The sequence below is a fragment of the Mesoplodon bidens genome (genome assembly GCF_964165515.1).
Source record: "Mesoplodon bidens genome assembly, chromosome: 4".
NCBI lineage: Eukaryota > Metazoa > Chordata > Mammalia > Artiodactyla > Ziphiidae > Mesoplodon > Mesoplodon bidens.
In genome coordinates this window covers 130157157-130229245 of record NC_138160.1, presented here as the reverse complement: position 1 = coordinate 130229245, position 72089 = coordinate 130157157, and the positions used below count along the sequence as shown (strand labels likewise).

Sequence of the window (72089 nt, the reverse complement as noted above, 5' to 3'; positions counted from 1 at the left end):
AGAGACTGAAAGCAGATTAGTGGTTGCCAGGGGCTGGGGAGAGAGGATATGGGGAAAGACTGCTTAATGGGTAAGGGACTTACTGTTGATGAAAATGTTTTGCAACTAGATAGGTGATGGTTGCACAACAATGTGTATTAAATGCCACTGAGTTGCACACTGTATTATTTTTTAATGAAATTTTTTGTTTTGTTTTTTTAAATTTGTTTTTGGCCACAATGGATCTTCATGGCTGTGTGCAGGCTTTCTCTAGTTGCAGAGAGCAGTGGTTACTCTTCGTTGTAGTGTGCGGGCTTCTCATTCCAGTGGGTTCTCCTGCTGTGGAGCACAGGCTCTAGGTGCATGGGCTTCAGTAGTTGCAGCACGCGGGCTCAATAGTTGCAGCACGTGGGCCCTAGAGCAAACAGCTTCAGTAACTGTGGCACATGGGCTCAGTTGCTGCGGCACGCAGGCTCTACGGTGCACAGGCTCAGTGGTTGTGGCTCGTGGGCCCTAGAGCACAGACTCAGTAGTTGTGGCACATGGGCTTAGTTGCTCCGCAGCATGTGGGATCTTCCCAGACCAGGGCTCAAACCCATGTCCCCTGCATTGACAGGCAAATTCTTAACCACTGCACCAACAGGGAAGTCTTGAACTGTACACTTTAAAATGGTTAATTTTCTTATGTGAATTTCACCTCAATCGAAAATAAAGTGAGCTCTTAAAACTCCCACACCAGGGCTTCCCTGGTGGTGCAGTGGTTGCAAGTCCGCCTGCCAATGCAGGGGACACGGGTTCGTGCCCCAGTCTGGGAAGATCCCACATGCCGCGGAGCGGCTAGGCCCGTGAGCCATGGCCCGTGAGCCATGGCCGCTGAGCCTGCGTGTCTGGAGCCTGCGTGTCTGGAGCCTGTGCTCCGCAACGGGAGAGGCCACAACAGTGAGAGGCCCGCGTACCGCAAAAAAAAAAACAAAAAAAAACTCCCACACCCATCTCAGTAAGTTAACAGTATTTACACCTTTGTTCTTCTCTACTACTACAGAAAGTGTTTTTTGCTAATGAAAGACGTAGGGGAAGAAAAGGGCTCTTTTTTCTTTCCTTTTTTTTTTTTTTTTTCTTTTGCGGTACGCCAGCCTCTCACTGTTGTGGCCTCTCCCGTCGCGGAGCACAGGCTCCGGACGCACAGGCTCAGCGGCCATGGCTCACGGGCCTAGCCGCTCAGCGGCATGTGGGATCTTCCCGGACCAGGGTGCGAACCCGTGTCCCCTGCATCGGCAGGCGGACTCTCAACCACTGCGCCACCAGGGAAGCCCAGGAAAGGGCTCTTTAAGAACACAGAAATAAGATTCTGATTCTACAAATCCCTCTATTATTAGAGAAAGTACTGTTAATAAAAGTGCCTTAAGGTAGGGTGACTCCAAACCCAGACAACTTATAGAACAAAAGGAGTTCCTCATAGTTATACCCAAACAGTTATGTATGAAGACTACAAATATACCTGCTAAACAAACTGATTCTAAGTTATCTTAGCTAAAAATAACATAATATTTAATTCATCACTTACACCAGAAGCCACTACCAAAGAAAGAAACTGCATAAATCTCAGTGCATTGGTTACCATAGTTATTTCATTCTCCATCATGCACATATTCAAAAAGTACGTTATTTAGATGGCAGTTTTGTTTTTCTAATTCCCAGGCAGTTCTTTTAATAATGGTTTTATCATAATGGAAAATATTACCCAGACATGTTGGAATAAACTGCGCTTTACATATAAGACATAGTTTTAAGGATGAATACAGTAAAAGACCAAAGATACAGAAAATCAAGATGAAAAACTGCTTACCCTGTTGCTAAGCACCTTCTGAACAGGCTCAGAATCATCAAACACAACGAACCCAAAATTAGGTAATTTCCCACCGCTGTTAATACGCAGCTCCACCACATTCCCATAATCTGCAAGTGGAACACAGACTCTCAAATAACTTAGAACATTTCCTTTAAGTATTACACGCACACTGTCCAATGAAAGCCACTAGTAACACATGGTTACAAAGCATGTGAACTGTGGCTACTCCAAAATAAGATGTGCCCTACGTGCAACATACACACTGGATTTCAAAGACTTAGGATAGGCTGATGGAAAGTATCTCATGTTTGTACATATTAAGATGATGTCTTAGATACACTGGGTTAAATAAAATATTATTAAAATTAAATTATCCAGGTTCTTTTTGCCTTTTAAAATGTTACTACAAAACTTAAAATTATATATGTGGCTCATCTTCTGTTTCTATTGGATACCACTGTATTAAATGAATCTAATATTTAAAACTCAATAACCTACTTTGAAAAAAATCTTTAAGCTCTGATTTGTCCACCTCATGAGGCAGGTTGCCGATAAAGAGTTGGTGACTGTCAGGGTGTCTCACGATTCTTCGGGGTTCAACTTCACCTTGCTCACCAGCCTCACGGACTGAAGAGGAAACAAAAGCAGCAAGGAATGAGAAAGAAGACACCTTTCCATGACTGTTCCATTCAACAGTTCTCTCTACCCCTAAATACAGGCAATTCCATTAACTCCACAACATATTTTTTTAAATCTAAGTACACACAAACATCAACTGCCCTCCCAAAACAAGCTCTCACCCTCAACAGGCTCAGACTAAAGAAGCCTCACCTGGTCTAGGTCCCCTCTGGGGAGGAACATTTATTCGCTGTTCTCGCACTCTTTGATCCCTCTGAGGCCTCTGTGGTGGAATCTGAGATTCAGGCTTAGACTCCGGACGAGGCTAAAAAATGTATAACATTAACTTTTGTGTAAGAACAAAGCAAGCTTACCTTTTTTTGTGAAGTATCCTAGCTAACAATAAGGTTTAAACTAGAAAATGACAATTCCCTCATTCTCTCACCAAAAAAAAAACCAAAAAAACACATTAAAAATCACCTTGGAACACAGATGTAGAGAACAAATGTATGGACACCGAGGGGGAAAAGCGGCAGGGGCGGGGGCTGGTGCTGTGATGAACTGGATGATTGGGATTGACATGTATACATTGATGTGTATAAAACTGATGACTAATAAGAACCTGCTGTATAAAAAAATTAAATTAGGGCTTCCCTGGTGGCGTAGTGGTTGAGAGTCCGCCTGCCGATGCAGGGGACACGGGTTCGTGCCCCGGTCTGGGAAGATCCCACATGCCGCAGAGCGGCTAGGCCCGTGAGCCATGGCTGCTGAGCCTGCGCGTCCGGAGCCTGTGCTCTGCAAGGGGAGAGGCCACAACAGTGAGAGGCCCGCCTACCGCAAAAAAAAAAAAAAAAAAAAAAAAAAAATTAAATTAAAAAATTTTTTTAAAAATCACCTTGTACCCTTCTCCTCTGCCTTATTCATTAAACCTCTGTGAAATCACATTACACGAAAATACAAATAAATTTGCCTAATATGCAAGCTTAATTAGAAACTCACCTGTGAAGCTGGTACTTTAACAACATGAGGTGGTATCCCAGTAACTGGAACAGCTCCACTGGGTGGAAGGTTCTTACTGGTCACAGATGCCCAAGAAAAGGTCTAAGGGAACACACCAACATCAGTTGATTACACTACTTATCACAACAATATAAAAGGTATTAACTTTTGGGCTTCCCTGGTGGTGCAGTGGTTAAGAATCCGCCTGCCAATGCACAGTACACAGGTTCAAGCCCTGGGCCGGGAAGATCCCACATGCCATGGAGCAACTAAGCCCATATGCCACAACTACTGAACCTGCGCTCTAGAGCCTGCGAGCCACACCTACTGAAGCCTTGGGCACGCAGAGCCTGTGCTCCGCAATAAGAGAAGCCACCGCAATGAGAAGCCCATGCACCACAACCAAGAGTAGCCCCCGCTTGCCGCAACTAGAGAAAGACCACACACAACGAAGACCCAACACAGCAAAAAATAAATAAATTTTATTTTTAAAAAAAGGTGGGCTTCCCTGGTGGCGCAGTGGTTGAGAGTCCGCCTGCCGATGCAGGGGACACGGGTTCGTGCCCCGGTCTGGGAGGATCCCACATGCCGCGGAGCGGCTGGGCCCGTGAGCCATGGCTGTTGAGCCTGCGCGTCCGGAGCCTGTGCTCCGCAGCGGGAGAGGCCACAACAGTGAGAGGCCCGCATACCGCAAAAAAAATAAAAAAAAAAAATAAAAAAATAAAAAAAGGTATTAGCTTTTGATTTCTTGTATTATTACATGTGCATCTCATTTTCAGAGGCAAGATGGAATTTATAAGTAACTTGAGATTCCTTTTCCCCACTACTTAAAATTTAGTACTAAAATTCCTTAGGACTAATCATCAAGTATCAGCAAAGTATGAGAGGCTACTTTCACATTAATTTCAAGTTTGTGAATCAAAGAAAATTCTCCTTCCAAAACCAGCTCTTCCTCCTATGATTCTCTCAATCTATAACCCAATTACACCAACTTTAGAATCTTCTTGAGTTATTTCAATCAATACCAAAATCACCAAATCCTGTTATTTACCTCTTAAATCTCTTCTCCATCTCCACTGCCATGACCCTAATCCAAGATGTCATTACCTCTCTCCAGAACTACTATAATTAAGCCACCTAACTTGTCATCCATTCTCAATCCAGCCAACCTACTTTTCCACCTGCAAGCTAAAGTCATTTCACCATTTCTCTTTCCTACTCACCCAAAAGCTTCCAGAGACCAAGAACTCTATCTACGTTACTGACAGTTCCCATACCTAGAACAATGCCTAACGCAAAGACACTTGAAATAATAACTTAGACAAACGTCATTACAAGAACCCTGGCCCCATAAATACAGCACTAAAACATATTCCTTCAAGAAGCATCAACTGTAAAGGTTCTGTTAGTTGTTATCATCTTGATGTGACTCAGGGACAGTAACTGAAAATCTTCAAACTTTTCAAATCAGGTATTCTAATTAGAAAAGTAGTTATACTTGAGCAATTTGTTTCTACTTGTACCGTAAAGTTGTCCTCAATTAGATTTCATAGAAAAGGGCAGGAAAAGTCTGTTGTGCCATGTTATTTTTTAAAGATAGACTATCACTTGTTTAACAAGCACACAATAATCTGCAATTTGAAAGATGTAATATTAAAAAGAAGGTTTGTTGATGCAGTGATAAAATAGCACCTGAAATTTCTGGCCTAAAAAGTATTCAAGTTTCCTTAGAGGAGGGGGAAAACTACTTTTGATTTTATAAAGCAATATGCATCTTACTTCTTATCTGAGGTATGGCTCAATATGGAAGAAACTTCCCTGAACAACCAATATGAAAATGTACCTACAAAAGTCAACCAAGCAACAATAAAGAAGAAGAGAGATTTTTAAAAATAGAAATGGAATAAAAATGAAGACACAATGCATACTCTCAAGTCCTCCTGCACTGTCTGGGCTATGTCTGCAGGCGCTGGAGAAGAACTCTTCTGAGGATCCTCAGGAGCAGTTTCTTCCAATACTGGCTCAGACTTTTCCTCTTGGACTTCAGACACAGGTTCTTGCTCTGGCTCTGGTTCAGGATCAGGCTCTGGTTCAGCAACAGGTTCTTCTAAATGTTCTTCTAAGTCATTGCTTTCATGGTAAAATTTGAGAAATATCATTCTGCTTCCATTGATTTAGCAAGAAATTCCTAGAGTCCTGAACCTAAAAAGCATAGCTCCCTCCTCCCCAAAAAGATCTAAGAATTATGTATTTGCATATTAAAACAAGACAACTTTTTAGAAAAGCCCTCAGTGAGCAAATTTTAACTGCAGTCAGATTTGCTAAATTCTGATTAAGCAAATGCATCAAACAGATCAAAATGAACCAGAGCAGTGTTTCTCAGAATCCCAAAATTATTACAATTTACCTATCACATATCACAAAACTCTAATAGGCTATGGGGAGTTGGAAAGGTACAGTTTCAGTTTTTCCAAGGTAAAAATTTCTGGAGATCTGCTGCACAATCATGTGCATATACTTAACACTACTGTAAAGTACACTTAGAAATGGTTAAGAAGGTAAACTTTATGTTACGTGGTTTTTAGTATCAAAACTTTTTCTCATAAAAACACACAAGGAATTTTGGAGGAAAAAAAAACCCATCAGTTGTGATTCAGAATAGTTCTTAAACTTCCACATAAGTCACTTTAACAAACTGCAGATGCTTCCCCCCCCTGCCAGAAATTCTAATTTGGCAGGTTTGTGGTAGGACAACAAATCTTCATTTTCAACCAGCAACCCAGGTGAGTAAAGTCAGTCCCATCACCACACCTTGAGACACATTTGAAAGTATCCTTTAAGCACTGAATATTAACATTAAGGGTATCACAGGGCAACAAGTAAATATTAATTTATATTACTATCCAACATATTTCTGTTCCAGTTTCAGATTTAAAAAACCTAAGTCACACATTTGTCTGAGCTAATAAATGAACTTCTTTATTGTTACTTAACTCATGTCTGAATTTCTGTCAATTTATGTCTAAGTCCTTGTACACCTTTGCATCTCAAAAGCACTTAAAGCTATGCCTTGATGTATTAAATACTTGATAAAACCAAACCGAAAAGCAACTGATGGATACTATTTAAGTAGCCCTCAGACTGCAATTTGTATTAAACAAGTTATATATTTATGTTACATACCAAAAGCAAAACCTTTCTTCTGGGAAATTATCACTATTTTCTGAGATAATTCTGAGCATTATGGCTGCCCTCCATCAAACAGAAAGGCTAAACAACTCAAATTCTCATGCAGCTCTGGACAGATGAACAAAGTTTTCCTTACCTGACAGTTTGATCATAGAAAGTTCCAGAATCATCAGGTACCACCTCAGGTGTCTGCTGTCTTTCTTCTGGTTCCTCTACTTCTTCTTCAGATTCTAAATGAGAAAAGAAATTTAACATACTTGTGCACACTTAACTCACAAATATATTCACTTGCACAATGTTCATCATGATAAAAAAGGCAATGAAATAAGAAAAGTACATATACATAAAAAGATAAAGAAAATTGTGTAAAATCATGACGTAGGCTTTAAGGACAGAATTAAGGCCATCGTAATGTTTGGGTTACAAGCATGGAGTCTGAGGTCATATTGCCAGTAATCCAACAAAGGTTCTACCACCTAACTAGCTATATGACATCAGGCAAATGACCTCCGTGCATTTCAGTGCCCTAATTTATTAAAAGGGAACAACAGTTCCTAAAATACTTATCTGTAAGGCTGTTGTATTATACAATAAATACAAAGCACTTAGAATTCTGAGTCATACAGAAAACACTAAAATACTAATTACTCTTAGCATTTAGAGACAATTCTCCATGGATTGCTTGTGTTTCTGCACATCTTACAACTGAGGCAATGGCTAACCTTTGTTCCAGACTACCTTTTAAGAATATTTATACAGCAACACTCTCAGAAAACAGCGTCTCTCTCCAGAGTAACAGGCAGGCATGTTTGCTGCCCCATTATAAGGTTTTGGTTGCTGACACTTAGCTTCCACTCTAGTAATGCACCCCACTGCACCGCAGGTATCATCTAAACTTCTGCAGTGTCCTACGGAAACTATGGCTAAGATGCTACTATTGTTGCTGTAATAACCTGTCTACTTCTGATTTAGGAGTTTGATGTCTTCTACCAATATCAGTGAAGTAGACTAACCTATCAGCCTCAAGTAGGTTAAAATCTCCAACCCTTCTTATGCCTTGACAATTAAAAGTTACTAATGAAAGATACAAAGAATTATGAAAACATTCAAGAAACCTACACTCTCAAAAAAAAAAAAAAAAAAGAAAAAAAGAAACCTACACTCTCTTCAGGTCAATCTGATGCCATCCAAAAAAATTTAGACAAGTAACTTACCTTCCTGAGGCTCAGTGACAAAGCCACCAAAGACCTCATCTTGGTATCTGAAGATATCATTATGAACATAGAACTTATTTGCAACAGAGCCCTGCAATGCCAACAGAAAGTTTTCATTTATTCAGCAAACTTTTAAAATTCCACATCACCCTACACCATCGTTCTCAACTAAAGGCAATACTGCCCACCCCAGGAGACATTTGGCAACTTCGGGAGACATTTCAGGTTTCCCATCGGGGAGGAGAGCTGACAACTACTGAGGAAAGGGCAGGGACGCTGCCAGACACCCCCCGCCGCACAGGACAGCCCCACAGCAAGCAGTAACCCAGCCCCAAATGCCAATAAGGTCAAGGCTGAAAGGATCCCTGCTTTCCATTACATACTGTGTGCTTAAAATACCACCAGGTGAATATCCAAAAACTGACAAACTCTAAGTATTTAAGATGCCAAAGCCCAGACTTCAAATCATTTCTTGAACAATGAATACATATTACCAATTGCAACAGATATTTTAAAATTCGCTAAATCTCTATCCAAGAATACTGACACAAGCACTCAAACATGTAGCTAAAAAGGTTTGCCTACCCTAGGTATAAGACACACCTACACTGAAAACCAACTATGTCACTTACTAGTCATTCAATTTCTAAGGCTGTTTCTTCATCTGCAAAATGAAGGATACCAACTTATACTTCAGAGCTTTGAATATTAAATGAGACAGTTTATGTAACAATCCATTATACTATGGTAACGTTAGGATATTCCTCTTTAAAGGCAAAAAAGAACTAAATTTAGAATAATTAATAATCATCCCATGATTCCTTGAATATTTAGAAGTCCATCAACAATTTTAACACTATAGATAATCTAAGCCTTCCTCTAAAAATCATGACTAAAACGACTTCATGTAATTTTTCAAAAAGACAACTGAGTTATTTTATATTCAAACAGTAAAATGACAGGGATTTTAGATTCACTACACTTCAACAGAAAACTATCTGACGAGTAATGTAGAGAAAACTTTTAGTCAGCAGGTCCTCTTGGAGCCCCTTCCACATGCTCACAGATAGGATTCCTGACTTTGTTCATTCTGGACCAGTTGAGAAGGCAGTACAAATGCAATTAATCAACATAAACCTGTAGTCTTTTCATGATAAGCATGATAACTAAAAAAAAAAAACAGGGCTCCTTGAAGAAACAGCTGACTCCAGAACTGGGGTTGTGGCTGGAGCAGGGAGAGTGCAAGGTGAGCCTGAAACATCTGTGCCACAAACTGCCCCCCCAAAAAAAACCCAAAACAAACAAAAAAAAACAGAAACCCGCTTGAAGGGGTTCACACTTAGCAGATCCTAGGACACCTCAGAAATCAATAAAAAATTAACTAAATCCATTAAATAAACAAAGACCCCATGACAAATAGAAGAAAAGGCAAAGTTCTTTACAGTAGAATGCCAACTAATAAATAAAGAATTAGATGATCACCATTTGCAGCCATCAGAGTAGCAACTGATTCTGGCAAGAATTATGAATGCTAGAACTAGCGCCTAAACGTTTGATGAAGAACAAAGTATACGCACAGTCTCAAAGAAGCACCCATAATTTACTTACTAATGAGAAAAATAAAAGCATAACTTTACAGTGGCAAAACCTGGTGACCATCACCTTAACTAAGTAATATTAATAATGGGACTAAATGACATCAAGTGCTACCTAATGTGAGGCACTGAAAGACATGTATAACCTAAAACTAATTATAAGGAAATATCAGACAATTCAAACTGACGCATTCTACACAGTAATTTGATTGTCCTCTTTAAAATTGTCAACATCTTGAAAAACAAAAGATTAATGAATTAGAGCAGATTAAAGGAGCCTGAAGAGACATGACAGCTATATGCAATGTGTAATCCTGAACTGAATCTTGGACAAGGAAAAAAAAATTACTATTCTTTGTATTACTGGGACAATAACCAAAATTTAAATATGGACTATAGATGGGTAATTGTATTACAAATACTCTAATTTGATAACTGTACTATGGTTATGGAAGAGAAGTCCTTATTCTTAAGAAGTGCTCACTTAAGTACTGGAGGATGACTGGGCATAATATCTCCAATTTACTTTTTTTTTTTTTTTTTTTTTATCTAATTTTGGCTGCGCTGGGTCTTCGTTGCTGCACACGGGCTTTCTCTAGTTGCGGTGAGTGGGGACTACTCTTCGTGGTGGTGTGCGGGCTTCTCATTGAGGTGGCTTCTCTTGTTGCGGAGCACGGGCTCTAGGCGTGCAGGCTTTAGTAGTTGTGGCACATGGGCTTAGTTGCTCCGCGGCATGTGGGATCTTCCCGGACCAGGGATCGAACCCGTGTCCCCTGCATTGACAGGTGGATTATTCACCACTGTGCCACCAGGGAAGTCCTCCAATTTACTTTTAAAATAGTTTAGAATTAAAAATGATAGGTAAATAGAAAAAGAATTATAAATGTGTGGGCAAATGTGGCTCTAGGTAAGATATATGTAAGAGTACTTCTGCACTATTATTTCAACTTTTCTGTATATTTAAAATTTCAAAATCAACAGTTTTTAAAAAGACATGTACAACCTTTCATTGTTATTTTTTTTCATACCTCAGGAGCAAGGACAAAGGTCTGCATGAATCTCCTCAAAGCCTGGTTGTTGTTAGAGAGCAAGCCCATCACCTGGACCACCACACCATCATTCAGAGTGGCATGAGCATCGACATGACGGATCTTAGTGTGGCAATTGGTGAAATTTTGTGACATCACTTTCCTATGGATTTCCTAAGGAATCGAAGGAAGAGAATGCAGAATCTCCAAGAACAACAAAAAACTTTCTAACACAACAAAGACAGAGCATTTACCTATGCACATTTAAATTACAAACTACACAGACCCCACTGTAATTTGTCTTAATACAGTATATTCCCAATGACACCTTAACCTTAATTATTAAAATTATTGTCCTTAATTAACAGAACTAAAATGTTTACAATAGATGATCCCCATGCTAAAACCTATTATCTTCTTACATAAAAAAACTTCAGAATATATCATACAAAATAAACAAAAGTGACATTATAAGCTTTTCAATGATTATCATATAAACCAAGTAGTTACTGAATAGCTAATTTCTAAACAGATGTTGAGAAATTTGATCTTTAAATATCAACAAACATATCAAGCATGTATCCACCTCAATTCTATGGGTTATTTTCTAGCTGCTCAACAGCCTACACAAAGCTTGTTATGCTTACTTTCTGTCCATAGACCGCATCTGCTGGCTTTCCATTTGAATCCAATCCCCCATGGACATACGAAGAGTTCTTTCCATAAAATCTGTAAAACAGAAAGATACTTGTCATCTTTAAGTATCCTAAGACCAGGTATTTATTGTTCATGTTTGAACCCATCTGTCTCACTAGTACATTCTTGGAGGCAGGAATGTGTTTTCTTTTTCATCTTTGTATGCTATCATAATATATGCATCACCTACATGTCACAACATTTGCTGAATGGGAATGAATCTGGTCAAGGAATTTTTATGAGTCACAAGTTTCAGGTCTCACGAAAGGATGATCACGTTGGGAAGGATCTTGTTTGTAGTTCATGTCAGGAAGGCCACTTAAAATAAAAGTTCCTGTTTTCACTCAAGGAGACCACAGGTAGTCTTGATATACATGAGGACATCTATACTCTCTACCGACTTAGAGAGTCCTTTTATATCTGAGAATGAATGTGATGAGTTCCCATTAAAAACTCAGGCAGATGGGTTTTAGGAGTAGTTTAACAATTTTTGCTGATGCATTAAGAGCTTCAGACTTAAATCTTCATAGCTTTAATTCACCTATATCCTCAAAATTGTCTTGTTTTCATTACAATACTGAATTAGGGAAGCGCCAACAACACCCGGCCCCAACACACACACAGACACACAGAAAATACCCTAACTTGGGGATAATCACTTTTAGGATATCTTGACACTTGTACTCCAAATTAACAATTTTTCACAAATAAGACCATACATGTCATTCTACATCCTGATTGTTTTTTCCTCCAAAAAAGGGACAGATCTGGGGCCTTAAGGATCTCAAAAGTACCTTTCAACTTTCAAAGTTATTAAAAGGCTGCACATCAGCCAGAATCAGTTCACTGCTGGCTAATCCACTTTTCATTGTATCTAAAATGTACCTCAGAGATGAAATGTGAAAAACAGATGTGTTAGAACCACTAAATAATAATATTGACAAGAAATATATTTGGTTAGCTTGTTTCAACTCCTGCTCCACTTTAAATTCCAAATGTGGGCTTCCCTGGTGGCGCAGTGGTTGGGAGTCCGCCTGCCGATGCAGGGGACACGGGTTTGTGCCCCAGTCCAGGAGGATCCCACATGCCGCGGAGCGGCTGGGCCCGTGAGCCATGGCCGCTGAGCCTGCGCGTCCGGAGCCTGTGCTCCACAACGGGGGAGGCCACAACAGTGAGAAGTCCTCATACCGCAAAAAAAAAAATTCCAAATGTATCTAACTTCTAAAGGCAAAGAATATATTTGACAAAAAAAAAACAACAAAAAAGGGGGAAAGAAAGGTTTAGGACTTGTTCTATCACTTAATAGGTGTGTGAGTACCAGCAAAATTTTAACCCCTTAGTGTCTTTATCTGTAAAATGAAGTTAACTATCCTACAATGCCTTACTAAGAGGTTTTTATAAAGATCAAGAAGAAAAGGTAAAAGTGTTTTGGAAATTATAAAGCCTTAAAAAAAAAAAAACAAGTGATTCTTTCCATTTTCAGAACAAGGACTCAAAACGGATTTAAAAACATTCTCTTACACCTAATAATCATGTAGTATCCAATATGCAAACTGGCAAGATATAGAAGAAAAAATAGTTCTGGTCCAACAAATACACATTTTAGAATTTCTAAAAAATATTCTAATAAGTCCACATAAACAAACTTAAGAGCTTTGTATAATGCAGCACTGTTTGTAAGAGGAAATAATGGAAGCAACTTACATATTCTTCATTAGAGGATTAAAACATGTTACACCTCTGGAAAATAAAAACCTCATGGGTAACAAAATTAATGTGATACATGTATTACCCTTGTAAGATGATCACAGATTATCAAGTAAAAAAGCTAAAACACAGTATGATAAAAAAATTTGCACCTACATAGAAAAATCGTTAGCATATCAACACAAAAGTATGTCATTACAGGAACACTCCTGCATCTTCTTCAATACATTCTTACTAAATAATTCATGATTCACCAAAAACAGCAAAACGGAAAACAAAATCAAAAGCACAAATATTATACGTTTACATTATCAAGCATTACTTTTCTGATAATGTATAGGTAACTTAGACTAATTTTTAAATAATATTTGTATATTCTACGATTACATAATTTGAACAACCATCACTTTTTGGTACTTACAAAGCACCTTTATGCAGTAACCCTAGAAGGTGCATGATGAATAAGAGAATCTTAAGGATACGTACCCACACACTAAAACACAGCATTAGATGATGCTCAGGAAAAGAAAGGTCTTACCTGTGTAGCATGTCTGGGGCCTGGTTCAGCAGTGTGTAATACTGTCTCACAAATTCCCGCCCGACCAGCAGGGGACTAGGCTTCTCCATAACCATTGCTTTGGTCAATTCAACCTGGAAAAAAATAGTCAAATATGTTCAAACTGAAAGATCAAGTACAAGGGGAGAAAGGGTAAGGGGAGAAGACTGAATCATTTAGCTGAGACCGACTCATTGACCAACAAGATCATTTCAGCAATTCTTGGTTTTTAAAAGGAATAAACACTATAAGAAACAAACAAAACCCACACAAACCAGTGAGGTTTTATATATTCAAATTTACTGTAATCAGATGAATGCTATGGGGGAAAAAAATCACTACGAAGAATTAATTCATCATTATTCCCAATATTCAATTTCCTTAAACTTAATATAAGAACTTCAAAGGTACATATTGCCAACATGCATCCTATCATAACTTTCCCAAGCCAATAAAATCAATTAAGAGTGTTCCACTTGTAATATTACAACATATTACTATGGCAATATTAGGTTCAAGGGTGATAAATATATATTTGACCATACAGACACATACTATCACATTTTTAGTCAAACTAAATCAGAGAAATTTTTACTATCTTTAAAAATGAAAAAAGAATTCTAAAATGAAAAAAAATAGGCAAAAAAGTAACAAATGATGTTTTTACTCAACAAAATAATCCCTACCACCTCAAAATTATGACTTAAAGTATGTTGGTGTGTTAAGAAAGGCACCTGGCACACAGTAAGTTCTCAATTACTGTCAGTTATTATTTTTTTAAAAACCCTTTCAGGGCTTCCCTGGTGGTGCAGTGGTTAAGAGTCCACCTGCCAATGCAGGGGACGCGGGTTCGTGCCCGGGTCCGGGAAGATCCCACATGCCGCGGAGCGGCTGGGCCCGTGAGCCATGGCCGCTGAGCCTGCGCGTCTGGAGCCTGTGCTCCGCAACGGGAGAGGCCACTGCAGTGAGAGGCCCACATATCGCAAAAAAAGAAAAAAACAAAACAAAACGAAAAAAAACTTTTCAAAAAAATATTTGGCATGAGATAATCCAAGTTTTCATTTGAGGAGATAAAATCATCCCGAACTTTATAAACATAAAGGCAAACAGAGGTACGTATAATTAACTACAGTATAAAGGAAAAATGAGAGAAATTGTATTTCAGTTTTCCTAAAGAATGGGCAAAATGGATCGAGTTTGGTTGGTCAATTCCTGTACAAGCAATCTGTAGAGATGTTTATCCTCATCTAGTGCATGACTGCATTATTCCTGAATACCTAAACCATTTATTACTTGTTTCACCAAGATCTAAGAAACTAGACTAATAACATCAACCTAACTGCATCCTTTGATACTGCCAAGTAGTCTCATTATAATATAAATTTCTAAATAATATTTTATCAAATATTGCTTCCCACATCCAATCTTCCCATGAAAAATGATGAAAATCCTCCAGGTTATATATCAGAGGTAAGAAAAATAAAAACTTATAGACCACATCTGGAACTTCTCCTTTCCCTTTGAGATTATCTAGATAATTCAAATTAAAAAAAAAAAAAACTCAGTTTGATTACCATTATCATCAGTGTTTTACTTCAGTTCATTGCCATAAAGCCAAGAAAGTTAACATATTTATACAGTAAATTAATCTTTACCTCATTTGTGAATTTTTCTTTAACTGTTATACTTCTGAAGCTTGTCAGAGAAATCCGTATTATTCACCGAGTTTCTTTATTAGTTTATCAGTTTAATATAACTAAATATTTTGCAAACTAGGTTCTCAATTAGCATTTTAAAATGTTCCAAACAGATGGTACTTTATTCCAGGGTTACCTCAAATAGCCTTGAACACTCCCAAGGCTTATATTCACACTATGGTTCCATTAAGGTGGAAACTCCAGCTCAAGTCTCTCCTTTAAGCTCTTCTATGATAAATATCAACTAATCAGTTCGAGGGAAATGGTAGCAGTATTTAAAAAAAATCTTTACCAATTATATCTCAATAACTGAGGAAAAAATTCTATTCCATGTACGTAAATACACATAGCATTTTAGTGAAAAGAAACTATATTGCTTCAATATTAAAAAAAAAAAAAGGACTGATTCTTAAAATAGCCAAAAGCATCAAGAATTCTACGTAAGTCATGGTCAGATAAAAATAACATTTTGAAAGAAGGCTGCAAGCTTCTTTGAAGTCATAAAGTTTCTTATGAGTAGAGACCATTTCTTATGCAACTTTCTAGCCCTAAAACTTAAGAGTGTCTGACACACTCAGGAATAAAAAGCTTTCTTTCATTCATCATTCTCAACACAAGCGGAGATTAGAATTTTATACAAGCAAAACAGACTTCTGATCATCCATTTGTCAGACTGAACTATCAGGTTGTCCAGAATTCAGATTATGACCACAGATACATTTTTTTTCAATGATTAAGAAAAGGCCAAAGAGAAAACTAAGCTACGGTGCTAAAAAAACAGAAGCTGCCTGAGAGGGAACAGACTGGGAAGGACTGGAGGGGAACTGGCTGGGGTGAGAGGACTGTATGCATTTGGGTGATGGCTACCTGTATACAACTAAAAAACTTTTCAAACTGAACCCTTAAATTCTATAATTTTGTGGTTTGTAAATTATGCCTCAAAAAACCTAAATAAAAATGCTTCCACATTAAAAAAAATCCTGAAGACATCATAAAATGTTTTAGAATAATTAAGAGTACTGAACCACCCAATAGCACCAGTGACTACAAAATGTTTAGGGAAGTTCTTCAGTAATCTAAGACCATACACTGAAAGTTTTGTGAATAACCTTGTCTATTTGATCATCATTCCTAGTAAAAAAGAAAATGCAGAAAATTTTGGCAATTTGAGCCCAAAAGATTTAGTCTATACAAATAGACTCAATCAATTCTCATTAGAAAAATTTTATTTGGTAAATCACCACCCTGAAATCTCCACCTTTATTTCTGGTCCAAACATAGAAGCTATGAGAAATATGTAAACTAACATCATACCCTCCTGAGAATAAAGTCTTTAATCTCACCCTCGTTCATTAGAACTCTCAATTTTGTCAAATCTAAAATAATGAAAGTAAACAAAATCAAATGTCATCAACTCAGAAAAGCTGATGTTTTACCAGTTACTGATCCACTATGACAATTAGAAACTATGCATACCAATGAAAATACATGCTAAAGATACATGAGATCCTCCCTCATTTATTAAATACTCCTGAAACACTGTGTCCTTTTAGAAGAAATTTTACAAATTTATACTACTATGGATTCTGGCTGTTCCTTATATAACAGCATATGCCAACGGATACATTATTGGTTGGACTATGAAGCATGTACCAAAATCAGAAATAAGAGAGAAACTAGATAGTCTTATTATTTTAATTATCAACAGCAATTCGCCCTTCCCCATGCTGATGTGAAGACTGGAAGACTTCCTAAAAGATACATGCCACTCTCCCAAGACAAAGTAAGTTCATTGAACATTCCAAGTAATTCCAATTTGGAGATCACTCCCTTGCAACACTGCTTTCAGATCTACAGGATAAACCTTTTGGGGTATATATTACAAATCACTCAAAAGTAACATTCCTAAAAATGATATAAAATAAAATCATTGTGGTCTAGAAAGATCAGTGATGAAAGAAACAGAGCCTAGGAAGAATAAAGGGGGAAGGAGGAAATCACTCACTTCCACTAAAGTTTACTTTCCATTAATTTTATATCCAAGTTTGTAATATTCTGAATGTCATAATATGCCAAAATTGTACTCTACAAAGGGGACAAGAAAAATATATTTTAAAAATTATACTTCCCCTTAAAAATTTTTTCAAGAAATACTGAAAAAGTCCTAGCTTAGGGAAAGGGGAAGAACAGAACAGTTCTTGACCTCAAGAAGTAAAGAAAAACTTGGCCACTTAGAAATACTTAAGGAAGCAAAGATAGTAAACAATACCTTCACTTTACCAGTTCTATCTAACTGAACTAGTAAATCTAAGACCAGTAATATGTAACAGATGAACTCTGAAACTGAGTGCTCTATTTTAAAACAGTGAATGAGTATTTGAGATGCAACAAAAGGAAACCTTCAAATTTTCTCTGACCAATTCTCACTGGGCAAACTTCTAACACTAGTTGTGTTCCTGAGCTAGTAACAATCTCTCTGGTGCCCTCAGTTCTTTAATCTTTAAAATTAAAATCATAACTGCAAGAATTAAGTGCCTGGTAGTAAGCAATGAATGTTAGCTGTTACTATTACTATTATAACTATTAACTATAGTGAAAGAAAACATCTCTACATCCCACCATTTTCTGTCACCCAGAATACTATTTAACTATTTTGCTAGCAAAATAAAAAGAGGATTATCTCCTGAGAGAGTAAGAATTTTTCTAGAGTACCTTGGACTACAGAAGCCCAAGCACTTAATGTAAAACTACTTTTTAGTGAACTTCTAGGTTGACTTGATGACTGCAGTGGTCTACTCATGAATGCCAGAGTCACCTGTGTGCCCACAGAATGTAACTGGCCCAATTAAACTGTAAAACCAAATGACGTGCACATCTTAATATCTTAACTTTTAAAACATGCATCACGAAGCTACAATAATTTTAGGTACATTTATGCTAATGTTAGATATAAAAATTTCTGCTCTCTTTAAAAAAACATAAATAAAGCATTAAGTTTTACTTTTCTGTTAAACACTGCTAAAAATTTATTTTATTCTTAGGCTAGGAAAATAAGTTTGCTGAACTGAAGTATTTCTAAAACAATTTTTATTCATCGGAGTCATAAAGAATATTTCCCCTGAGAAAAACTGCAAGAAAATATGAATCAAAATGTTTATCTCACATTAGCAACCTAAAAACTGAGGATACTGACCACTCCTTTTTTAGGGGGGGTTGTTTATATTATGAAATAATCCATACAAAAAGTACTATATAAAAGCACAAGGTGTAAATACATACAACATAAGGTTTAAAAAGTATTCACCGTTTCATTACCTGTGTTATAGAAAATTATATTTTGTTCCATATAATATATATAAAACATTTTTAATGGAATACTATGTACCTGTTAAAAAGAATAAAATTCATAGACCTCTGAATAGCTGGAATGTCCTGGGATGAACATGAATTACTTTCAGAATAAAAGAAAAAGAAAAACGCAACAAAGGGTACCAACATCCAATAATTTATGACCTGTTATCTTACATATTCTAGCTCTTAAAACAAAATGATCTTTAAAAATCCCTGTAAGGGACTTCCCTGGTGGCACAGTGGTTAAGAATCCGCCTGCCAATGCAGGGGACACGGGTTCGAGCCCTGGTCCGGGAAGATCCCACATGCCGCAGAGCAACTAAGCCCATGGGTCACAACTACTGAGCCTGCACTATAGGGCCCGCGAGCCACAGCTACTGATGCCTGCGCACCTAGAGCCCTGTGCTCTGCAATGAGAAGCCAAAGCTATGAGAACCCCATGCACCACAAGGAAGAGTAGCCCCCGCTCGCCGCCAGCTAGAGAAAGCCCACGTGCAGCAACGAAGGCCCAAAGCAGCCAAAAATAAATAAATAAAATAAATTTAAAAGAAAAAAAAATCCCTTTAAGTTCACAATTCCATAAACTAACTCCACACTGTGTGATTTTAATTAGTCCAAGTGGGATACTTTAACAGATCTGAGGACCACAGAACATCTCCTGTATTTACTAACAGCAAGTATAGATGGTCCAATTTAAACTTTTTTATGATGCAGGAAGTTTCTATCTGGTTACTTTCTCCCAACTTTCAGGGTTAAGGTCTTAGAGCGGAGCAACCTCCTAAAAAGCTCTTGGTTTCATCTCTAAATCTGTCTTATGATATCTATGTACTTTGCTTTTTTAAAGGATTATATCAGAATATTTTCTGATAAGTTTTCCAGTTTTAGGAAAGATTCGCTTCTGGCTTCTAATAGTATAATTTTCCCAACAGCATCACTTCGTGTTGGCCTTAGGATCCATCAAAGCGAACAATAAAAGCATGACTAAGGTAGTTTACAAAACAGGAAAAAAAAGTTTGAGGCAACAGAGTTGATATTAGTTACCTACAAGGAGTGAAGAATGTAATTTTTATACTTTTCTTACCTTATTTGTAAAGCATGCAACATCAATGAGTGCTATTCTTAAAAAAACACACACACAGAAATGTCAATACCTCACATACTAACATAATCACTGATTTGTTTTTACTAGTTAACCCTGATTTGTGAAATATTCAATACTTTCCTAACTTTCAAAATACTCACTTAGCCCAATTTAACTAGACTGCATGGCAACTTTAAAGAAATTACACATCAATTTTGCTGAAATTCAGAGAAATGTTAAAGGTGCTTCTTTTAACTGAGTCTAATACAGCTGTGAGAATTTATGTTCCAAGAACAGGGAAGCATTGAGACCAACTATAATCCACCTGAATTTTTAAATAGTAGAGCTTACTCTTTCTAATAATAGCAAAATAGAAAAATGTCTTAATAACTCAAGATCTGTAAGTGCCCACTGTAAATTAAGAAAAAGCACAGCATCATACTCTAAGAGATTAATATGAAGAATAGATACAGAACTCCCACACAGATCATTAAAACAAAGAATAACCTGAGAGAAAAACAAGCAAAGAAATGGAACAGGCAACTCTCAGGAAAGTAAACGGGCAACAACAAAAGATAAAGTAAGTAACTAGTAAAATGCATATTAAAACTTATCACTTCTCACAGGAGATCCTCCAAAGTATTAAAATATCACTCAATATCAAACACTGGAAAGGAAGTAATGAAAAGAGAATCTGCAAAACTCCTGAGTGTCAACGGTGGAGAACAACTCTGCAGTTGTCTAACAAAATTAAAACCAATCTGATGAATCCAGCAGTTCTCTTGTAGATTGATATATAAACAAGAGAAACTCACCCATGTGCACAAGATATAAACAGAGAAATTAAATGCCACCCTATTTCTGAAACATAAGACAGGTAACAATTCACATATCCGTCAAAGGGGTAATGGATTAAGTTGCAGTTTATTCACATCATGGAGCGGCCTGTATGTAAGATAATCATATGGGCACTTAAAAGATTAAAAAGTGATACAATTGATAATTACGCCAGCTTAACTGGAGTGAATTAGGAGTGTTCCTGGGAAACCGAGATATAAAGTCACCCTATTTATAGCAGTCATAAAGTCAGCATGAACTAGATCTCAGAAACAAAATAAGCTGGGCTTGCCTGGTGGCGCAGCGGTTAAGAATCCGCCTGCCAATGCAGAGGACAAGGGTTTGAGCCCTGGTCTGGGAAGATCCCACATGCCACAGAGCAACAAAGTCTGTGCGCCACAGCTACTGAGCCCGCGCTCTAGAGCCTGTGAGCCACAGCTACTGAAGCCTGAGCGCCTAGAGCCCGTGCTCCACAAGGGAAGCCACCGCAATGAGAAGCCCGCGCACCTCAACAAAGAGTAGCCCCGCTCTCTGCAACTAGAGAAAGCCTGCACACAGTAATGAAGACCCTACGCAGTCAAAAATAAATAAATAAATACATTAAAAAAAATAAATCAGCTTGGATTTAAAGAAAAGAAACAAAAAGTCACTTGCCAAATAAGTACTGTATGATAGCCTTGAAATGTTTAAGTGTTTTTAGTATACACAAAACAATAGCAGTATTGTTCATAGATACATCAGTAAATTTATTTTTAAAACAGTCTGGATGTAAAAAACAGACAAATAGATCCATGAAACAGAATAAAGAAATATATTCACACATAAATGGACAACTGATTTCCAAAAGTGCAGACAATTCAGTAGAAAAAGGATACTTCTTTCAACAAATGGTGCTGGAACAACTGCACATCCATATATAGAAATAAAGAGAACTTCAACTCAAGACTTACAGAATATTAAAATATACTTAATAGTTTTAGGTTTTACCTAGAACTATAAAACTTCTAAAGAAAATCTGAATGACAGTGAGTCATTTTTGGATACAACACTAAAAACGTGATCTATAAGAGCACAGATTGATAATGCGAACTCCATCAAAATTAAAACCTTCCAGGGACTTCCCTGGCGGTCCAGTGGTTAAGACTTTACGCTTCTAGTGCAGGGGGTGCAGGTTTGATCCCTGGTCAGGGAAGTAGGATCTCGTATGCCGCACGGCATAGCCAAAATAAACAAATAAATAAAAACTTTCACTTTGCAAAGACACTATCAAGAGAATGAAAAGGCAAAGCAGCTTGAGGTAACTATTTGCAAAGCAACTTGTATACAGAATATATTAAAGAAGTCTCAAAACTGAAAAACAACTAAAAAATATGAGCAAAAAATCTGAAAACAATTCATCAAAGAAATTATTCGAATGTCAAAAAAGCACATGACAAATGCTGAACATCAACATCATTAGTAATTATAGAAATGCAAATTTAAACCACAGTAAAGTACCACTACACACCTGTCAAAATGCAAGCTTAAAAGGCTGATAATAAAGCGTTGGCCAGGATATCAAGGAAATGGAACCCTCAAACATTGCTGGCAGGAATGTAAAATGGTACAACCACGTTGTAAAAGTTAGGTGGTTTCTTAAGAAGTTTTATTTGTAATAGCTAAAGGCTGGAAACAAACCAATGTCCAATGTCCATCAACAGGTGAATGGATAAACAAATTGTGGTATATTTACAGGACAGAACAAACAGTATTACTCAGCAATTTTTTTTTTTTTTTTTTTTGTTACGCGGGCCTCTCACTGTTGTGGCCTCTCCCCTTGCGGAGCACAGGCTCCGGACGCACAGGCTCAGCGGCCATGGCTCACGGGCCCAGCGGCTCCGCGGCATGTGGGATCTTCCCAGACTGGGGCACGAACCCGTGTCCCCTGCATCGGCAGGCGGACTCTCAACCACTGCGCCACCAGGGAAGCCCAGCAATTTTTTTAAAAAGCACATATTGTGTGACTCCATTTACATAAAAATTCTAGAAAGTATAAACTGATCTTCAGTGACAGAAAGCAGATAAGGGATCCCTGGGGGCAGAAGAGGAGGGAGAGTCAATAGGAAAGAGGGAATGCAAAGGAGCATGAGAAAACTTTTGGGGATGATAGCTATTTTCACTATCTTGATTGTGGTGGTTTCATAGGTATAAACAATGCCAAAAGCTATCAGATTCTACACTTGAAATATGTGCAGTTTATTGTATGTCAATTATACCTCAATAAAGCTGTTTTTTAACCCACCAATATAATAGCTTGGAAAGACAAAAGGTCATCTCAGGGAAAGAGAGAAGAATGGGAACCTGTACAGGAAAAAAAAAAGGAAATTTAAAAGAGTGACTCAAAATGTTAACTGTCAATTCTGAGTACCATGACATTTAAGGGAACTTTTTACTCTATTGTAATAACCTATCTAAAACACTACAGAAAAATAAACAGCAAGGGTTTCTGTGTACTAACATGAATATGTTGCAAATTTTGTTGCAAAGTTATGCTATGTATTCAAACATTTGAAATTTGGCTTAGTTATGAGAAATAAAAATGCTTTCCCAGACCAGAGAAAAAACTACAGAAACCAAGCCGCTTTTGCTCAGAGCAAGAGCAGCATTAACTATCACTACATCTACTACTGTTCAATCTATTTTCCAAACTCTTGACATTTACCACCTGTCACCCTCCTTCAAAATTCTTCCTGACAACTCCTTGGAGACACAGGACAGGCAAAATACAACATGAGCCTGAAGTACCTGATAAAGAAAGAAAATGCTTAAAAATATATATATATAGGGCCTCCCTGGTGGTGCAGTGGTTGAGAGTCCGCCTGCCGATGCAGGGGATACGGGTTCGTGCCCCGGTCTGGGAGGATCCCATATGCCGCGGAGCGGCTGGGCCCGTGAGCCATGGCCGCTGGGCCTGCGCATCCGGAGCCTGTGCTCCGCAACGGGAGAGGCCACAACAGTGAGAGGCCCGCGTACCGCAAAAAGAAAAAAAAAAAAAAAAAAAAAAAAATATATATATATATATATATGGGAACATCAAAAGAACACAAGAGTCAAAACTGGAACAATTCAAAAAATAAAGTAATAAGTAAAAAACCAAAAATAAGTTAGGAGAACACTGGATTACAACCCCAAAGAATATCCATGAGCCCATACTGATATAACTAAAAATTTAAAAATTAATGGGTAAATAGTGTCAAAAAATGGGAAAGTGAAGAATTAAAAAAATGGGAAGAAGAGACAAATCTTTCTTACCTAAGAATTTCAAATGATGGAGAAGAAACAAGGGAAATAATCACCATGAGAACACCACCATAAGAGCTGCAGGCACGATCCACTAATGAACGCTAACATTAAGCGGGGAAACTTTACAGAAAGAGAATATCTGCCTAAGTTCAAAGTGTTTCCCCCAAAATGTTTAGTAACTACAGTGGTAGCTTTAATATATGTCCACAAATTCAAAGATTTTCCTCCCTTAGTGACTAACTTCTCATGAAAAGAATATGGAAAGGAAAAAAATACAAACCTGGTACACACCACTTTAATCAAGTGATCAAAGTTAAATTCAACCAGGAATGGTATTATGTGCCCCGTGATGCGGTAAGAAGGCTAAGTCACCTCTGTGGTATTCTTCCCAAAATCCATAACCTCAGCCTACTCAACACCAAGTATAACTAAACTGAGATCAAGTGTCAAGGTCATTAAAGACAAAGAAAATACAAGAAACTGTCACAGATCAGAGAAGAGAAACCAAGGAGACAGGAGGACTAACTGCAATGTGGTATCCTGGATTGGATCCTAGAACAGAAAAAAAGGACATTAGTGGAAAAACTAAGGAAATCCATATAAGGTCAATCCTCTGTTAATAATACTTTATCAATGTCAATTTATTTTTGAAAAATGTACCATGATTAGGTGAGATGTTAACATTAGTGAAGTTGGGTAAAGGGTATACAAAACATGTCTGTATTGCAACTTGTCTGTAAATCCAAGATTACCTCAAAAAACATGTTTCCTCAAGAGAAAGAAATTCAAGAACTGAGAAACTTAATTCACTAACTTTTCTTGGTTTTTAACATCCCTTCCCCAATCCAGCATTAAAAGCTAGTCAGCTAGGTTTATAATTAAGCAACAATCTGTCCTTTCTCACCAAGATGAAAAAATACTGTTAACTATATACTAATGCTTCATCTACAAAATTCCTTAAAAACATGAATTTCCTATGCTTTAGATCTCATGAAGCATAGGTGGATGTATGCCAGGAATCCCTAGGAGTAAGCTCAAGATAGTCCATAAACATGGGAATACTTGAGGCACAGTTGTTAAAACAAACAAAAAACCGTGGAAAGGCAGGTAGGTGCCACTGATGCCTTCTAAAACCTTAAAAGATTTTTTGAATAAGGAAATTCTAAAACCTTCAAAGTTTCTGAACAAGGAAATATATCTAGCACATATCCTTACCAGTTACACCACTTGCTTTACAAAATAGTTTAGACAACTATTTAGGTTACAGAGCTCCAGGTCTTATAAGCAGAAACATGAGAATACCTAAGATGTGTGAATGCACTTTAAAAATACATAAACAGCTATACAAATAAACAATGATGCTGCCACAAAGCCACTTAACAGCCACCAAGGATGACATTCCTACTAAGCTGAAGTGTGTCCCATCTAGGAAGCCAGATTTTTTTTCTCTGAACCATCTCTAACCATACTTTTTATTAAATACCTGAAATATAGCACCCAGGCTAAACAGCCAAGCAATATGACATAACAGATTGGCCAGAAGGCAGAAGTGGAAATCTATCACTTAAAATCTAAAGACCTGATTTTATTTACAAAGGCCGCAGCCTTCAAGAGAACTTTTAATAACTTTCTTTGTTAAGCCCCCTCTTCCCACTCTTCATGTACAGATTTTTCCTAACTCTTCACCCTCTTCACCGTATCATCAGGCTTGCAATTAAGCTTTCCCAACCAAAGCCAGATAGGGTGACCAAGAATACTATAAATAAACAAACAAACAGAAAACTGACTTTTGAGATTTAAAAACAAACTTAGTTCTTCACCACAGCGTGATCACCAACTACAAGTGTGATTACAGTTGCTGAATCTTAAATTTAACTCATGGCTGGAAGGATAGTACTGTACTAAAGGTCCCACTAGGTGTTAAAAACTGATGGGGGGGTGCTTTTTTTCTTAGCTACCTACTTTAACAATTATCTCCCTCTTTAAAGTCAGTAAATTTTGTCCAAGGAAGTCTTAAACTGCAATTAAATGAATATACAATGTATATTTGAATTTTGAAGTATTTTAAGAAACAAATCTAACTGCAAAATGTTGAAAGATCAAGTGGGTAATGTTAGTAAACTGGCAAAAAGAAAAACTGGTTTAGGTCACACATTCAGGCTTTATACCAAATTTCATTTTTTAACACTGCCCCATCTGTCCTAAGAACCATATACAATTCACAAACCTATAAAAATTTAAAACAAACTTCTGCCCTTTACTTTCTAGGCAAAGTACTGAAACAAGTTAAAAAAAATGTAAATTACCAAAAACTGCTGTGAAGTAGGTCACCAAGAAACATTACCAAATCTCCTGATGTTCCCTTAGCAGACTGTCAGCTGAGAACAGTAAACTAAAGTGAGTTAAATAAAAGAACAAAGAACTACCTACTTTTCTACCAGTTAGAAGAGATACAAAAGGATTCAAAGGATTTAACAGCAAAAGCAACCTCTAGCTTGGATTGAAGACAGGCAGACAAGTCTTGTATTATCACAATTTGCTTCAATTCATTTGTTCTTGATCAGTGAATACACAAGCAATCACCTGGGCTACCAATCTGTGAAATACCAGTTTTCATATTCCTACCCAACCGATAACCATTTGCCTGAAGCCAAGAACAGTATTTTTTAAAATACCTGAAGGGGAAACTAACAAAAATTTCCCTCAATTAATACACAAAGAACTTTCATTCTGATATATTTTACCTCAAGGAATAATTTGTGGACTCATTAACAATTTAAATGTAGATCATTAGTGTTTTAATATTTGATAACTTAAAATGTTAATTTAATAGCTAACTGGCGTATATAAATGCAGGTAACTGGAATTGCTACAAGGCAAGTTCCAAAGAAAACAATGTTATACTCTAAAGCTATCTGTCATTCATGGCAACACCAACAAAGGTGTTGGAACCTGTCCACAAGCTGCTTTGATTCTGTATCTACTGCTACTTTGTTAAGAAATATGGAAATTACTGGGTAAATGGAAACAAAATGTTCGTTTCCTCACAGCTTTTTAATTTACTTACAAAGATGTAAATTATGTGTTCCCTCTGGCAGCAAAAACAATTCTTATACAAAGACCAATTCTAAAAAGTGTCGGCACAAACAAAATAGATAAACTTCTTTAAAAAAAAAAAAGAAAGAAAGAAAGAAAAATGGTCGACAGCCATTCCAATCAAAATTAATTCAGAAGAGCTAGCTCCAAAACTTTTAATGTAGCTTTAGCTCAAGTAGAGGCGTTTGTGATGCAAAGTAATGATGCAGACCTGCAACACAGGAACATTTATTATTTCATTAAGTCAAGAAATAAACTGGCTTTAAAAAAATCTCAGATATAACTCTACTAGAAAAATTTACACTCAAGTCTTTGAAGGTGTCTTCTACGTTTGCATATAACAGGAGCATACACACAATGCTAAATAAATGTATGTAGACAAGTTTTCATCCACGGAAGTTCCCAACTGCCATAAGGGTAAGATTTCCAACACCTCTCAATCACCCCTAATTCACCTAGCTGAGGCTCCAGAGAGGTCAAATTTGTACTGTAACTGGGCACCAAGCTTTCCACTCCAATTTCAAATTTTCACTTATACGTCAAGGCCAGATTTGAAACTCATCGCTCTGCAACCTCATTTTCTTCAACTACATAAAACGAGGAAGTTCAACTGTCTTCTCCAGGGTCTTTCTCAAAAGCCTGCTCCAATTAAAAAATGAAGAAAGAAGATTCAAGTATCTAATATCAGAGCCTAACTTCCTGCTGGCGGGAACTTCCCATCATCAGGCTCTAAGTTTCAAATCTGACGAGGAACACTGTCCAGGATCATTGGGGCTTATTCATTTTATTCTACGCTTTTCCCAGAAGCTTTTAGGGCAGCACATCCATCAGCTACCTGTAGGAATATCTGTAGAAAAGAAGCCCAAAAAACCCTTTCTTCTCCTTAGAAATAATCCCACGTCCAACCCTCGTCTCCCTGGAAGCCCTCAACTGGCCCAAGTACAAATGCCGCTGCAGTCGGCCTTCCGAGGCTGACGCTGACCCCAGGGACTAGCGTTCTGGGGGCAAAGATGCCCTAGAGCCGCACAGGGCGATGGGACAAAGAATAAAACAGGTTCGGGGACTGGGAGTCAGACCGCCTAGGTTCAAACAAATACCTGCCCCTTACGGTCTGTGTGCCTTTGACCGTGTCACTCCACCTCTGGGCCTTCAAGTCCGCTGTAAAAAGAGGGAAAGCATCGTACATACCTCATCGGGGCATTTCGGGAGTAAAGAAGAGACACACAAGTTGCTCCGCACAGTGCCTGGCACACAACGAGGGCTTGGAAAAATGTTAGCTATTATCATCACTCAATATCCATGAACTCGCTGCTTCCCCCTTACTCCTTGTAAAACCGAGGAGCAGCACTTCTGCTTCTCGAGTCGAGAAATTCTCATCGCACTTTCGTGTCCCCCACCCAAAGAAAAGCCTCCTCTGGTGTGGGTTAACCTGGAGACCCCGCCAGGGGAGGGAGGACTCGGCTGGGGCGCGGAGGGTCGGGGGTGGGGGGCAGGCGGGAAAAGCTACCGAGCCGGCTGCGCGGGGCCTCAGGCCCCCGAGATTACCCTGGGGCCCGGGCGGCGGCCGCGGCTCGCTCTCGCCCGCCGTGGCCGTTGGGCGCGGCACGCGCAGGCGGCGGACGCGGCCACGGCCACGCGCGCCGGGCCGGTGAGGGCGGGGGGCGAAGAGCCTCCGCGCGCCCGTGCGTCCGCCACGCGCCTGCGGCCGTTGCGGAGGGGGGGGAGGCGCGCCTCGCGCGGTCGCCGTTAGGACGTCTCCTTCTCACCACAGCCCCAGCTCGTCCTCGTCCCGGGGCCGCCCAGCCCCGCCCCGCCCACACCTCGGCGTACCTGCACGGCTGAGCGGGAGAGGAACAAGCTCTGCTCCACAGCACGGGAAAAAGCAAAAAACCCCTCACGCAACTGCGTCCGCACACACGCGTGTTCCGTCTCTGGGCTATATAAGGGCGATTCAGCCTAACTTGTTGCGGCCAGGTCGGGCAGTCTGGTGGCCAATCCCGACTGCGCACCCTGGGCTCTTCGAGCAGCAATTGGGTACTGACTCAGGATGAAGGCGTGGCTCTTGATTGGCTTTGACTCATGCCTATGAGACTGTGAGGAGCTCGTTTCCCTAGTAACGGATTGGCACTAAGAGAGACCAATAACTGAAAGGTACGGTGGGAAGGAGGGTGGGAAGTTCTTTGACCGATATCCACGGTAGCCAATAAATGTGTGAGGGTGCTCCCATTCGTTACAACGTCTTCCCCAAGGCGGAGATCCGCTTTCCATGAAGGAGCGGTTGCTCCACAAGGTGGGGCCCGTGTACTTTGGGGAAGTAAACCCCAAGCAACTAGGAGGTGGGCGCCAGGGTGGCCAAGGAAACCCACCAATCACAGCGCGGGAAGGAGCTGATTGACGCAGGGGTTGGACCGCACCGAGGAGACCTAGCCCCGGGTACGCCATGCCCTCTGGGGCGGTTCTGAGGCTGTCTGGGCTCCGGCTTCTGTCCTTTTTTCTTTCTTCACTTCTTGGGTGCGGTCCCTGAGGCCCCCTCTCCCGCCTTTTCCTCACAGTTTGGTACCAGGGGAGCCAGGTGGTAAAGTTTCCCGTTGTTTGGTTATTTTGTTTTGTTTTTCTTATACCAACTTTTTTATTTCCATGAGGCCGCCTAAGGGCACTTGCTGGCTCCCACCATTAGTCAGCACTCTTGTGGAACAACTGTTCAAGGAAAGCCAGAGGAGAAAGTAACTCCCGTTGTGTACCTAAGAGCCTCTAAAAAGGTCGCAGGTGAAAACCGTTGAGTTTGAGGACACCCATTTCTACCCTGCTGTTCTCGGCAAGTGCTGCGGCAGGTTGGCTGGTGGGTGTTCACCGAGGAACGGGAGTTTGTAAATTCTCCGATGGGCTGGGGCCTTCCTGCAACATCCTGGGCTTCACCACCATTGTCATTCAGATTTCCAGTTGCTGTGGGTGTGAGGGCTTATTTCTTCAGGTCCTTGCGTCTTTAAAAGGTTGATTGTCAGACTCATATGGGGACTTCCTTGGTGGTTCAGTGGTTAAGAATCCGCCTACCAATGCAGGGGACACGGGTTCGAGCTCTGGTCCGGTAAGGTACCACATGCCGCGGAGCAACTACGCCCGTGTACCACAACTACTGAGCCTGCACGCCACAGCTACTGAGCCCACGTGCTTAGAGCCGGTGCTCCCTGAGAAGCCACCGCAATGAGAAGCCCGCGCACCGCAACAAAGACCCAACGCAGCCAAAAATAAAATAAATAAATAAGTTTATATTAAAAAAAAAAAAAAAGAACTTCTATATGGACACCCCGAAGCTTTCCCGAAACACTTTAGAGGATAAGTAGCACTCCAGCCTGGTCCTGTCCAGGACTCTTACTGTTTTGTTGGGCCCTCTGTTGATCACATGAGCATTTTATATGGAAATACAGAGACCGCCTCTGTCCGTTCTCCTTCCAGGCATGTGACCCTGCGGAAGGGGCTCTCGTTGTTTTGCAAATTTGGAAATGAAGCACGTGAGGCCTCTCTGTTGGGGACGAAGGGGCGCAGGCAGCAGCCTGGTGGGGACGGAGGTGCGGCTCCAGGAGCGAAGTAGGAGCGTCCCTCTGGCCCCCCAAGCCCCTCTCCCGCACTGGCCTTGCTCAATAAGCATTTATTGAGCTCCAGGGGCTGGGGTCAGAGATGACCGAGATGCTGTCCCTGCCCGCTGTCACCCATTCAACAAACCGTGCCTCTGCGCAGTGCCGGGAGCTCCCAAAACTGGGGAACGGGCGTGTGGGGCTATGGGGGCACTGGAGGGAACTCGGCTCGGAGGAGAGAAGCTGCTAGAGGTTTTCTGGAGTAAGGAACCTCCAGGATCACGTTAGCCTTGCTAAGGAATTTGGACTTTATTCTGAGGGCGTTGGAGAGCCCCTGAAAGGTTTCTTAAAGGGTGAACTAAGAAATTTGCATTTTACAACAGGACTTTACAAATTGAAATGCTAAGGAGAGCGGATTGGCAACACTTCAAATTCACAGATTAGTAATTTAACCCAGGTGGCCTGTGACGGGAGTCAAAGCTATTCTTAATCACATTTGGAGGGAATTTTAAGTGATAACAGCTCTTTTTGTAGGGCTGTTTGGCAGTCTGTTAAAATTGTGTATATCTCCCTTCTTGCTTGATAGCCATGTGTTTTTTTTTACCAAGAGACATGTACTACGTGTTCATTACAGCACTGTCAGCTTTGTTATGATATTTAAAAACTGAAAACGTAATTGCTCATCAATTTGCAAACTGATTAACTGGTAATATGCCCATAGTATAGAATACTATGCAGCAGTTTAAAAGAGAATGAAGTCGAACTATACTGATATGAGCCTGTCTCCAGTTGTTAATTGGATTGTTAACTGACAAAAATCAAGTTCAACAAAACATACAGTGAATTCCCATTTATGTTAAAAACTAAAAACCAAAACGCCTGATTTCTGTATGTTAAAATAGGTATGTAAGTGCACCGGGTAAGAATTCTAAATTTAAAACAAGCCATTCCCCTTAGGGATTCCCCTAGGGTGGGAGCAACAAGGATAATATATTATTGGAAAGTTTTACAATGAGACTGTGTTCATGTACTGTGTTGTCTCTGTTGCTATAGTTATCCATGCACAATCCTGTATGGTTTTGCTGTCTAATAGTGGGTAGGAAGAAAGGAAGAGGAAATGGATTACCAGAGTGAGAATGTGGACAAGACCCTTCAGGTGGCTGTGACTGTCTTCCACAGGAGAGAACAAGTTGGCATCTTCCTGTGGTCATTTACCTCAGGACCCAGATGCTGGATACTTAGTAAATGTTCAGTGAGTAATTTACCACCATGGAAGTGTCTGGAGCGCTTGTTCTCAAAATGGAGGAGATTTTGCCCCCAGGAGACATGTGATCTTTTCACAACTAGGTAGAGGGGTTACTGGCATCTAATGGATGGAGGCCTGGGAAGCCCAGGAGAACTCAGTGATGAAGGGGGCCAAATTAATAGTGCCAGCGGTGAGAACCCTGATGTAGTCATCTAAGCGAGAGTACCCGGCCTCCTACTAGTCTTTCTACTGGCAAACAAATTCTGCAAACCCCTCCAGAACACAACTTCACCCTTTTGTTTCTGCCAATTCTCCCCAAAGCTCTGAGAATGGGGGTGGAAATGAAACGGAGCGAGACCCTGTGGGGCCCTTCCTGGTACAAATCCTTTCCATGTCCCGTTTCTTATTTGCTGGAAAAAGACTTCAGCCTCCTTGACCTTCCTTGAGTTCCAAAGGGGAGGTTCAAACAGTTGCTAGTCAGGGAAGGGAGGGAATGCAGAGACAAAGGAGAAGTCAAGAGACAATAGTCCAGCCTTGGGGCAGGGTCTTAGTTCTTCCTGAAGGAAGATACATGACAATATCTTTGAGTTCTTCTGCAGGAACTAAGCACCCCCCCCCCCCCGCAGTGCAGGGGACGCAGTTCGATCCCTGGTCGGGGAACTGAGATCCCACATGCTGTGGGGCAACTAAGCCCGAGAGCCACAACTATTGAGCTTGTACGCCTCAGTGAGAGAGCCCGCATGCCGCAAACTACAGAGCCTACGTGCCCTGGAGCCCGCGCACCACAACTAGAGAGAGAAGAAACCCACATGCCACAACTAGAGAAACCTGCACGCCACAGCGAAAAGCCCAGGCACCTTAACGATGCATGCCTCAACTAAGTAAGAACAAACGCTCCCGTTACCTCACCACCAAGCCAATCAGAAGAAAGTCACACACTCTACAGCCCTCAACCCAAATTTTGCCTGTAAAAATTTCTCCCTGAAAACCGTCAGGAGTTCGGTGGTTTTTGAGCCTGAGTCACCCATTTCCCTTGCGTGGCCCTGCAATAAACCTTTCTCTGCTCCACACTCCGACGTTTCAGTTTGTTTTGCCTCACTGTGCATCTGGCACACGAACTTGTGTTTAGTAACAGAAAAAAGCATGGGCAAGACCCCAGAAAATACACTTTTGTGGAGAGAATGGATGGGTGGTGTATTGGGTAAGGAATGCTCCTAAGAATATCACCTGAATCAGTATTTCTCAAACAAAGCTAATCACTCAGGAAGGGTGATTAAAAATATGTGCCTGGGGACTTCCCTGGTGGCACAGTGGTTGAGAGGCCGCCTGCAGATGCAGGGGCCCCGGTCCGGGAAGATCCCACATGCCGCGGAGCCGCTGGGCCCGTGAGCCATGGCCGCTGAGCCTGCACGTCTGGAGCCTGTGCTCCACAACGGGAGAGGCCACAACAGTGAGAGGCCCGCGTACCGCAAAAAAAAGAAAAAATGTGCCTGTGTGTACCTTTAACTGTTAAACTTCTACCTATGAAGAAAGACCCAGTGTAATATTATTCACTGAAGCACTGCTTGCAGTAGAGACAGGAACAACCCAAATGTTGAGCTATAGGGGAATGGGTAGATACAATACAACAATACAGTGCACTCTTTTTTTTTTTTTTTATTAGTTTCTGCTTTATAACGAAGTGAATCAGTCATACATATACATCTGTTCCCACATCCCTTCCCTCATGCATCTCCCTCCCTCCCACCCACCCACCCTCCCCATCCCACTACAGTGCACTCTTGAAACCGTGCAACTCAGATTGGGACTTGAACCCACGGTCTTTTTTTTTTTTTTTTTTTTTTGCGGTACGCAGACCTCTCACTGTTGTGGCCTCTCCCGTTGCGGAGCACAGGCTCCGGACGCGCAGGCTCAGCAGCCATGGCTCACGGGCCCAGCCACTGCGCGGAATGTGGGATCTTCCCAGACCTGGGCATGAACCCGTGTCCCCTGCATCGGCAGGCGGACTCTCAACCACTGCGCCACCAGGGAAGCCCGAACCCACGGTCTTTTAACTGAGATCACACACCTGTTTTCAGGACTTAATGAAACTCAGGTTCTCCATGTCTCGTCACAGAAAGAATTCAGTGAGAGACAAAGTGATAGGTAAGAAGTGGATTTATTTAGAGAGAAACACACTCCACAGAGTGTGGGCCACCTCAGAAGGTGAGAAAGGCACCTGGGTATGGGGTTGTCAGTTTTTATAGGGGTGGGTAATTTCATAGGCTAATAAGTGGGAGGATTATTCCAGCTATTTTGAGGAAGTGGTGAGGATTTCCAGAAGTTGGGCCACCACCCACTTTTCGACCTTTAGGGTCAGCCTTGGAACTGTCATGGCGCCTGTGGGTGTGTCATTTAGCTTGCTGATGTATTACAATGAGCGTATACTGAGGCTCAAGCTCTAGTGGAAAGTCGGCTCGTCCGCCATCTTGGACCTATTTGGTTCTAATCAGTTTATGTCATGTCCTTGGGCTATGTCATTCTTCTAAAGGTTGTGCCCTGCCCCCTTCCCTCCTGTTTCACTCTTAACAGTGGACTGTCATGCAAACATAGAGAAAATGAGGCAGATCTATGTGTATGGTTATAAAGATCTCCAAGAGATATCAATAAATGAAGATAGGAAGAAAAGAAAACCAGGTAGGGGGCCATTATTAATGGGGTAATTATTTCTATTGATACTCTGTATTGCTACAGTTATCCATGCACAATCCTGTATGGTTTTGCTGTACATGCACAGGTAATACCTGGACGGAGTCATAAGAAACTGTCAATGATTGCTAACAGGGAGATGAATTGCACCTGGGTGGAAAAAGGCTTAGTTTTCATTCATTGAAAGTACCCTTTGGTACTTTATAATTTTTTTAAACATGTGCATGTATTTTTCAAAAATTCAACGTTAAGTATAGATTTTAATAGTGATATGAGGAACTACACATATGAAAACTTTGATCTTTAAAACAAACAGATGGAATACTACATTACCCCTTTAGGTATATGAGGGCTTTTGGAAATGAGGCATTTAAGTTTTAATCTGCCTCCCTCCCAGACTGCTAACCTCTTTTCCTTTTTCTCCTTACCTTACAAAAATCATACAAAGATCCAAAGAGACCCTTTACTGGCTTAGAAATCCATGCCTAATTGGATCCCTCTCTCCTTTGGCACTGACTGCAAACACATCACCTCCTCAAACTCTGACCAGTGCCTCAGCCAGGCACCCTACTAATGTTCTCTACAAAGATCATTTCATTTAATAGTCACAACAACCCTATTTCCCATTTCTCAGAAACAAGCTCAGGGGGAGTAAGCAACTTGCCCAAGGTCACACAGCAAGAGCTAGAAAGTAGAACTCTCTGACTTGAAGTCCATGTTCTTTTACCCACTTGTCAGTACTGCCCAGGGCAGGATAATACAGCCCCAAGTAGAGAAAAGGGGCAGGACCTCCTCAGAAACCCCTGAGAGGCTGGGATTTTCTTTCATTCTCTCAGGCACAGCACCAGGTATTGCTGCATAGACAGCTTTCCAGGTGGTTTGAGAATTTAATCCACGGCAAATCCTGGTAATCTGCAGCCAAAGCTCTTTGCAAAAAGAGCACACTCCAGTACCATCTATAGACCTAGGTGTTCTCACTTCCTGTGGCTTAGAAGAAGGACAAAAACTTGAAGTCTAAATAACGTAGCATGTATCAAGCACCTACTATATGATAGGCATGGTGCTCTAGGCACCACGTTTGAGTCCCTCCTCACAAAAACTCTTCATAAACTTCATAAAATATTAACTCCATTTTACAGCAGTAGAAACTATGGCTCAGAAAGGTTAAATGACTGGCCCAAGGTCACATAGCTTGGAAGTGGCAGAGCTGGTATTCAAATTCAGGATAATAGCACTCTAAATACAAAGCCCAATAAGGAAAATGGGAACAATAATAAAATACATACAATAGCTCATCTAATCCTCAAACTGCTCACTTTAACACAGGGGGAAACCAAGGCAAAAAGAAGTTGAATAACTGTTCACTCGTCAAATTGAGAAAATGATAATTTGCTAAAATCAAATGTTGACAAGAGTGTGGAAAAGTAGTTATTCTCATATACTACTAGTAGAAAATATAAATTAGCATAACCTTCCAAGCGCTATTTGAATGTATCCGTTAAAATCCATACACTCTATCCCTTCTGAAGCAACTCTCCCACATATACACAGTGAACAAAGATGTTCATTATAGCATTGTTTGTAATATTGAAAAATAATCTAAACATCTCTCAATAAGGGAATATCTAAATTTACAATAATAAATCCATACTAGAGAATTTTATGCAGTAATTTTAAAGATTGAGCTGGTTTATAATATGTGTGTTTATATACATAGATATTGATATTTTAAGTATATATTGCAATATTATATAGCATAAATCTCCAGAGCATATTCATTAAAAAGAGCATCTTACAAATTATGTACAGTATGTCATATATGCTTAAAAAATCCCAACTATTATTTGCATGTGTTTGTCAGTGTTGGTAAATGCATAGGTAAATATCTGGAAAGATGTAGAGCAATCTGATAATAGTTAGTACCTCTATGGAAGACAGTGACCTAAGAGTTTGAAGGAGACTTTTACTTTATCTGTATTATTTTTAAATTTTTTTACATTAAGAAACTTTTCATATATTGTGTAATTTAAAAAATAACTTGTCATAACCCTAAGAGTAGCTTCTGAGTGCTTTTGTGTACCAGGCAGTGAACTGAGTATTTTGTGAGCATTGTCTTATTTTTCACAACTGCACTATGAAGATAAGTCTAATTATTATCTTTATCTTACAGGGAAGTACACTGAGGTTTGAAGAGGTTAATTGTCCAAAACAGCCAGGAATTGAACACAGGTTTGTCTGGATCATCTCACTGAACACAGCTTTAAATCCTGGAAGCCTAGAGTAGTTTGGCAGAAAATAAAGGAACAAAAGGACGGTGTGACAAATGTCCTCTGACCTTTGGCTGTAGTGCTGGGAGTCCACTAAGGCATGCTGGGGACTGTGGTGACCCAAAGAGTTCTCGTGCCTTGTCTAAACAGTCCCTAGCAGTCGTTAGTGTTGTTTTCTGACAATGCTGTTTCTCCTCCTTCGAGGTGCCTGGCAAGATTATACTTTACTGTTGCCTTTAAAGACAGGCATGAATGGGAATTCCCTGGTGGTCCAGTGGTTAGGACTCCACACTTTCGCTGCCGAGGGTGTGGGTTCAATCCCTGGTCAGGGAACCAAGATCCCACAAGCTGAGCAGCATGGCCAAAAAAATAATAATAATTAAAAAAAAAAATTAGGCATGACCACGTGCTCTGCTTTGACCAAAACAATGTGAGCAGAAGTGACACAGATCTTTTCCAGGCAGTCTTTGGAGCTGGTGATTATTTTGCCAAGGTCTTCCCTCCCACCCCATATTAAATGTTGTCCCATATGGATAGTTTCTCTCGATGTGGATCCCTGGGCAAAAACAATTTGCACAGAGCCATTCCTCCAAGGTGCCCAACCTGCAGTGGGCATATGGCATGAGCAAGAAATAAATCTGTTGTTTCAAGCCATTGAGATTTGGGGATTGTTTGTTACCACAGCATTACCTGACCTATCCTGCCAATTATAGATAGGTTTCCATATATTCCAGTTTTTCAGGAGATACTCAAAATCTGGGTGATGACGTGACATCACTCAGCATTCTTTATTTTCTTAACATTTTATTAATGGTATAAAAATGTTTTGCTCTCACTTTAAAAAATGCAATGAAATATTCTTTAGAAGAGTACTATAACTAAATTCATTCTTTTTTTAAACATTATTTGGAATTTTAATTATTTTTAATTTTTTTTATTTTTAATTTTAATTTTTTAAATGCTTTTCTTAGTTCTTGTAAGAAAGAAGCAACTAATTTCACATGCCATTCTACAAGTAGATTTGTTTTTAATTGTGGTAAAATATACAGAACATAAAATTTACCAATTTAACCATTTCTAAGTGTACAATTCAATGGCACGTAGTATACTCACAATGTTGTGCAACCACACTCAATGTTCTTAAATGTTAACTACTCTAAAATATTTTGAATACTTTAGGAACTGAATAAAATATGTCTACAGGCCAGATTAAGCCAGTTCGCAACTCTGCCAGATGCTATGCTCCCTCTCCCAAGCCTGCAGCCCAAGCTCCCTTGGCTTTTAGCCCATCTCTTCTCATGCCTGGGCTTCTCTGCAGGCCCTTTCAGATCAGAACCTTTGATCTTAGGTTAAGGGTTCCTTAGTGGATAAAGCAGTGAAGCAGCTAGTGCATACCTGTATTATAACACAGAAAATAAACACCTGGTCTCCCGGAAGGAGTAGGCAGCAGCTATAAAGGCCTCTCTTTCCAAAGCTTAACTGGAAAGCATCCACCAGCATCCACCAAAGGGTCACTCCAGTAGGTGGAGTCTAGAGGTAGGGTATCCCTGGAAGAAGGCTCCAATCACTGTCTGAGAACCCACCACTACACATGACCGTAGTCTTTCCCAGGCCCACTGGCTTAGTGATGAAATGACTTACCCAAGTTGACAAGGTTAGTAATGAGACTGCTGCTGGGCAGTCTGGAACTCAGAATTCCTGAACTCTGCTTTTTAAAAATATTCTTCCCTGTGTTTCTTTTAATACACATTCACTCTTGAAAATATGACAAAGTCTTTAAAAGGGAATAAAAATGATCTGTAATATTGGAAAGGCTAAGAATAATACACAGAGATCTGGAGATGGGAAAGATGTAGTTAATAAAACTTTGAGAGGCAATCTGGCTATATCAAAATTAAAAATGAATAGCAATTTCACATCTAGGAATTCTATACAAAATTATAAGCAAATGTGTGTGTATATGGATAGTCATTACATCACTGTTATTAGCAATAAAAGATTGGAAGCAACCTGTATGTCCAATGGTAAGGGACTGTATCTGGAATGTGTCAGCGGGAAGTCTTAGTACTAGTAGCTAAAAATAAAGGTGGGCTTACATTTTTGACATAACAAATGTGGAGGCCCAAGCTGCAGCTGGCATCAGTTCAGTGACTACACAGTCAGAACTAGATTCTCTTGACATTTCCCTCATGGTTGCAAGATGGTGCACTTGTGCTCTAGATATCTTATCAGCATTCTAGGCAGGAAAGGAAAAGGAATGGTATCTGTTCCCTTTGTGAGGAAAGCAAGAGCTTTCCCAGAAGCCTCCCAGCAGTCTGCTTTTGACTCACTGGCCCAAGTCATATCATGTGGGTGCACTTGGCTGCAAGAGAGGATGGGAAAGCAAGTATTTAGGGATTCCAGCCTCTACAGTAGCTAAAGTAAAATGACTGGGAATGAGGGCTGGATTAACCAACCAAAGGTTTCTGCCATAGGGACTGGCTAAATAAATTATGGTACAACTGAATAGTAGAACACCATGTAGTGCTAAAAAGAATGAAGGGAATTGACATGTACTAGGAAAGAACAATCTCTAAGATATTTTGTAAAGTGAGAAAAGCAAGGGGCAAAACTGTATATAGTATGCCTTTTGTTTAAAAGAGGGGATTAAGGTAGGATGGAGACTGACTTTTCCCTCTGTATCGTTTTGTATTATTTGAAATTTTAAAAATAATATGTACATTGGGATTTTGCCTGTAATCCTGCACCCATCCTAGACAACTTCTAGTAACATTTGCTGTAGTTCATTTCAGGCTTATTTTCATGTAAATAAATGGAATTTATGTATATATTCATATATAGGAACTATAATCCTGTACATTTTCCTCTCCTCTTTTTTTTTTTTTTTTTGCGGTACGCGGGCCTCTCCCTTTTGTGGCCTCTCCCACTGTGGAGCACAGGCTCCGGACGTGCAGGCTCAGCGGCCATGGCTCACGGGCCCAGCCGCTCGGGCGGCATGTGGGATCTTCTCGGACCAGGGCACGAACCCGTGTCCCCTGCATCGGCAGGCGGACTCTCAACCACTGCGCCACCAGGGAAGCCCTTTCTCTCCTCTTTGACAGGTCTTCATTTGCTATCTCTAGTGAGTTTTCATAATACTGCTTATCATTAAATTGCACTTTCTCTGCTTAACCCACTCCTCCCCAATTCTCTGAGCTATTCACTCTTCCTCTGCCTTTCCTTTACTCCCTCCTCTGCCTCCTACAGTGATCTAGCTTTTCCCAGTCTCAGTAAACAGTTGTCCCCAGTGCTACCTTCACTGGTCTCCCTCCCTCCCTCTCTCCCTCCCTCTCTTCCTCCCTCCCTTCATCCCTCCCTCCCTCCTTTAGGAAACACCTGGCAGGTAGGGAGGGGGTGGAGGGTTAACAGGTGAGCATTTTGCCTGTAGGGGAAGACCCAGGGCCAGGGAGGCCAGCAGAGATTTTAACAATTCGAAGAATTCTAATATTTTTTGATGCCTAGCCTGTGCCAAGCAATGTGCTAGACAAATGCATGCATTACCATATATATTCCTCCAAACAATACTTTAGTGTAGGTTTCTTTGAGGGAACCATATGCCCTGGAACAGTCATGGTATATGCCTGTTGTCCTGACAACATTATTAATGGTATCCCCTTTCACCAGCTAGAGGTTTGGATAAAAAAGTATGGAGTTATCTTAACTACTCCCTTTTATTGAAACACTTTGTTTTTATTTTTTTGGCTGTGCCGCCCGGCACGCAGGATCTTAGTTCTCTGACCAGGGATGGAACCCGTGTTCCCCGCACTGGAAGCGCGGAGTCCTAACCACTGGACCGCCAGGGAAGTCCCAAACTGCTCCCTTTTATAAGTGAGGATACTGAGCCTTAGAGAGGTAAAGCAATCTGTCCAAGGATAGACAGCTGGTAAATGATAGGGCTAAGATTCAAACTCTGGTATACATGGCTTTGCTATGGACTGAAATGTGTTCCCCCAAATTCATAGTTGATGCCCTAAGCGCCCCCCCACACACACAATGTGAGTGTATTTGGAGACAGGGCCTGTGAGGAGGTGGTAAAGGTTAAAAGAGGGGGGGCCCTAATTCAGTAGAGCTGGTGTGCTTGTAAGAGGAGAAGGAGACACCAGAGCTAGCTAGTTCGACCCTGTGAGGACATAGCAAGAAGGCAGCTGTCTGCAAGCCAAGAAGGGAGCTCTCACCAGAAACCAAATGGGCTGGCATCTTGATCTTGGACTTCCCAGCTTCTAGAACTGTGAGAAATGTGAGAAATAACTTTTTGTTGCTTAAGCCATCCAGTCTGTGATACAGTATTTTCTTACAGCAGCCTGAGCAGATTAGGACGGGCTCTAATATCCATGCCCCTTCTACTCACCATGCTGGTGGGCCTAGTCATCTAGGGTCAGTGTGAGTCAGCAACTGGCCCTGGTTTAGACTTACCCCTTCTGTTTTCCTTGAATGTAAAAATTGTTTGTTTGGTTTTTTTTGGCCGTGTGGCATGTGGGATCTTAGTTCCCAGGACCAGGGATCAAATCCGTGCCCCCTGCAGTGGAAGGGCAGAGTCTTTTTTTTTTTTAATTTTTAAAAATATTATTTATTTTATTTATTTATTTTTGGCTGCATTCGGTCTTTGTTGTTGCACGCGGGCTTTCTCTAGTTGCGGCGAGCTGGGGCTACTCTTCGTTGCGGTGCGCGGGCTTCTCACTGTCGTGTTTTCTCTTGTTGAAGAGCAAGGGCTCTAGGTATATGGGCTCCAGTAGTTGTGGCACGCAGGCTCAGTAGTCGTGGCTCACGGGCTTTAGAGCGCAAGCTCAGTAGTTGTGGCGCACGGGCTTAGTTGCTCCGCGGCATGTGGGATCTTCCCAGACCAGGGATCAAACCCATGTCCCCTGCATTGGCAGGCGGATTCTTAACCACAGAAGGGCAGAGTCTTCACCACTGGACCACCAGGGATGTCCTGTTTTCCTTGAACTTAGACTAAGGGTGGAACCATTATCCTCTTTCCTAAACTGAAGTAGGCAAGTTGTCACTCCCTGAATCAGTCTGGCTTTAATCAGGAGAGGGAAACCACACCATAATTAGAAATAGAAGAGTTTAAAGATTATAATGGAGCTAGAGTAATGAAGGATTGGCTAGTAAGAAGTAAACAGAACTCTTAAGAATATAGAAGTAGCAGATTCGGGGAGAAGCCATTGCCCACAGGGCTAAAATAGTAAAGTGGGCTGCCCAAAGAAGAATCCTGCACCCCACACACCCAGGCTGAGATCCAACCCTTGTGAATGGCAGAGGAGTGGCTATGGTACCATGCTGGTGGAACTTGTTAGAAATTCACTCTCTGAGCTGGAAAACTGCCCTCTAGGGTGCTGGAGAAAGCTGTTCACAGAGAATCATCTCACTGTAGTTACTCTATGAAAGTGCATAAGCAGGGCAGGTACTGGGAGAAGCTGCTAGGTGCTGCTGGTCCCTGTACACAGCAGGAGCCTGGTGCTGGGGAAGCCGTCCTCAGAAGCTAGGCAGAGGCCAATCACACATACTGCAAGAGCCTGGAGAGCAAGCACACTGGAATCAGAAAGGAAAAGCTTTTCTCCTCTAGTGTCTCTCCAGAGCCTTTACTGGCAAAGCTTAACATCCTGCCATCAGGCAATGAAAAAACAATGTTTAATGGGTCCAGATTTTCACAAGCAGGCAAAAAGGATAAATTGGACAAGAAGACACATGCACCCCAATGTTCATTTCAGCACTATTTACAATAGCCAGGTCATGGAAGCAACCTAAATGCCATCGACAGATGAATGGATAAAGAAGATGTGGTACACATATACAATGGAATATTACCCAGCCATAAAAAGGAACGAGATTGGGTCATTTGTAGAGATGTGGATGGATCTAGAGACTGTCATACAGAGTGAAGTAAGTCAGAAAGAGAAAAACAAATATCGTATATTAACGCATATATGTTGAACCTAGAAAAATGGTACAGATGAACAGGTTTGCAGGGCAGAAATAGAGACACAGATGTAGAGAACAAACGTATGGACACCAAGGGGGGAAAGTGGATGGGGGTGGTGGTGGTGGTGATGGGATGAATTGGGAGATTTTTATTGACGTAGACACACTAATATGTATAAAATAGATAACTAATAAGAACCTGCTGTATAAAAAATAAAAATTCAAAAAATAAAGTAAAATTACGTGAATGAGGGCTTCGCTGGTGGCGCAGTGGTTGAGAGTCCGCCTGCCGATGCAGGGGACACGGGTTCGTGACCCAGTCCGGGAGGATCCCACATGCCACGGAGCGGCTGGGCCCGTGAGCCATGGCCGCTGAGCCTGCGCGTCCGGAGCCTGTGCTCCGCAGCGGGAGAGGCCACAACAGTGAGAGGCCCGCGTACTGCAAAAAAAAAAAAAAAAAAAAAAAAAATTACATGAATGTGCTCTTTAAACAAACAAAAAAAGGATGAATTGGAGCTAAGAGACAATAAATCAACAACCAGCACACTTTCTCAAAAAGGTTTCATGTATTTGTTAAGACTATAGTTTGGTACTTCCCTGGCCCTCCAGTGGTTAAGAATCTGCACTTCCACTGCAGGGGGCACGGGTTTGATCCCTGGAACTAAGATCCTGCATGCCTCGCTGCTTGGCCAAAAAAAAAAAAAAGACTGTAGTTTTCCTCAACGTGGTTCCCCAAACCAGAAGGAGGACGCAGACTAAAAATACACCTGGAAATTAAGGGACAGTGTATCTAATGAAAGGACTAGAAATCTGAGTTTTTAATAAGCTCTCCAAGCAGTTCTAGTGATGAGAGATCTTTGAAGCTATTAACTTGGAGGGATCCCCTTGGATATTACAAGGACAGAACCAGCCTGGTACTCTGTGTGTGTGTGTGTGTGTGTGTGTGTGTGTGTGTGTCTGAAGTTCTGGGTCTTGGTACACCTCTTTGTAAGTGTCCTAGAGCATCTGTGGGTCTCCTGTCTTTGCAGCTTCGTTTCTCCATCTCTCTCTGTGCCTGCCCCTCAATCTGAATATCTCTGCCTCCCAAGGCATGCCCTCTAATGTCTTTCAACTTTTACGTGCTGTTCTGTCTCCTTCCTTCCCAGTTGGTCCATCTTCCATCTTCAGATGAACGAAGACTTCCTCCTCTGGAAGCCTCCTCTCTTCACGAACCGCCCCTGAGTTAGAGATCCTTTCTTCGTTCCAAACACACAGTTCCTTTAACACTTGCATTATCTTGTATTATCATCGCCTGCTTCCCTGGCTCCCTACTAGGCTGTGTCTTTTCCACTACTGCATCTTGGATGCCTAGCACAGTGCCGGCCCATGGCTGGCAATAAACAAATACTGAGTAACTGAGATTGTCCCTCTAGGGAGGGAGGGATGGGGGGTGTGAGGGGGAGTTTGTCCTGTTCGCAGCGGGGGGGCCCTAGTATTCCCAGCCCCCTAATACAAGCCTGACACGGAGCAGGAGTTCTAAAAATGGCTAACAAGCAAGGCAGGCTTGCCTAACATCCTTCCCACCAACTAGCGTAGTCGTGGCGGGGCTCCAGTGGCCCCGACCCGGCCGGAAGGAGGCGGGGAGGCCTACGATCTTCAGGCAGCTGCCAGCCCGCGGGACCGGAGTGGGCGGGGCCTGGGCCAGAGACACCCGGAAGCGCACCGGCGTCCGCGCTCAGAGCCGGGGGAAGCAGCGCCGCCGCCGCCGCTGTCTCTGCAGCCAGCTCCTCAGTCATGCCGGTAAGTTGTCGCGCCGTCCCCGCCCCGCGCAGACCCGCGGCCAACAGCTAGCGCCTCGGCTGCACCGCCTTTTGGCCAGAGGTCCCTCTTAAAGGGCTCAGGCCGCGCCCGGAGCTGTCGCCCCTCTTCTCACCCCTCCCCACCCAGCCCCCAGCTTCTTCGACCCTCCCTAAAATCGGATCCCATGGGAGTTTTATCTGGCAGTCAGGCTTCAGAACATCAAAGCTGCAAGGCCTCCAAGCGATTACAAGCCTAAAGCTTCCCTGCAAAGACGGGGAAACTGAGACCCAGCGAGGGGCAGAGAGTCGCTGGAGGTCACACAGGGAGTCGGTGGCGATCCGGAACTGGGATGGCTAGTCCCTGCGTCTCCTATGTGGATGCCCCTTCCCGCGGAGCTGGCCTGAAAGAGGGGCTTGGGGTGACTATTACCTCCCGGACAGGGCAGGAGTTCGGAGGTCCGTGTTTGTCTTCCCTTCCTCTGCCCACTGTGTCTGAGTTTCAGGTCAGCGCTGGGCCACACTGAATGGAGACAGTGCTTTTAACCTTTTCTACAGGTCACTTTATGAACCCGAACCCGTGAGCTACAGAGAGGTTCAGGGACCTGCCCAAGTCGCCAGTTGCTCAGTGGCAGAGTCTGGGGAGGGATGAGCTGCTCACTCAGTCTTATCATCCAATATACATGATAAGACTCATGGCCTCATTTTGTTGCTCATGGCCTCATTTTGTAGGTAAAAGATTAAGGCCGGGCTTCCCTGGTGGCGCAGTGGTTGAGAGTCCGCCTGCCGATGCAGGGGACACGGGTTCGTGCCCCGGTCCGGGAAGATCCCACATGCCGCGGAGCGGCTGGGTCCGTGAGCCATGGCCACTGAGACTGTGCGTCCGGAGCCTGTGCTCTGCAACGGGAGAGGCCACAACAGTGAGAGGCCCGCGTACCGCAAAAAAAAAAAAAAAAAAAAAAAGATTAAGGCCTTTTGCAGATAAAAACAAACAAACATTAAAATCCCAGTAATTTATTCAAGGTGGTGTTGGGAGATGGGTGCAGCCAGGATTAAGCCCCTTATCTTCAGGGGCCCAGCCTCTCCTGACCACACCACATGATACATGTCCAACAAAAGTAGTCATACCGGCTTGGCAGGAAGCTCTGATCCCAGTTGCGTCCCAGGGCTACTGGCTGGAGGCGTGGTGTTTAGCACTTTCCCCCAGGGTGCCTGGTTTTCTGGCCTTGCTCCAAGTGGGTACCCAGAGGTGTCCCACAGACGCCCTGTGTCTTAGCGGCCTAGCTTTGGGGAGCTGACAGGTGAGTCAGAGGCCCCCTGGGCCAGGCCACAAACATCTCAGGTGTCATTTCCCTTGGGTGTTGCCAGGTGCCTTGAGACAAATCCTCAGACAACACAAAGTATGGACAAAGAACCTGACAGAATCAGCCCTCCCAGTTGAGCAAATCTGCCTGTGGCAATGTCAAAGGAAAGCATTAATCACTCTGGGACTGGGATGGCTGAGGCTACCGGCCTTTTGTGGGGGATGGCAGTGAGGGAAAGGCCAGCTTGAGGATGGCTCTATTCTATGTTCACTTCTGGGAATTTTAACGAACAAAAGACCCACCAGAGTGGATGACCCAAATGAAGAGGGCACTTGGCCGTATACCACGAGATGAACCAAAACTGGAAAGGGATTAATGTGTCACCTGAGAGGTTTCTCACACAAAACACTTGGAATCTCAGAAACCTCTTTGAAAAATCTGTGCCCTACCCCACCCCCCTTGCCAGCTGCATGACCTCAGGCAAGCTGTTTTACCTCTTTGTGCCTTGATTTCCTCAGTGTAAAATAGGGGTAAAAACTGACCTCACAGGGCTGTCATTAGTAGTAACTGGAAAAATGCCAGTAAAATATGTAGCTCAGCCACTGACATAGTTAGTCCCGAAGAAATGGTAGGTCTTGTGTAGACCTAGGACAAATTGGTAGAACTATAGGCAGGCAGGTTTCAACCCTATGTTAACAAGGACCACAGTGGCTAAAAGTTTAGGCTTGGGTAGGTCTAGGCCCTGCTATTCACTAGCTGTGTCACTCTGAGTGAGTGACCTAACCTCATCTGTCAAGAAGGGATAATAATAATGCCTACCTCATGGTGTTGTTGTGATGAGGACATGCATGCACAGTGCCTGGCACATAGTAGGCACTCTAATAATAGTAAATTCCCAATCATCAGGCTGTTCAAAAACTGAACGCCCCGGATATTTGAGAAAGCATTTCGTCTCTGGGAGGGGTCTGGATAGTATGACCCCATTCCATTCCCACCCTTCCAGTTCTGCGATTCTGTTAAAGCATTGCACAGATGACTGGGCTTTTTCCTCTACGTTACAGGACCCGTTTTGTAGGTGACTGAGGGGTTGGCACTGTGCAAAGTCGAGCATTCAGTGGTGGGGCTGGCCTTGGGATTCTCTGTAAAGACAGGATTACTCTGCGCAGGAAGGAGACTTTCCACAACCCCATATTTACTTTTTTTTTTTTTTTTTTGCGGTACGCGGGCCTCTCACTGTTGTGGCCTCTCCCGTTGCGGAGCACAGTCTCCGGACGCGTAGGCCCAGCAGCCATGGCTCACAGGCCCAGCCACTCCGCGGCATGTGGGATCTTCCCAGACCGGGGCACGAACCCGCGTCCCCTGCATCGGCAGGCGGACTCTCAACCACTGCGCCACCAGGGAAGCCCCCATATTTACTTTTGCAACTCAGAGGTGGAGGAGGAGAGGACTGAATTGTAATGTTTGCCCAACGGAAGCCGTCTGCTGGCTTCTGACCTCTGTACCGTGCAGGATGGAAGGAGACCCGCTCTCTGTAGCCAACAACAGAAAGCTTTAGAGATCTGTTGACTTCAAGCCCTCAGGCAGCAAAAACTTGGGCTCCTTCACATGGTGTCCCCATCTCAGGTCTCCTGCTAAGAGTCATCATTGTGGGGGGTGGCAGCCCCATTTGCTGGTCCAGAACCAGCAAGGTGTCCCTGGAGCCAGGAAAGCCTGGGTTCACATCCCAGCCTCAACGCATACCCACCACAGGACTGTGGGTGGCTTAGTTCACCCCTGGAACCTCAAGTTTTCTCCTACGTATAGTACGGTGACTAGCTCCCTTTCCAGGCTGGGTAAGGACTGAGATACTATATAAAGAGCATTTCACATAGTGGGCACTCATTAGATTTGGGTTTTATGTTGGTCTTACAAACCCATTAAAGCTTTGGATGGGTGTACAGGTACCAACCACTGATGAATCTTGATTACCAGTTATTCTAGAGCAGGAGTCAGCAAACTTTTTCTTAAAGGGCGAGATAGTGAATACCTAAGGCTCCATGAACCATGCGGTCTGTTACAACTCCTCAACTCTGCCATTCTAGTGTGAAAGTAAATGAATGAGCTTAGCTGTGTTCCAGTAAAACTTTATAAAACCAGGTGGCAGGCAAGCTATAGTTTGCCAGCTTGTGTGCTAGAGCAGCATCTCAAACTATAATGTGGGCAGGAATGTGCTGGCTGGGTGTCTTGTTAAAAATGAGGGTTCTGGAAAAAAAAAAAAAACAACAAAAAGGATTCTGATTCTGGAGGTCTGGGGTGGGACCTGAGAGTCTGCAGTCTGGCAAGTTCCCGGGTCATGCTGATACCGTTGTTCTGAGAACCACCCGTTAAAGGCAAGATTATGGAATCCTCACTAGAAATCCTTACTTCCAGAATTTGCTGTGGTGGTTGTTGAATAGTCACAAAATGAGCTGAAGGGATCAGAGGTGTTTAGAAAAAAAGAAAGACTAACCGTTTTCTTTAAGGCAGGTTTTGCAGATTTGGCCTCGATAAAATAGTCGTCTCCTGGTTGTGTCATTATGTTTGTAATGATGGTTATGTAGTTCAGCACCGAAAAACCAAACTGCTTAACTCTTGGCTTCAGTTTCCACTGTACAGCATGATGATAACCCAGACCCAAAGGTGGTTTGAGACTTGGAAAGAGCCTGAGAAGCCATTTAGACCAATGTTTCTCAAGTGTGTGGTCTTACCCCTCTGTTTCTCCTCAGTGGGTTAAAAATGGAGAGTCACAGGGGCCACCCAGAGCTACAGAGCTCACTGAGTCAGCTGCCTGCAGAGCTGCCCAGTCACCAAGTACCCCTGTGATTCTTCTGTGCACTGAGACTGAGGAAACTGAATTGGCTAATGCCCTTTTGGTATAGATAAGGGGACTGGGGCCCCTAAGGGCAGGGATTTTGCCTGAGGTCTTCCAGCAAGATACAGTGCTGTGCCCAGAATTCCAATTGAGGTAAGAGATTTGAAAAGCTCCATGGAAAACGTAGCCATAGTTTTTTAAAGGGACAGAAAAAATGGAAGTGGAACAAAGTAATACTAATAATCCGATAGCTAACTTTTTCAAGAATTTTTTTCACCGCGCCGAGTGGTTTGTGGCATTTTAGTTCCCCTTAGTTCCCCGGCGAGGGATTGAGCCTGGGCTCTCAGCAGTGAGAGCACAGAGTCCTAAACCACTGGACAGCCAGGGAATTCCCCCGATAGCCAACTTTTTACCCCAGTGGAACCTACTACTAGGCTCCAGTCTCTTTACCTAACATATGAATTAACTATACTTCTGAGTAATTACCTCCAAAACTTAGTGGTTTGAGACAACAAATATTTATTAACTTATAGTTTCTGAGAGTCAGGAATCTGGAAGCAGATTAGCTAGTATTTCTGGCTCAGGGTCTCTCATGGAAGCTGCAGTGAGGATGTTGTCCAGGGCTGTGGTCCTCTGAAGGAGGATCTGCTTCCAAGTTGGCTCCCTCACACGGCTGTTGGCTGGAGGGCTCAGCTCTTCACCATGTGCACCTCTCCTTAGGGTTGCCAGAGGGTCCTTAGGACATGGCAGCCAGCTTCCTCCAGAGTGAAGGATCCCAGAGAAAGTAAGGCAGAAACCACAATGTCTTTTATGTGTTAGCCTCCAAGGTCACCTAACGTCACTTCAGCCATATTCTACTGGACACACAGGCCAACCCTGAGACACTGTGGGATAGGACTACTCAAGGGCATAAATACCAGGAGGTAGAGATCACTGGGCCATCTTGCATGCTGGCTACCACACTTAAAATCTTGTGTTCATCCCATTCACCAGCCTGGAGAGGGACTTTCATCCCCATTTTGCAGATATAGAAACCAAGGCACAAAGGAGTTAAGTAACTTACTCATGGCCACACAGCTACTAAGTGCCAGAGCTGGGATCTGAAGCCAGGTCTCATTTCCAGAGATTTAAAATAAAGGAAGTATTGGTATAAGTAACCTTTGTTTGAAAGCAAAGGAAGGACCCAGGGTTGTTCAACCAGCTGTGTCAAACATCTATTCACTCAACAAAATGTGTTAAGCCCCTACTCTGTGCCCGGCACTCACTGTTCCAAGTATTGGGGATGCAGCAGTGGACTGAACAAAGCCTCATCTTCTGGGAGCTTGCCTTCAGGCCCTTGGTTTGTTAGATATCCTGGAGACTGTAGGATGTTGAGCCCTCATGAAGAGTCCAGGAGCCTGGGTTCCCTTACTGGCCCAGATTCAGCTCACTGGGAGCCCAGGCAAATCCTCTCCCTTCCCAGGATTCAGGTGCTGCTTCTGAAGCACTTGGATGGCAGCAGTGGTCTCCATATTTCAGAGTCACCAGGGAAGCTTATTGACCATAATAGATGCCTCAGCCCTCTGGCTTGCTGACCAGGACCTACAGTTTTTGTTCGTTTGTTTGGTTTTTTTTTTTTTTGCGGTACGCGGGCCTCTCACTGCTGTGGCCTCTCCCATTGCGGAGCACAGGCTCTGGACGCGCAGTCTCAGCGGCCATGGCTCACGGGCCCAGCCGCTCCGCGGCACGTGGGATCCTCCCGGACCGGGGCACGAACCCGTGTCCCCTGCATCTGCAGGCGGACTCTCAACCACTGCGCCACCAGGGAAGCCCTGTTTTTTTGTTTTTATACAGCAGGTTCTTATTGGTTATCCATTTTATACATATTAGTGTACATATGTCAATCCCAGTCTCCCAATTCATCCCACGCTCGCCACCTCCCCCTTTCTCCCCTTGGAACCTATAGTTTTTGTAAGCTCCCAGGTGAGTCTAATGCAGAGAGTGATCTTTTAATGCATAATTAAGACCACCAGATCAGCACTGCTCAGAGCATGGGGCCCAGCCACATTAGAGTTATTAGTGATCCTGAGACAACCCCATAGCTGAAGAATCAGGGCTTTGAAGATGAGACTAGGAACCAACATCTTAAACTACCTTCCCAGGTGATTCTTCTTGCATGTCCCAGACGCCGCTAAAGGGTTTCGAGGGATTCTGTCCTTTAACACAACCACCTGTGAGATATAGCAACCCTTAGTTACTGTACAGTTTAAGAGAGTGGGGCTCAGAAACAGGCTACTGGGGAGTCTGATGAAAGCCGGATCTTGCCTTTCTCTCTGCCCTGTGTCTTGGCCCCCGAGTGGGCCTGCATGCTAAGTGGGGCATGGGGCCCCTGGGGCCCCTCTGCAGGACTTGGCTTATGGTCTCCTTTGTTTCAGAAGCACGAGTTCTCCGTGGACATGACCTGTGAAGGCTGCTCTAATGCAGTCACTCGGGTCCTCAACAAGCTGGGAGGTGAGTGTGTGGCCCTCGGATGGGGGTGGGGAGACAGATACACTTATATTAAATGCATGTAGGCATGGAACAGGAGAAGCTTGAGTTTAAGCTGTTAACAGTAACACTAAAACATATTGAGTACTTAGCACATGCCAAGTACTCTGCTTCATGGCTTCCGTGGATCACATCATTTAACCCTCACCCTGACCATTTCAGGTAGCTGCTTTGACCATCTCCATTTCAAGCAGGAGGGAACTGAAGTTCAGAGAGGTTAAGTAACCTGTTGGGATCACACAGCCAGTAGTGGCAGAGCTGGGATTTGGCCACGTGGAGCCCTGGCAGTACTACTTAGTATGTTGGTAATCACATTCATCTCCAGTGTGATAACTTTTGTTATGTGACACATGTGAGTGTCATTTTCTATTAAGATTTTTAGAAGCTGTAACATTTTAAGAAATAAACTTTGGATCAGTCCTGTGCAGAACTCCTAAAGCACCTCTTTTTGGTGTATTTAGAAAACCATTAATCTCCAGTCCCCTCAGTTCTCATCTGGGGAAACTGAGGCCCAGAGAGGGCTGGGGTCTGGTCCTGGGGCTCCATGAAGTCATGACAGAGCTGTGATCAGAGTTCTGGTAGTGCTGGGGCAGTCAGTCTTTTAACCCTGGATAATAGTAACACCCAGTTTTCAAAGGGCTTTCATGTGGATGTCATCTCGTTAGCACTTAACACCATCCTCTGAGCTGTAGTTTCCGTCTGTGGAATGGGGATGTTGACACCAGGCCCCAGGAGGGGAAGTGACTTGCCCAGTGTCCCACAGTGAGTCCATGGCTGGTTTCTAGACTGTAAACTGGAATCTGAACTGTAAAAGAATCTGAAACAGTGAAAAGAACCTGGCTGCTGACTTGCCATGTGACCTTGGCCTCCTCTCCCGGGGCCTGGCTTTCCCCAGCTACAGTATGGGAAAGTCAGCCTCTCAGCTTTGCTGTGGATACTTTAACAGTATAACTCTGCTCACAAGCCCCTCTATACAAGCACCAGCTCTGCATGAAGTGAGGGAGGGCCTGCTTTCGCTCTTGCTGGCCCCAGGACACCTGTCCAGGGACCTGGGCTGCCAGAAACACAGCTTGAAATCCACTGGGTCAGATGATGCCAGAGTATCTTCCAGCTCTATGATGCCACCAGAATATTTTCTCCAAAGAGGAGGGAGAAACTTCTGAACCAAAAGACAAAACCCGGAGTGCAGCCAGGATACACTGCCCTCTCCCTGGTATCCATTATGTACAGAGTCAGAGGTTAGGACTAAATCCCATGCCATGTGCTTTTTCAGGCCCCTTCACTGGTGCCTGAGGATCTGCCTTTGAGCTTGGGCAGGTATCTCTCCCTCTTTCACTACTATCCCCACTTGGGGTGGCCTCTTAAGAAAGGTCAGAAGGGTTTTCTGAGCTAGTCGGGGCCACAGATGAGCAGTGCTGGGCCTGAGGAATCACAGACCAGTGGCATACTTGAACTGGAGAGCCCACCCCGTTGCCCTCCCCATCGCCACTCCCCATCATCCTCCCCATCACCCTCCCCATCCGAAAAACTGTCTTGCATAAAACCGGCCCCTGGTGCCAAAAAGGTTGGGGACCGCTGCGTTAAAGGATAACAAGTGCTTTCCTCATCTGGTCTGAGTGTAGGTTCTTTGGCACTTCTACCTCCCTACCTGTACCGAAACCCACCTAACGGGTTCTAGGAGTTAGGGAATGAAGACCTGGGCTCCTTTGCCAGCTCCCCTCAGAGTGTGGAAGACATGGCACCAACACTTAGAATAAGGCCTTGGCTGGTTACCTAATTTGAGGCTTCTCACTTTGAAAGTGAGAATGCTACCTGTTGATAATGGACGTATCTTTTTTTGTTTGTTTGTTTTGCGGTACGCGGGCCTCTCACTGCTGTGGCCTCTCCCATTGCGGAGCACAGGCTCTGGACGTGCAGGCTCCGCGGCATGTGGGATCCTCCTGGACTGGGGCACGAACCCGCGTCCCCTGCATCGGCAGGCGGACTGCACCACCAGGGAAGCCCGATAATGGATATATCTTATCGTTGAAAAGCCTATTGCTTTTGTATGCTCTGAATTTATAAATGAGTGGGAGAATGTGCCCTTAACTGTTCCATGGGACTCAAGGGGGGAAAACTCATGATCTTTACCAGATTTTGCTGAGTCACGTTGGAAAGATGGGTCAGTGGTAGGATAGAAGTGGTTCTTTGGAACTTACTTCCTCAGTCTAAGGTTCTTCCACCTGGCTTCCTCATCTCAGACCAAACCATTCTGGTCATAATCAGAATGTTGGAATGGGGCCCAACAAGCTGAATTTTAAACACACCAGGGCTTTTTTTTATCAGTGGTTCAGATTCTAGAAAGCAGTTGTCAGGACTTATGGGTCCCTGTGCATAGGAGTCTTAATGTTCAACAAAATACATCATGAAATGCTAAAAAAAAAAAAAAAGTGTGCCAGTCTGTTGCCCCACAATTTCCATTCTATGAATTCATGGTATAGAAATATTTCCACAAGTTTTATAAGATACGTTCAAGTATGTTTACATTGTTGTGATCATAGTGAGAGATTGGAGGCAACCTCAGTGTCCTTCAGAGGCGGACTGAGTAGATGGATGGTACATCCACACTATGGGATATGGTGTAGCTGTTAAAAAAGAACGAAGTAAGTCTGTATGCACTGAGATGGCAAGATATCCTGGGCATTGGAAAGTGACATATAGCAAGACCTGTTTACAGAGTATGATGCCACTTTGGAGAATTACTTTTCATTTGTCCATCGGGGAGAAACACTGGATAGGGGCCCTATTGTTCAGTGATCCTTAGAGGTAGGAAATAGTAGGGGCCTTACAGTTTCAAATTTTTTCAGAAATGCTTGCCTTTTTCCTTTTTAAATGGTGTGTCTGGGGACTTCCCTGGCAGTCCAGTGGTTAAGACACCGCGCTTCCACTGCAGGGGGGCACGGTTTCAATCCCTGGTAGGGAAATTAAGATCCCACATGCCGCGTGGCCCAGCCAAAAAAAAAAAAAAAAAGTGTGTCTATTACTTTTGCAATTAAGAAAAAACATTTTAAAGCCCCCATCTAGAGCAGGGATGGGCAAACTACAGCCCCTGGGCCCAATCCAGCCCACAGCCTGTTTTTGCACAGCTGACAATGGTTTTTACATTTTTACAGGGTTGTAAAAACAATATACAGAAGACTATGCAGCCCACAGTTCCTAAAACATGTGCTCTCTGGCCCTTTTCAGGAGAAGTGTGCCGATCCTTGGTCTAGAGGAGAGGGGAAGGGTGGTGGTCAATAATTCAGGAGCCTGACTGGGAACGTCTCTGTCCCCCCTCACCCCCCCTTCCTGCAGGAGTTCAATTTGACATTGACCTGCCCAACAAGAAGGTCTGCGTCGACTCTGAGCACAGCGTGGACACTCTGCTGGAGACCCTGGGGAAAACAGGAAAGGCTGTTTCCTACCTCGGCCCCAAATAGCAAGGGCCTGGGCCCCCAGCCTGCAGGATGGACCAAAGTGGGCAGGTGGGTGAGGCCCCGACAGTGCAACAAAATATGTCTCTACCGAATGCAAATCACAAACTCAGAGACTCCTTCCAGCCCCCTGTGAGTAGACGGAGCACTATGTGATGTCTCTCAGGGTCCCCTCTATGACTTCAGGGTACATTCATCAGCAGGGCTTAAGTTTAAGCATATGGCCCTGAGCAGTGTGTCTTTTGCTTTGATAAGTTAATGGTCCCATCAGAGGTGACACCTACGCCCTGAGCCTTGTGGTCCTGTGCACTGACCAGGTGAGTTAGTTCACCTTGGCCTCTGTCCCCACTTGGAACTGTTCTCAGCTTCCTGAACATGCCCTCTGCCCAGACTGGTGCAAAGACAATACTGTGGTCAATCTGGTAGTTTCTTAAAACCTACCATATGACCCAGCCATTCCTTTGCCAGGTATTTACCCAAGAGAAATGGAAAGCACTGTCCATATGAAGACTTGTAAATATTGAGAGCAGCTTTACTTGTAATAGCCAAAAGCTGGAAACAACCCAATGTCCATCACCAGGTGAATAGATAAACAAATTGTGGTATAGCCATACAATTGAATACTATTGTCCATGCAACAACTGCAATGAATCTCACATACTGTATGATATCGTTTATATAAAGTTCTAAATAATGCAAACGAACCTATAGCGACCAAAGCAGATCCGTGATTGCCTGATGATGTGGGGTGGCAGGGAGAGGCAGGAGGAGACTTTGGGGTTGGAAATGTTCATTATCTTGAGTGTTGTGAGGGTATGTGGGTGTATTCAATTGATAAGTTGCAGATCATCACATTGTGCACTTAAAATATGTCTATGTATAGTATGTCAGTTACACCCCCAATAAAGCTGTTAAGGTAAAAAACACAACACAAACAAACAAAAAACAGCAGCGTGTTTAAGCTGGATGTTCCCTTTGATTTTACATAGTCCAGAAAGGAGGTTAGTGACACTGTGCCAGCACCCTTCACTGCGGAACCAGGGCAGACTTTAGTCATCCATCCAGCATTCCTTCCCTCCGTGCCTAGCCACAGTCTCAGAATCCTTCACAGCACAGCCCTCCTAGCAGTCACTGCCCCCATAGTGCCTTTCATGCCCTTCATGTGTGTATTACAACAATTGCCACATCCCTGATGTCGGTCAGTGCTCTCACTGTAATTAAAAATGAGGCCTGGAGAGGGGAAGTGACTTGACCAAAGCCCCACACAGGTAAGTGCCAGGGGCAGGCTGAGAATCAGGCATCCAACTACAACTGACTGCTGGGCCATGGCAGTGAACTTCAGCTGCAGCCTCCTTCCTCAAGGTGTGCATTGGAATCTGAGCCGTGGCAGTGTCCTGTGTATCTGGTGACATCACATGCAAATCATGAGATGTCAGATGTGTCTGTCTTTGTCATCCCCTTTCTGCCCAAGGATGAACCATGTTCAGGAATGAGCCCAGGATGAATAATCAGTATTCTAGGAGTCTAGTTTTTAGCTGTGCCCTCATTTCACACTCTGACTTTGGACACTTCTCTTTCATTCCTGAGACTTAGTCCTCCCTCCTGTAAAATGAGGCTATAACCTCTACCCTGCTTTCCTGCCTTGTGGAGGTTACTGTGAAATCCCTCTGAATATGCAGGATGATCCTTAAAGGGAGGGTAACGTTTCCACCGTACCAGTGTTCATCACATGGTTCCTGCATCCCTAGGGTTTTGGGGGGAGGGTGGGGGGAGGGACCCCAGGCCCCTCCATGTATCCCAAGTAGCCCTGTTTTATATTGGGCCTCCGTGTAAGACTGTTTATAAAAGTCTCTGTGACAAGGAGGGATGGAGGGAGGGAAGAAAAAAAATCTTCCTCAGCTGGCTACACACGTGGAGCCCCAGTGTAGACACTTTGAATTGGAAGCTCCCGACCTGAGCATGTGAATTTTGTTTGACTAAAAAAGCAATACCTGCCTGTTGTAAACCATGTGTAGCTTAATGTGTGTTTTTCTCATAGTAGGCTCTTTTTTTTATTGAGATGAAATTCACATAACATGCAATTAACCATTTTAAAGTGTACCATTCATTGGCCTTTAGTGTATTCACAATGTTGTACATCCACCACCTCTCTCTAGTTTCAAAACTTTTCATCACCCTAGAAAAACTCCCTGTACCCATTTAGGCTGTCCCACTGCCTCCTCTCTCCATCCCCTGGCAACCACTAATCTGCTTTCTGCCCCCCGGACTCACCTATTCTGGATATTTCATATAAAAGGAATCATACGTTATGTGACCTTTTGTGTCTGGCTTCTTTCACTTAGCATAATGTTTTCAGGCTTCACCCAAGCTTATCATGTATCAGTACTTCATTCCTTTGTATGGCTGGATAGTTCTCATAGTAGTTTTAATTAATTTTAGCTTTTTTATTATAGGAAGTGTCGAACCTATGCAAGTAGGGTAGTAAAATGAATCTCCACGTACGCATCACCCAGATCCAACAATTATCAAGTCATTGCCATTATTTCATCCATGGCCCGCTCTCTCCACCCCCATATTCACAGCAAATTCAGTCATCATATAATTTCATCCGCACATCTTGTCAGTAACCATGTGTAGTATGAAAAGGCTCCTGGAGATTCATATGCACGGCACTGGGTGAGAATCACTGATCAGGTAAGCTTTTACCCCACACACCAGGCAGCATCTGTCTCCGAGTCTGTTTTAAGAGGCTGCCCAATGACTGATTTGAAACCAGGTTCAGGAACCAGAGATAGAATGTTTATTGGTTCTGAAGTTTCCTTGATTGTCTGGCTCTCGGCAGATTTGTTTGCTCATGATTTTTTTTGTTGCCCTCCCGGTATAAGTTGAAACAGGACAGGGAAGGTGCCCTAGCAGCCCTGGGAGTTCCCCAGAAGAGGGCCTCGGCGGTGATCGGCTTAGCAAGATCAATGGGTTCTGGTCAAGACTGCCAAGAGGCAGTCTTGGTAGAAGCAGCGTGCAGGGCTGGACATGGGGTTCTAGTCCTGCTCCAGCACCTGGGTTTCCCACCTCACCCGGTACAACTGCCTCTTAGTGAACCTTTACTGCTTTTGTAATGTCTCCATGTGCCCAGCAGATGGCGCCTGTGTTCCACCTCACTTCTCATCTCTTCCAGGATGCTGAGCCAGCTCCTGCCTTCCAGACAGATCTAGGACCTGACAATCCTGCTCAGCGATGGTAGTTCCTGCGGAGACCCTCACTTGCCCTGCTCCTCTGTAGCTTCCTTGCAATAAAGTCAAGTCCATTTTGCTGGAGATATTGTCTCTTGCCTGGTCTTGATGTCACCTGCTTATGTGCTGTGCTGTGCTGCTCACATGTTGCTCTGAAGGAGATAACTGCAGTGCTTGCTTGGGTTGGAGTTCTAAGAGCTCCCAGCTGGGCGAAAGAGGTCCGATGGATTCTGAGTCTTTGCTGTGTGAGCTTTTGAGTCACTTCCCCTCTCTGGGCCTCACTTTTCCTCATCTATAAGTGAAGATGTTGGGTCAGGTGGGTGATCCTCTTTCTTTTCACTACTTTCTTAGACTCTGTATTGTGAAAAACCTTTGTCTGTCAAGTGAATCACATTTAAGGGAGGTAAAATTGTATGGCAGTTAGAATAACGGGAAGAGGCAGCGAAGACAGACTGCTTGAGATAGAGTCCAAGCTCCACACCTCCCAGCTGGGCCACATAACCTCTTGGTGTCCGCAAGCATAAAATGTGGTAACAGCATCTCCTGCAAATGGTGGTTGTAGGGATTAAATGAGGGGACTCATGTAAGTCGCTTAGATAGTGCTTGTCAGTTATCACTCAGTGAACATTCTCTATTCATGTACATTTTTGTGTGTATTTAATCAAAGATCTGTAGAAATGGCAATTAGAATTCCAGTCAGCCTAAAAGTTAGTGCCTTACAGAGTTGATGCAATTATATCAAAACAAAGGGAATGTTTTAGTTTGTACAGCTTTACTTATTTTTTTTTAAATATTTCATTAAGCCAGCAGCTCTCAAACTGTTTCATCCCAGGAACCTTTTACACTCTTGAAAATTACTGAGTATCTCAAAGAGCTTATGGTTATGTGGGTTATGCCATATCAGAAATTAAAACAGGAATTTTTGAAACACAAAAATACGCAAGCATATATCCCATTAGCCATCAGGGCGAGATGAGGTCATTGCACAGCACTTAGATTCTGGAAACTTCACTGCATGATTGTAAGAAAAAGAGAAAAAGGCATCTTGTGTGAATAGTTTTGACTTCGGTGTTCCTTCTGAAAGGTCTTGGGGACCACATATTGAGAATCACTGCTTTGACCATCTACTGGGCAGTGACTGGGGACCAGCGCTGCTGGACCCGGGATGAGACCCAGCTCTGCCTTTGACGACCTGTGACCTTGGACCAGTCACCTCATCTCTCCCAGAGGCAGTTTTCTCACCTGCACAACGTACCATTATCTGTACCTCAGGGGCCTTATGTAAGACTTTGCCAACTCTGAACCGTGTGCTAGCATAATTTGGGTCCCATTATGAGAGTATTAAAACAAGTCTCGGCCATTTCTGCCTTTGTGGTCCCTTGGGGGCACAGGGACTCTCCCTGCCCTCATGGTATCTAGGATCCTTGGCCACAAGATGGCAGTGTCCTTTGGCTCTGACCATCCACGGAGACACTGAAGACAGTTTCTCTGGGTGCTGGGAGTACAAACTTGAGTTTTTCCATTTTCACAGCTTCCCAGGAGCCCTGGTTCAGGCTGGCTGGCCCACTGGGAATGCCCAAGGATAAAGACACTGGTGTCTTGGGCCGAGTGGTCATTGAAGGAGTTCCTTTCCTTTGGCTCTTCTCTTACCGCCCCCCCTCCACCCCCGCCGGAATCCAGGTTTCCAGCTGAGGCCAAGGCCCCAAGCAGCTGGAGCAAATGAGATCACACAGCAGGGTGTGGCAGGGGGGGAGCAGATGTGTCCACCTGTCACCCAGGTGCTCTCTCCAGCACCTGACCCCAGCCCACCTGCCCAGCCTTTCCAGCACCCCCTGCAGCCAGCCGTGCCTCCTGTGTCTCCCAGGTGCCTTGCGTTTGTTTATGCTGCCCCGAAATGGCATGATCTCTGCCTGCCTCCCCAGCCCCGCCTGTCTCCATGTACAAATTCCTTTTCTTCCCTTGCATACCACAGCCTGCATGAAACCTCTCCACAACTGGAAGTAATTTATTTCTCCTCTTGGCCCTCACAGCATTTATCCCACTAGCTTCGGGGCTGAGGCAAAGCTTTCCGTCCACGTGTCTTTCCTGTCCTCAAGGATCAGGCCACGTATCTATTCCCTCAGCGCACAGAACAGGCACTGAGGGGATATTTGATGGATGTGTAAAGGCTGCCATCTGGGGGGCATTTATTGTGTGTCCTGCCCTTGCGTTCATGTCATTCATCTTCATCTGGTCCCTGTAAGCCAGTGGACCAGGACAGACCCAGAAACGTGGTAGGTGTGCAGGAGGCATTTGTTGAGTTAATCTCACAGAGGTGGAGATCACCTGGTCTGATCCTTTTAGCAGGGTTATGTTTTTGTCAAATGTCCCTGGTGTGAGTACAGCAGCCTGGAGCCACCCCTGGGGCTCACTGTTCCCGGATCCTTGGCCTCTGTCGACCACCCCACCCTGTGGCCAAAGCCTTACCGTGTCCAGTGCTGACATTCCCAGGGCTGGAGAGAAGCCTCACAGCCCCCGTGAACTCGGGAGAGGGTCCATTGCCCGTGACCGGATGGGCTGCAGAGGGAGCCCGTCTGCTCTGGGTGAGCTTGAGCAAGTCATCTCCTGTCCCTGCCTCCTGTTAAGTACAAGTTTTTGACTTTTAAGTGTTTTTGTTTTTAACAGCTTTAATGAGGTATAATTTCATTCAATAAACTGTACACAATTTAAGCCTATATGTAATTTTTAAAGATACACATACACGCTCATGAAACCATAACCACAATCAAGAGAGTGATGACATTTATCACCTGGGAAAGTCCCCTCAGGCCCCTTGGAAATCCTTCCACCCCTCCCTCCCCCCTCAAGCAACCACCATCTGCTTTCTGCTACTATCAATTAGTTTGCAGTTCCTAGACTTTTATATAAATAACAATCATACAGAATGTACTCATTTTTGTCTGGCTTTTTCCACTCAGCACAGTGACTTTGAAATTCACCCATGTTATTGAGGTATCAGTGATTAGGTACTCACTTCCTATCACTGAGTAGTATTCCATTGCATGGCCATACCACAGAGTGTTATTCATTCAACTGTTGATGGACACTGGACTTGTTTCCAGTTTTTCAAACTGCTGTCTGGTGCTGGCCAGGTTCCCCAAGGGCTCCACAGGGCACAGGGGGACAGTCTCAGATGCCAAACCAAAGCAGCTCAACATATGGTTTTACCTAACGAGCCTCCACCTACAGCCCAGAGGTATTCAGCCACGCTCTGGACTTGAGCAGATCTAGATTCAAATTCCATCTCCACCACTTAATAACTGCATGACCTTGGGAAAGTAACTGATTCTTTTGTGCAACTCAATTTCCGCGTATGTAAAATGGGGATCATAATATACCTACCTCAGGTGGCTATGGTGGGACTTAAGATCATCACATGCCTAATGCTTGATGGTGGCATTCCACAAATCAAGCTTTCTGAACAAAAAGTTTCACAATAATACAATTTGAAGTTTGAAAACTGGAATTTGAAAGTCTTTGGATCTAGGTCCTTTCAACCCTGCGGACTCTGAGAAGGAAAAATGGACCCTCAAGCGCTGTGCTGCGTGGAGGAGAGCAGTGGTTGTTCAGGTCACAGCCCTCTTTGTGGCACCCTCCTTTAATTAGGGACAGTCTCTTCAAAGCACGAGTCTGTAATTTCTGGGGAGTGCCCGGCAGAGCTGCTTTTAGATTCCCATGTCTTTAGGGGCTGTGGCCACTTAGTTTAAGTGGACAAGGCGAGTCTTCTAATCTGCCTCCCAAGAAGGGAAAGGTCTGCAAATCTCATGACTGCCAGTTGGAGCCTTGAAAGAAAATATCAAAGCCTCTGGAAATAAGGATGCTATCCCCCATCGGTCTGCTCATCAGGGGCTTCCTAATATCCTAATCCTTTTAGGACCACAAATCCCCAGACAGCTAGAAGCCAGCTGGATCTCAGATAAGAATGCAGGCTTTGCAGACAAACGGATGGGTTCAGTGCCAACCTGGCTGTTCCCCAGCTGTGTGAATTTGGGCAAGTCGCTTAACTGTCCAGGATCTCAGTTTTCTCATCTGTAAAATAAGAATAATAACTACGCCTTCTTCTCAGAGTGATATACGCACACGGCGAGTGCTCAGCTTGGCTGCTGCTATCATTGCACGATCTTTGAAAAGAAGGCCTGGCTGGTCATCCAGCCCAATGTCCACATCCACTCCCCCCTACACCTGACAGTGGGGCCCCAAGCCTTGGCCTGCACACTACCCCTGCGAGGGAATGCCACAAGCAGCTGGCTCCACTCTGGACAGCTCTCTGGGGGAAAGTTCTGGTGTTGAGCCCACCCTCACCTCCCTGGCACTTCTCTCACGACTGGGGCTGGGTTCATCCTGACACTTGGGGCATCAGTCCAGCCCCTCCCCATGGTGGCTCCTCAGAGGCAGAACTCACTCTCCCTTTCTCATCCCTACCCCCCTCCCTGGCCCACCACTTCCTCAGGGACGGAGCTGGAGATATCAGACCACCTGGTCACTAGCCTCTTCGCTGATGCCCCTCCTCCCCCTTTTTTTGGGCCATACCTCACAGCATGCAGGATCTTAGTTCCCCAACCAGGGATGGAACTAGTTCCCCCTGCAGCGGAAGCATGGAGTCTTAACCACGGGACCGCCAGGGAAGTCCTCGTTGATGCCCTTTTGATAGTGGAAGCCGAGAAAACACGAGAAGGCCAGGCAGCCCTGGGCTCCCACCACTCCTAGGCCCATTCACACGGTTCCCGGCGCAGCACGGAAGGAGCTGGGCTGAGTCCAGAGAGCACCAGGTCCTCACACAGGGGAACCTGGGCAGGTTACGCAATCTCTCCTCATCAGGGAACTGTGGCTCCGCCCTGGATGGCACCTTCTTCACAGGTAAGGCCCATAAAGCACCTAGCGTGTATGCGCACATGTGCGTGTGGCACGTGCCTGGTCAGTGCTGGCACTCACTTTTACATTTTGGGGAGTGGGTCCCTGAATCCGATGGCTCCATAAAAGGAAACTGAGGCTGCCTGGTCAGGCCGCACCCCCAAATCAGACCTGGCCCCTATCCTGCTCAGTCACTGCCCCTCCCAGGGTCCAATTTGGAAACCATCCTCTCTGAGGCAGCCATTTGTGAGTATCTAACTCCTTTTTTTTTTTTTGCGGTACGCGGGCCTCTCACTGTTGTGGCCTCTCCCGTTGAGTAGCACAGGCTCCGGACGCGCATGCTCAGCGGCCATGGCTCACGGGCCCAGCCGCTCCGCGGCATGTGGGATCTTCCCAGACCGGGGCACGAACCCGTGTCCCTGCATCGGCAGGCGGACTCTCAACCACTACGCCACCAGGGAAGCCCCCTAACTCCTTTTTTTGGTCTAAACTGAAGCTGTGGTTCCTGGTAATTAGAGAGACCAGAAAAGCCATTGAGATGGTAGGAAGGGCTAGAGGGAGGGGTGGAAGGCTCGAGGCTGGCGGAGCAGCCTGGAATCTCTAAGAGCTTCAAGTGCCCTCCAGGGCAGAGAGACAAGCTCCCCAGACCTTCCCACTATCACCCCAGGCCTGTTTCTCTTCCTCCGACCAAACTCTGGAGATGGCAGAGGCCTCGAGGAATTCCAGAATGTTAGGACTGGACGGGTCTTTAGAAAGAAAAAGTCCTTCTGCCTCATTTGGTGGTGTTGTTATATTACTAGTGGAAATATCTAACTTTTGATGATGATACAGAATAATTACAAAAAAGTGAAACAATCTTATTTATAAATCACTCCCCCCATTATAATCTCTACATGAAAAAGAGAGTCCACTTAACTTGTGGTGTATTTCCTTCCAGATCCTTTTTAGGCTTATGTAACTATATGTAAGTAAACATAAAAGGCAATATACTGTAGCATTTCAAAGCTCAGGCTCTGGAGTTAGACTGCATGGGTTTAAATCCCCGCTCCATATGTTACTGGCAAGTTATTTAACCCACCTAGATCTCTGTTTCCCCATCAGTGAATTGGAGATCATTGCCTTTATATTGTAGGGTAGTTCTGAAAATTAAATAAGGTAACCCACATAAATCATTTAGCACAGTGGCTGATGTGTAGTAAGTACTCAATAAACGGTTTAACCATTTTATTAGTATTGATGTTTTGTAACCTGCTTCTTTCACTAAATAGTTCATAGACACATTTTCATCTCAAATGTATGTGTTATCTGTGGCTGCTTCTGCACTACAATGGCTGAGTTGAATAGTTGCAACAGGGACCATATGGCCCGTGAAGCCTAAAATGTTTACTATCTTGCCCTTTACAGATAAATTTTATCAATCCATGGTCTAGATCAGTGCTTTCAAACTGTATTCTATGGAAACCTAAGGTTCCTACAAGTATGTCAGGGGAAAAAGGAGTAGATGGTAGGGCTCCAGGCCCCTAGCACCTTTCTAGCAAGACTGATCCACTTATTTGTTAAGATTAACTATGTGTTCTACCAAACGTAAGGAAGAAAATATACCAATTCTCTACAATCTCGCTCAGGGGATAGAAACAGAAGAAATATTTCCTAACTCATACTATGAGGCCAGCATTACCCTAATACCAAAACCAGACAAAGACTCTGCAAGAAAACAAAACCATAGACCTTATGAACATAGACATAAAATCCTCAACAAAATATTAGGAGATCAAATCCAACAATGTGTAAAAAGAAGTTTATACCATTATAGGTATGCAAGGCTGGTTCAACATTTGAAAATCAATTAATGTAATCTTTCACATCAATAGGCTAAAAAAGAAAAATCACTTGATCATAGCAATAGATGCACAGAAAACATTTGACAAAATCCAACAGTCATTCATGATTAAAAACTCTCAATATCCTCACTTGATAAAGAATATCTACAAAAAAACGTAGAGCTAACATCATACTTAATAGTGAGAAACTCAACGCTGTCTCACTAAGATCGGGCACAAGGCAAGGATGTCCCCTCTCACCACTGCTTTTCAACATTTTACTGGAAGTTCTTGTAATACAATAAGGCAAGAAAAGGAAATAAAAGGTATACAGATTGTGAAGGAAGAAATAAAACTGTCTTTGTTTAAAAAAAAACAACTCTCTTTGTTTGCAGATGACGTGATTTTCTACGTAGAAAATCCAAAAGAATTGGGGTTCAAAGAGCTTTCAGGTTGGTGAACACATCCATGTACCAGGAGGGTGGTACACCCCAATTCCATGGGGACAGAACCTTGCTCTTGCACCTGGAACCCTCCCAGACCTCACCCCTATGTATCTCTTCATCTGGCTGTTCAAGTGTATCTTTTACCATTTCCTTTAGTAAACTGGTAAACGTAAGTAAGGGTTCCCTTGAGTTCTGTGAGCTGTTCTAGCAAATGATCAAATCCAAATGGAAGGAGGTCATGGGAACCTCCTATTTGTAGCCAAGTCAGAAGTTGGGTGTGACTTGGGGACCTACTACGTGCAACTGACATCTGAGTAGGGGGAGTGTCTTGGGACTGAGTCCTTAACCTGTGGGATCTGATGCTATCTCCATGTAGGGAGTGTTGGAATTGAGTTAAATTGTAGGTGTCACAGAATTGCTTGCTGTGGGGAAAACACATACACATTTGGTGACCAGAAGTGTCAGAGTGTTCTGTGTGACAGTAAAGGAGAAAGACATAGGACGAGAACTGTAGGTTTCTCAATACAACCACATATGGCAAAACGTCAAGATTCGTCAAAGCCAGCAGTTACATACAAAGATACTAACTTTAATATCCTCTATACTTTCTTTGTATGCTTTAAGTATCTCATAAATTAAAAGAAAAACTGCCAACAGTTCAAAAGGATACACAATGAAAAATAAACATCCAGTTTGTCTTAGATCTGTGGTTCTCCTCAGGGACACTGATTATTATCAATTTCATAATCATCTTTCGGAAATAGTCTGCAAATGTAAGCTTTAAGATCCAAAAGAGCAGCTCCACTCAGAAGAATCGTTAACCATCCCTACACACATGGACAACTGATTCCATCCCCCATGTGGGAAGCAGCTTGTACACCGAGGCCTTCCATTTGAAGAGTCTACCTTATGACCCTTTATTTTGGATATTCACTGGAAACTACTCTTTGCTTTCTCTGTCAGTGGACCCGAACCCATCTGGTGCATCTTTTCCAGTTGGTGACTATGTGGGCCTCTCTTATTTAACTAGAGTCAGCTTCTCTGGAGATGACTGCTTATCTCCCCAGGACCCCTAGAATAAAATTTCCATATGCCAAACAAACTATATTTTAAGTCAGACCATCCCAAATATATTCTCAAAATTTGGTATGAATCAGTCCAGCCATTTTCTTGCAGTGGGGTACACAAATAGACAAGAAGTCACAAACTTCATTTTTATATTATACGGACACACCCCTTACTGCTCTCCTACCCTGACCTTTAGGAAAAACAAAAGAGAGAACACATACAACATGGGAACATACTTAGCACGGTGTTTGTTTGTTGTGTTTTTTTTGCGGTACGCGGTCCTCTCACTGTTGCGGCCTCTCCCGTTGCGGAGCACAGGCTCCGGACGCACAGGCTCAGCGGCCATGGCTCACGGGCCCAGCCGCTCCACGGCATGTGGGATCTTCCCGGACCGGGACACGAACCCGCGTCCCCTGCATCGGCAGGCGGACTCTCAACCACTGCGCCACCAGGGAAGCCCAGCACAGTGTTTTTTGTACTTTGGCTTTTTTTTTTTTTTTCATACATTTCACAACATCTTGAAATGATTGCATGTTTCATATCAATCCACATAGTTTTGTCCTCCTATTTATAGTGCAAATACTGGTTCAATTTCATTTGTGAATATACTGGGGGCTAAAATTTGTAATCATCTTATTCTTTCTAAAATAGTGTTAATTTGTGCTAAGTATAGGGTGAACAACTCATCTCCTTGCCTGAGATTTTTTTCAGTTTTACCACTTAAAGTCCGGTGTCCTGGGAAACCCCTCAGTTCTGGGTGAACTGGGATGTTTGGTCATCATATTTAAGTACCATAAAAATATCAGACAAGTTTGAATAGGAGTTGGTGCCTTATAACAATGTGAGTAGTAATCTTCATTTTTGCCCTAAAATTAAGTTATTAACCAAATAGTTTCCATATAAAGTAAGGATTTTCCTAGGACTTTTGTGATTATTGTTGGGAATTACCTCATGCTGTTAGGTGGCTGCATAATATTCCATGGTATGACTTCACCATAATCTTATTAAATCCATTCCCTACCAATGGTCATTTCAGTTCTTTCCCATGTTTTGCCGGAATAAACAAGTCTGCCATAAATGTCCTTATTTATCTGTTCTATAAACTGGTAAATTCTTCACAATAATTTGTTTTGAAAATAAAGTTTCCTGCTAAAAACAAAACTCAAAAAGCCACAGGATTAAACACTCTTTCACCTTGGGTCTCCTGTGAGCCTCTTTTTCTTCAGGTGACTGGGCTGAGGATGAGTTTAAAATGGGTTGGCAGCCAAGGCCCCTGGAAGGAAGCCCAGGCAAAGGGGAGGCTTCCTGGGGTGCAGGAGGGAGAAAAACAGCCCAGTGCTGTGGTTCCCAGCTTGGAGGGGATGTTTATCAAGGCGGTGGGAGAGGAGTTGGCCAGACTGGGAGGGGTACAGTGTTGGCTGGGAGAAGGGCCGAGAGACTGGAGCCATTCAGCCGTGTTCTAAGAAGAGCAGGGAGAGGAAGGAAAAACAAGCCCAGACACACACTGGGTGGCTGCCGGCTGGCCAGGGATCTTGGTACAACAAGCCAGGTGCCAGGCTGTGCAGCCAAGGCAGCTTTCCCCCGGGAACCCACCCCAGACTGGGCAGGTTTAGGTCAGTTCCACAACTGCTTCTTGGGTTTATTACGAATGGGTTTTTACAGAGTATGGGATAATTCAGTACTTTTCCAGAAAGATGGGCTACCTGGGCCAGAAAGGTGGTTTTCCAGCCATGTTGTATATGTGATACATGTGTATTAATGCATCCTTTACCCATCAAAGGGTCTCAGCATCACTTGCCAAACTGTTCTAGGCAGAATGGTGTTAGTGAAACACAAGATTCAAAAGTTGAAAAAGTTTCGGAAATGCTAGGTCAGTCAAAATCAAGCAAAATTCTCTACTGTGGGAATTCATAGAGCCTTCAATATGCTAATACCATACTTCACGAATTTTCCAGAAGTGGAGAAAGTGTGCATTGTTTCCCAAACTTTGAGTCCTCAGAACACAACCCTACCCCCAATCATGGAATATATAATAACAACTTTGCTAAATGTTGACTGCTAATTTTAATCCATAGGATAAGGCAGAAGCCAACAGGCCTACCCTTAAACGTCCAAGAATCTAGGAGAGAGAGGGCTGTGGAATCTGGCCAATGTGAGATCTTGGACGCTGCCAGGTCCTACATGAAAGCACAATGGGCACCTTTCACAAAATAACATAATTGACCTTCATGAGCATGAGGGATTCTCCTGGAATTCTGACTTGGGAGTAGCCCCATGCAGGTCATAACAGTTGAGTGAATATGGCAGCAGAGCTCAGGTTTGCTCCAGCCTGCATCTCTGCATCTCACTTCTCTTGGTCTCAGAGACTCAGCATCATACTTAACCACAGTGCTGTCTAAGGGCCTCTGTGTACCAGGGTGGGTGCACACGGCACCACAGGAGAGATGCCCCACACTGGGTTCTGAGAAATGCTGAGAAGATCACTTCATCCAGTTAGCATCCCCATTGTGTGGCTCTGTGTCTATGACTCCATCTTTGCTGATGCATCCTTTTAGGTTACAATGCATAGCCATCTGGGAAGAAACACTGGCAGCCTCTTTACCCTGCGATCTCTGTGGAAAGACCCAAGTTTGGTGCTGGTGGATGATGAAATGCCCTGTACTAGACGGGCCGTATTTGCACATCTTTTCCATCCTTGAGTAATTAGGTAAGGCTGGTACCTTGTATCGAGGGTCCCTTCCCCTAGAAAGAACTGGAAAAATGAAATGGTAAGGCTTCAGTGAAACCCGGGTCTTAGTTCACCCTGCCACTAATTTGCTGGTTGATACTAGAAAGTCCTTTCCCGAGAAGCCTCACATTCTCCCTCTGGAAAATGAGGTGGTCAAACTATTTCAGTTATTTTCTAACTTTTGACCAGAGGAAGACTTTGGTCAAACAAGGTCTTAAACTTTATCCCATATACTACAGATAAAAGTAATTTTTAACCAAAATGTTTTTAAGGTAATATTACATCATTACAACACGGAAGTGTTTACTATAAAAGTCAGGATAGAGGTGCTTTTAGGAGCAAAGAGGTAGTTGTGATTGAGTCAGGGCACACGGAGGTCTTCTGTGTGGCTGCAAAATTCTGTTTCTTGACATGAGTGATAGTTACAACTGGTGTTTTCCTTAGAATCATTAAGTAAACTATACAAATATTGTATTAATAATGCATTGTAAAGTCAATCACTGAGAACATAAATGTGTGAATTAGGTTTAGCTGCAAAAGGCAGAAACTCCAACATAAAAGTGACTTAAATATGACAAAGGTTTATGTCTCTTTCATGTAAATGAAGTATGGGAGCAAACAGTCCAGGCACTTAATGTAAGTAAGTCCAGGCACTTAATGTAAGAACACAGTGATCGTTAAAGATGCAAGATTCCTTCTCTATTTTTGCCCACCATCTTCAACATGAGACTTCCAATTCAAAGTCCAAGGTGGCTGACTGAGTTCCACCATCATGTCCAAATCACAGCCAGTGAGAAGAGGGAAGAAGAAAAGCATACCTCTTCACTCTAAAAAAACACCCAGAAGTAGCATTCACAACCATTACTTACATCCCAGTGACCAAAACTTCATTACATGGCCTTGCCTAGCTGCAAGGGAGGCTGGGAAATGTAGTCTTTAATCTGGGCGGCCATGGACCCACCCAACTGTAGTTTCCACCACAAAGAGAAAACGGAAGGGTAGATTTAGGGGACAACCAGCAGAATCTGGCACAACATTCTAATGGATTTTCATTTCTGATGTGTTGAAATCTAATGGGTGACTGATTCGACTGATATTGGTGTCTTTGCTGTTTTTCGGTCACAGTTTTAAATACAGCTTGAGGTATACAAAAGGAGAGGAATATTAATAGTTTGTGGAACTGCAGAAGCACTCACAGAATGTGGCTTGAAAACCCCTGAACTAGAAACTCCCTAAGAGATTTTCCAGTATTGACATTCTAGAAATCTATGAAAGCCCTGCCCTGTTTCGTGAGCTTACAGCGGGCTTTCTCTCTGGGGACTGGCAGGGGACTTCTTGTTACCTTCAGGACTGAGAATTGTACTGTTTGTTTCTTCTGAGTCAGCACAGCCCCAGCCAAATATCTTGAAAAGCTCTCTGTCGTTCAGCAGCCTTCCCTCTTGGGCTGGGAGTTCCCTAGAGGAAGTATAGTTTACTGAGGCATTGATAACTCAGTGTTTCGACGCTGTGGCAGCTTCTTGGCAGGGAGTGGCTTAGACTTTCCCTCAAGGGTTTCAGAGATCTTTAGAGTAGAGGGGGCTATCTTTGGTTCAACTCTTTCATTTTTTCAGAGGAGGAAGAACTGATCCAGAGAGGTGGAGAGATTTATTGGAAGTCACCAGCAACTTACAGCAGGGCTGGGCCACGTACTGACTTGTCCTGATGCTTTCCATTAACTATACTAGCTTGAGTTTAACGTACACTTTCTATGTGCCAGGCTCTGAGCTAAGCACATTACATGCTAATGTAATGTCCTCCAGCACCAGAGGCTATTAATCTATTACAGGGACGGAGGAGATGTGGGATGAGGTCATGAGCCTGAGAGACTTGGTATCTTTGAGAAGGTTCTAGAAAGACTCAGGGGCCAAGGTATTGTTTTTGTCCTGATTCTGACCACATTTCTGAGAGGAATGCTGTGAGGGGTGGGACTGCTGGGCAGCCTGTTGTGAGGGTAGCAGGGCCGGAGCAGTGAAAGGGGATCAACATAGCTGACCTGCCTCTGTGAGAGCATAACCCCGGAAAATCCCAAAGCTTCGCACAGCCCAGTCTGGGCAGAGCCACAGTTGAAGAAAACAAAGTCTCACCGTCACCAGTCATTTAAAAGCTCTATAATCTTTACTTTTATATCTCTAGGAGCATTATAAGGGATCTAATTAATTAAGCTAATGAATTAATCCATTCCCGTCCCCATCAAATTCTCTCATCTCCTCGCTCCTACTGTCCAACCGCTAGGAAATTCTACAAAACCCGACACCCAGGACTGGTAGATTTTCGTCTTTTCCTTCCTTCCTATTAATTAAAAAAAAATTTTTTTTTAGAACTTTTAATTTTGAAATCATCATAGATTCACAAGAAGCTGAAGAGGAAGTAGCAAAAGTACACAGAGATCCCATGTACCCTCTACCTGCTTTCCCCCAATGGCTACTCCTCATGTAATTCTTTCATATTACATTTTACTAGCTCATCTAATCCTTGCAACAACTCTGTGAGATGACTATTACCATGACCGTTTTACATGGGAAGAAACTGAGTCCCAGAGAAATGAAATACATTGCTCAAGATCCCCAGCAATTTGGTGCAGAATCAGGACTTCGATTCAGATTTTCTGACTCTAAAGTTTGTGCATGCTCACATGAATTCATATTCTCCCTCCATCTTCTCCCTGACCCTCCCAGGAGAGAGGAAAAATCCAGAAGAGAGAGGCCCAGCCCCCCAAAGAATGCAGTTCTTCACATGCCTCAGAAGCGTAAGGGCCAACTGCAGTTTGCTAAAAATTGGAGGAGCCTCCCTACATAGCTTGGCTATAGAGTCATCAGAATTATGCGTGTGACCCAGACAGTGGCCCCAGACACTCTTTCGGCTCCTTTCTAAAGCCAGAACACGTTTTCTGCTCTCCTTAAGGCTGCTCTTTGCCCTCTCCTGTGACTTTCTTCCTTTCTCGTCCTGCTTTGCTGTTTCTCTGAAGCCATAGGGTGATTCTCCTCTGCCATGTAATGAATTTCATCTCCTTTGTCTTAAAGCTATGACTGGGGCTCACCTTGTCTCAGAGACGTGAGAAAAGTTTAGCTGCCTGCTTGAGTAAACACAAGATCTCCTCAGAGCTAGAAATCTGAATTCTTCTCTTGAAAGTGACAGAACACCCATAAAATAGATAACTAATGAGAAACTACGATATAGCACATGGAACTCTACTCAGTGCTCTGTGGTGACCTAAATGGGAAAGAAATCCAAAAAAGAGGGGATATATGTATACGTATAGCTGATTCACTTTGCTGTACAGCAGAAACTAACACAACATTGTAAAGCAACTGTACTCCAATAAAAATTAATTAAAAAAGAAAGAAAGAAAGAAAGAAAGAAAGAAAGAAAGTGACAATACCTAACCCAAAGCAGCATAAGCCCCAAAGGGACCTGATTGGCTCCTGTAAACAAAAAGGCCAGGAGCAGGGCTATATATCACGTAGGGAGTGCAC

General features: G+C 43.2%; 2 protein-coding genes across 6 annotated transcripts in view; one reads left to right on the top strand and one right to left on the bottom strand.

Annotated features, from left to right (window-relative positions):
* The window catches only part of G3BP1 (G3BP stress granule assembly factor 1), a 31735-nt gene extending 3014 nt beyond the window's left edge, over positions 1–28721 (bottom strand). Inside the window, exons 1-12 of one of the 4 annotated variants that reach the window (XM_081231633.1) lie at positions 28605–28721; positions 19560–19596; positions 13413–13525; positions 11119–11200; positions 10472–10645; positions 7849–7939; positions 6771–6864; positions 5374–5575; positions 3446–3547; positions 2660–2771; positions 2327–2455; positions 1826–1935 (exon numbers count right to left, since the gene is read on the bottom strand). In XM_081231633.1, the coding sequence (XP_081087759.1) occupies positions 1826–1935; positions 2327–2455; positions 2660–2771; positions 3446–3547; positions 5374–5575; positions 6771–6864; positions 7849–7939; positions 10472–10645; positions 11119–11200; positions 13413–13507 (1191 nt within the window). In that variant the 5' untranslated portion in view covers positions 13508–13525; positions 19560–19596; positions 28605–28721. Of the gene's footprint in view, positions 1–1825; positions 1936–2326; positions 2456–2659; positions 2772–3445; positions 3548–5373; positions 5576–6770; positions 6865–7848; positions 7940–10471; positions 10646–11118; positions 11201–13412; positions 13526–19559; positions 19597–27962; positions 28220–28604 lie in introns of those variants that run through there. The other 3 variants (XM_081231634.1, XM_081231631.1, XM_081231632.1) reach the window with 3 other exon arrangements.
* A 15448-nt stretch (positions 28722–44169) lies between these two features.
* ATOX1 (antioxidant 1 copper chaperone) lies at positions 44170–57709 on the top strand. Of its 2 annotated transcripts, none has more exons than XM_081232500.1 (4): positions 44170–44287; positions 50832–50907; positions 54277–54446; positions 57571–57709. In XM_081232500.1, exons 1-3 carry the CDS (start codon positions 44282–44284, stop codon positions 54399–54401), a joined length of 207 nt encoding a protein of 68 aa, XP_081088626.1. In that variant the 5' UTR covers positions 44170–44281; the 3' UTR covers positions 54402–54446; positions 57571–57709. The 2 variants fall into 2 exon arrangements, with proteins under 2 accessions (XP_081088626.1, XP_081088627.1); XM_081232501.1 differs by having other exon boundaries at positions 44188–44287; positions 50835–50907.
* Positions 57710–72089: the final 14380 nt, after the last annotated feature.

What these genes read in the sequence shown, in the direction of transcription:
- ATOX1 (XM_081232500.1), top strand. An exon ending in GGTCCTCAACAAGCTGGGAG is followed by an intron (nt 50,908 to 54,276) that starts GTGAGTGTGTGG and finishes CCCTTCCTGCAG; the next exon opens with GAGTTCAATTTGACATTGAC.